Here is a 72,089-nt window from a genome sequence, read left to right as displayed (position 1 = left end):
TCTCATTATCTGGGACTCTGTAATAGAGGGAGTCTCACTATCTCATTATCTGGGACTCTGTAATAGAGGGAGTCTCACTATCTCATTATCTGGGACTCTGTAATAGAGGGAGTCTCACTATCTCATTATCTGGGTCTCTGTAATAGAGGGAGTCTCACTATCTCATTATCTGGGTCTCTGTAATAGAGGGAGTCTCACTATCTCATTATCTGGGACTCTGTAATAGAGGGAGTTTCACTATCTCATTATCTGGGACTCTGTAATAGAGGGAGTCTCACTATCTCATTATCTGGGACTCTGTAATAGAGGGAGTCTCACTATCTCATTATCTGGGTCTCTGTAATAGAGGGAGTCTCACTATCTCATTATCACGGTCTCTGTAATAGAGGGAGTCTCACTATCTCATTATCTGGGCCTCTGTAATAGAGGGAGTTTCACTATCTCATTATCTGGGACTCTGTAATAGACGGAGTCTCACTATCTCATTATCTGGGACTCTGTAATAGAGGGAGTTTCACTATCTCATTATCTGGGACTCTGTAATAGAGGGAGTCTCACTATCTCATTATCTGGGACTCTGTAATACAGGCAGTCTCACTATCTCATTATCATGGTCTCTGTAATAGAGGGAGTCTCACTATCTCATTATCTGGGTCTCTGTAATAGAGGGAGTCTCACTATCTCAATATCTGGGACTCTGTAATAGAGGGAGTCTCACTATCTCATTATCATGGTCTCTGTAATAGAGGGAGTCTCACTATCTCATTATCTGGGACTCTGTAATAGAGGGAGTCTCACTATCTCATTATCTGGGACTCTGTAATAGAGGGAGTCTCACTATCTCATTATCATGGTCTCTGTAATAGAGGGAGTCTCACTATCTCATTATCTGGGACTCTGTAATAGAGGGTGTCTCACTATCTCATTATCATGGTCTCTGTAATAGAGGGAGTCTCACTATCTCATTATCTGGGACTCTGTAATAGAGGGACTCTCACTATCTCATTATCTGGGACTCTGTAACAGAGGGAGTTTCACTATCTCATTATCTGGGACTCTGTAATAGAGGGAGTCTCACTATCTCATTATCTCGGTCTCTGTAATAGAGGGAGTTTCACTATCTCATTATCATGGTCTCTGTAATAGAGGGAGTCTGACTATCTCATTATCTGGGACTCTGTAATAGAGGGAGTCTCACTATCTCATTATCTGGGACTCTGTAATAGAGGGAGTCTCACTATCTCATTATCTGGGACTCTGTAATAGAGGGAGTCTCACTATCTCATTATCACGGACTCTGTAATAGAGGGAGTCTCACTATCTCATTATCTGGGACTCTGTAATAGAGGGAGTCTCACTATCTCATTATCTGGGACTCTGTAATAGAGGGAGTCTCACTATCTCATTATCTGGGACTCTGTAATAGAGGGAGTCTCACTATCTCATTATCTGGGACTCTGTAATAGAGGGAGTCTCACTATCACATTAGCTGGGTCTCTGTAATAGAGGGAGTCTCACTATCTCATTATCTGGGTCTCTGTAATAGAGGGAATCTCACTATCTCATTATCTGGGACTCTGTAATAGAGGGAGTTTCACTATCTCATTATCTGGGACTCTGTAATAGACGGAGTCTCACTATCTCATTATCTGGGACTCTGTAATAGAGGGAGTCTCACTATCTCATTATCTGGGTGTCTGTAATAGAGGGAGTCTCACTATCTAATTATCTGGGTCTCTGTAATAGAGGGAGTCTCACTATCTCATTATCTGGGACTCTGTAATAGAGGGAGTCTCACTATCTCATTATCTGGGACTCTGTAATAGAGGGAGTCTCACTATCTCATTATCACGGTCTCTGTAATAGAGGGAGTCTCACTATCTCATTATCATGGTCTCTGTAATAGAGGGAGTCTCACTATCTCATTATCATGGTCTCTGTAATAGAGGGAGTCTCACTATCTCATTGTCTGTGTCTCTGTAATAGAGGGAGTCTCACTATCTCATTATCTGGGACTCTGTAATAGAGGGAGTCTCACTATCTCATTATCTGGGACTCTGTAATAGAGGGAGTCTCACTATCTCATTATCTGGGACTCTGTAATAGAGGGAGTCTCACTATCTCATTATCTGGGTCTCTGTAATAGAGGGAGTCTCACTATCTCATTATCTGGGTCTCTGTAATAGAGGGAGTCTCACTATCTCATTATCTGGGACTCTGTAATAGAGGGAGTTTCACTATCTCATTATCTGGGACTCTGTAATAGAGGGAGTCTCACTATCTCATTATCTGGGACTCTGTAATAGAGGGAGTCTCACTATCTCATTATCTGGGTCTCTGTAATAGAGGGAGTCTCACTATCTCATTATCACGGTCTCTGTAATAGAGGGAGTCTCACTATCTCATTATCTGGGCCTCTGTAATAGAGGGAGTTTCACTATCTCATTATCTGGGACTCTGTAATAGACGGAGTCTCACTATCTCATTATCTGGGACTCTGTAATAGAGGGAGTTTCACTATCTCATTATCTGGGACTCTGTAATAGAGGGAGTCTCACTATCTCATTATCTGGGACTCTGTAATACAGGCAGTCTCACTATCTCATTATCATGGTCTCTGTAATAGAGGGAGTCTCACTATCTCATTATCTGGGTCTCTGTAATAGAGGGAGTCTCACTATCTCAATATCTGGGACTCTGTAATAGAGGGAGTCTCACTATCTCATTATCATGGTCTCTGTAATAGAGGGAGTCTCACTATCTCATTATCTGGGACTCTGTAATAGAGGGAGTCTCACTATCTCATTATCTGGGACTCTGTAATAGAGGGAGTCTCACTATCTCATTATCATGGTCTCTGTAATAGAGGGAGTCTCACTATCTCATTATCTGGGACTCTGTAATAGAGGGTGTCTCACTATCTCATTATCATGGTCTCTGTAATAGAGGGAGTCTCACTATCTCATTATCTGGGACTCTGTAATAGAGGGACTCTCACTATCTCATTATCTGGGACTCTGTAACAGAGGGAGTTTCACTATCTCATTATCTGGGACTCTGTAATAGAGGGAGTCTCACTATCTCATTATCTCGGTCTCTGTAATAGAGGGAGTTTCACTATCTCATTATCATGGTCTCTGTAATAGAGGGAGTCTGACTATCTCATTATCTGGGACTCTGTAATAGAGGGAGTCTCACTATCTCATTATCTGGGACTCTGTAATAGAGGGAGTCTCACTATCTCATTATCTGGGACTCTGTAATAGAGGGAGTCTCACTATCTCATTATCACGGACTCTGTAATAGAGGGAGTCTCACTATCTCATTATCTGGGACTCTGTAATAGAGGGAGTCTCACTATCTCATTATCTGGGACTCTGTAATAGAGGGAGTCTCACTATCTCATTATCTGGGACTCTGTAATAGAGGGAGTCTCACTATCTCATTATCTGGGACTCTGTAATAGAGGGAGTCTCACTATCACATTAGCTGGGTCTCTGTAATAGAGGGAGTCTCACTATCTCATTATCTGGGTCTCTGTAATAGAGGGAATCTCACTATCTCATTATCTGGGACTCTGTAATAGAGGGAGTTTCACTATCTCATTATCTGGGACTCTGTAATAGACGGAGTCTCACTATCTCATTATCTGGGACTCTGTAATAGAGGGAGTCTCACTATCTCATTATCTGGGTGTCTGTAATAGAGGGAGTCTCACTATCTAATTATCTGGGTCTCTGTAATAGAGGGAGTCTCACTATCTCATTATCTGGGACTCTGTAATAGAGGGAGTTTCACTATCTCATTATCTGGGACTCTGTAATAGACGGAGTCTCACTATCTCATTATCTGGGACTCTGTAATAGAGGGAGTCTCACTATCTCATTATCTGGGACTCTGTAATAGAGGGAGTCTCACTATCTCATTATCTGGGACTCTGTAATAGAGGGAGTCTCACTATCTCATTATCTGGGACTCTGTAATAGAGGGAGTCTCACTATCTCATTATCATGGTCTCTGTAATAGAGGGAGTCTCACTATCTCATTATCTGGGTCTCTGTAATAGAGGGAGTCTCACTATCTCATTATCTGGGTGTCTGTAATAGAGGGAGTCTCACTATCTCATTATCTGGGTCTCTGTAATAGAGGGAGTCTCACTATCTCATTATCTGGGACTCTGTAATAGAGGGAGTTTCACTATCTCATTATCTGGGACTCTGTAATAGACGGAGTCTCACTATCTCATTATCTGGGACTCTGTAATAGAGGGAGTCTCACTATCTCATTATCTGGGACTCTGTAATAGAGGGAGTCTCACTATCTCATTATCTGGGACTCTGTAATAGAGGGAGTCTCACTATCTCATTATCTGGGACTCTGTAATAGAGGGAGTCTCACTATCTCATTATCATGGTCTCTGTAATAGAGGGAGTCTCACTATCTCATTATCTGGGACTCTGTAATAGACGGAGTCTCACCACGTCATTATCACGTACCAGTGATAGACGGAGTTTCACTATCTCATTACCTGGGAGTCTGTAATAGAGGGAATCTCACTATCTCATTATCTCGGACTCTGTAATAGAGGGAGCCTCACTATCTCACTATCTGGGATCCTGTAATAGAGGGAGGCTCACTATCTCATTATCAGGGGCCCTGTATTAGAGCAAGGCTCACTATCTGGGATCCTGTAATAGAGGGAGTTTCACTATCTCATTATCATGGATCCTGTAATAGAGGGAGTCTCACTATCTCATTATCATGGATCCTGTATTAGAGGGATCTCACTTTCTGGGATCCTGTAATAGAGGGAGGCTCACTATTTGGGATCCTGTAATAGCGGGAGGCTCACTATTTGGGTTACTGCATTAGAGGGAGGCTCACTATCTGGGCTCCTGTAATAGAGCGAGTCTCGCTATCTCATTATCAGGGGCCCTGTATTAGAAGGAGGCTCACTCTCTGGGATCCTGTAATAGAGGGAGGCTCACTATCTCATTATCATGGATCCTGTATTAGAGGGAGGCTCACTATTTGGGATCCTGTATTAAGAGGGAGGCTCACTATCTGGGATCCTGTAATAGGGGGAGGCTCACTATTTGGGATCCTGTATTAGAGGGAGGCTTACTATCTGGGTTTCTGTAATAGAGGGAGGCTCACTATCTGGGATCCTGTAATCGGAGGAGGCTCACTATTTGGGTTACTGCATTAGAGGGAGGCTCACTATCTGGGCTCCTGTAATAGAGGGAGTCTCGCTATCTCATTATCAGGGGCCCTGTATTAGAAGGAGGCTCACTCTCTGGGATCCTGTAATAGAGGGAGTCACACTATCTCATTATCATGGATCCTGTAGTAGAGGGAGGCTCACTATCTGGGTTTCTGTAATAGAGGGAGGCTCACTATCTGGGATCCTGTAATAGGAGGAGGCTCACTATTTGGGTTACTGCATTAGAGGGAGGCTCACTATCTGGGCTCCTGTAATAGAGGGAGTCTCGCTATCTCATTATCAGGGGCCCTGTATTAGAAGGAGGCTCACTCTCTGGGATCCTGTAATAGAGGGAGTCTCACTACCTGGGATCCTGTAATGGGGGGAGGCTCACTATCTCATTATCAGGGACCCTGTAATAGAGGGAGGCTCACTATCTGGGCTCCTGTAATAGAGGAAAGCTCACTATCTGGGATCCTGTAATAGAAGGAGTCTCACTATGTCATTACCGTGGATCCTGTAATCGAGGGAGGCCCACTATCTCATTATCAGGGGCCCTGTATTAGAAGGAGGCTCACTATCTGGGATCCTGTAATAGAGGGAGTCACACTATCTCATTATCAGGGACTCTGTAATAGAGGCAGTCTCACTATCTTTTTATTAGGGAAGCTGTAATAGAGGGAGTCTCACTATCTCATTATTAGGGAGTCTGTAATAGAGGAGCCTCACTATCTCACTATCTGGGATCCTGTAATAGGGGGTGGCTCACTATCTCATCATCAGGGACCCTGTAATAGAGGGAGGCTCACTATATGGGCTCCTGTAATAGAGGGAGGCTCACTATCTGGGATCCTGTAATAGAGGGAGGCTCACTATCTGGGATCCTGTAATAGGGGGAGGCTCACTATCTGGGATCCTGTAATAGGGGGAGGCTCACTATCTGGGATCTTGTATTAGAGGGACGCTCACTATCTGGGCTTCTGTAATAGAGGGAGGCTCACTATCTGGGATCCTGCAATAGAGGGAGGCTCACTATCTGGGATCCTGTAATAGGGGGAGGCTCACTATCTGGGATCTTGTATTAGAGGGACGCTCACTATCTGGGCTTCTGTAATAGAGGGAGGCTCACTATCTGGGATCCTGTAATAGAGGGAGGCTCACTATCTGGGATGCTGTAATAGGGGGAGGCTCACTATCTGGGATCCTGTAATAGGAGGAGGCTCACTATCTGGGATCCTGTAATAGGAGGAGGCTCACTCTTTGGGATACTGTATTAGAAGGAGGCTCACTATCTGGGATCCTGTAATAACGGGAGGCTCACTCTCTGGGATCCTGTAATAGGAGGAGGCTCACTATTTGGGATACTGTATTAGAAGGAGGCTCACTCTGGGATCCTGTAATAGAGGGAGGCTCACTACCTGGGATCCTGTAATAGAGGGAGGCTCACTACCTGGGATCCTGTAATAAGGGGAGGCTCACTATCTGGGATCCTGTAATAAGGGGAGGCTCACTATCTGGGATCCTGTAATAAGGGGAGGCTCACCATCTGGGATCCTGTAATAGAGGGAGGCTCACTATCTGGGATCCTGTAATAAGGGGAGGCTCACTATCTGGGATCCTGTAATAAGGGGAGGCTCACTATCTGGGATCCTGTAATAGAGGGAGGCTCACCAGCTGGGATCCTGTAATAGAGGGAGGCTCACTATCTGGGATCCTGTAATAGAGGGAGGCTCACTACCTGGGATCCTGTAATAAGGGGAGGCTCACCATCTGGGATCCTGTAATAAGGGGAGGCTCACTATCTGGGATCCTGTAATAGGGGGAGGCTCACTATTTGGGATCCTGTAATAGGGGGAGTCTCATTATCAGGAACAAAAACAGAAAATGCTGGAGGAAACTGGGTAAGTCTAGCAGCGTCTGTGGAGAGAAAGTCAGAGCTCGTGATTGGAAGAAGATCCATGCGGACGCGAAACGTTAACTCTGTCTTTCTCTCCATAGACGCTGTCAGACCCGCTGAGTTTCTTCCAGCATTTTTTGTTCTTGTCTCAGATTTCCAGCATCGGCAGTATTTCGCCCTCATCGCGTTATGAGGAATCCTGCAATAGAGTGAGTCATCCGATCGGTGATCTTGCCAAGAAAGCTGAGACGGTGCAGCCCTGCGATGAGTTATTGCACATGCTGTTAAGAGCAGTAGCAGCTGTGCTGAACTGTTGAGATGAGTAGATTAGCTGGAACAGGCTGCCAGGACTAGGAGACTGCGGTTCAGACATTGACAAAACACACATCCAACCACAGAAGCAGAAATAACTGATGGACTTCCCCTCTCCTAGCTCTCAGCATGAAACGCCAGTGTACCATCACCTCCTATTAGATATTTGCCTCCCTTTCTTTCTCTCTATCCTCGATAGAGCCAGGCAAATCAGACAGAGCAAATTGAGTTCAGAAAGCTCCCTCCATGACCTCAGGGTGTCCCAAAGCCCAGCAAAGGCAATGAAGCGTGGTCACTGTTGTAACATGGGGGACACGACAGCCAATTTGCCCACAGCAAGCTCCCACAAACAGCAATGTGACGATGACCGGTTGGACCTGTTTTTAGTGAGGTTGGTTGGGAGATGAATATTGGCCCCAGGGCATCGGGGAGAACCCCACCCCTCTCTGATGTTCTTCCAATAATGGTCACGGGATCCTTGACACCCACCTGAGAAGGCAGGCAGGGGCCTGGTCTCCGGTGTGCGATATCAGCCGCTCACGCACTTCAGCAACAACACTGGCATTTGTACAACGCCTTTATAGAACATTCCAAGGTGCTTCACAGGAGTGTAGATCAGACAGAATTTCAACTGGAGTCACATAAGGAGATATTTGGGGCAGGTGAACAAAAGCTCAGTCCAAGTGGTCGGCTTATTCCCCAGGCAGCTGAGGGCACGGCCGCCAACGATGGAGCGATGGGGGCTGGTGTGCAAGAGGTTGGAATTGGAGGATTGTGTAGGGACAGGAGTGGTTACAGAGATAGGGAGGGTTATCGGGGCTGGAGGAGGTTACAGAGATAGGGAGGGGTGTAGGAGCTGGAGGAGGTTGCAGAGATAGGGAGGGGTGTAGGAGCTGGAGGAGGTTACAGAGATAGGGAGGGGTGTAGGAGCTGGAGGAGGTTACAGAGATAGGGAGGATTGTAGGGGCTGGAGGAGGTTACAGAGATAGGGAGGGGTGTAGGGGCTGGAGGAGGTTACAGAGATAGGGAGGGGTGTAGGAGCTGGAGGAGGTTACAGAGATAGGGAGTGGTGTTGGGGCTGGAGGAGGTTACAGAGATAGGGAGGGGTGTAGGGGCTGGAGGAGGTTACAGAGATAGGGAGGGGTGTAGGAGCTGGAGGAGGTTACAGAGATAGGGAGAGGTGTAGGGGCTGGAGGAGGTTACAGAGATAGGGAGGGGTGTAGGGGCTGGAGGAGGTTACAGAGATAGGGAAGTGAGTAGGGGCTGGAGGAGGTTACAGAGATAGGGAGGGGTGTAGGGGCTGGAGGAGGTTACAGAGATAGGGAGGGGTGTAGGGGCTGGAGGAGGTTACAGAGATAGGGAGGGGTGTAGGGGCTGGAGGAGGTTACAGAGATAGGGAGGGGTGTAGGGGCTGGAGGAGGTTACAGAGATAGGGAGGGGTGTAGGGGCTGGAGGAGGTTACAGAGATAGGGAAGTGAGTAGGGGCTGGAGGAGGTTACAGAGATAGGGAGGGGTGTAGGAGCTGGAGGAGGTTACAGGGATAGGGAGGGGTGTAGGGGCTGGAGGAGGTTACAGAGATAGGGAGGGGTGTAGGGGCTGGAGGAGGTTACAGAGATAGGGAAGTGAGTAGGGGCTGGAGGAGGTTACAGAGATAGGGAGGGGTGTAGGAGCTGGTGGAGGTTACAGAGATAGGGAGGGGTGTAGGGGCTGGAGGAGGTTACAGAGATAGGGAGGGGTGTAGGGGCTGGAGGAGGTTACAGAGATAGGGAGGGGTGTAGGAGCTGGTGGAGGTTACAGAGATAGGGAGGGGTGTAGGGGCTGGAGGAGGTTACAGAGATAGGGAGGGGTGTAGGGGCTGGAGGAGGTTACAGAGATAGGGAGGGGTGTAGGGGCTGGAGGAGGATACAGAGATAGGGAGGGGTGTAGGGGCTGGAGGAGGTTACAGAGATAGGGAGGGGTGTAGGAGCTGGAGGAGGTTACAGGGATAGGGGAGAGGTTTGAACACGAAGGTGTGAACTCTAGAACGGAGGTGTCTGTCAGTACAGATTACTGAATAGCAGGGCACCCCTCTCAATGTCACTACACTGTTACATTTGCCCATGTAGGATGGGATGTCCCTGTTGGCTGTCACGAAGCTCATTCTGGGCGTCAGTAACCTAGCAGGTTTCTGACACAATGATGTGCGGAGCCCTCGGGTGAGGTGAGACAACAAGGCGTTCCACTGTAAGTTGCTGCCCTGCCAATATACAGGTGTGTACCAGGTGCGATGAGGCAAATGTGCGAGGGCAAAGCAGTGAATGTCAGGCAGCTTGACGGGCAGCATTATGCCCCCCTGTCTTATCTGGCCGGGTGGCCTCTGTCTGTTCCTGGGTCCTGCTGATACCGTACGCGGTGATGCCCCCTCACCTCCTGCCAGGCACGGTGTGTGCCATTCCCCTGGAAGGATGGCCTGGATGCCAGCCCGCTCCAGCACTTACACTGACGCTTGGCTCTGTCCTCCTTCCACGTTTCACGTGAAGGGATGGTGGATAGGCAAACGTTGACCTGTCCAGCCAGGCCCATACTAGCTCAGGTGCCTTGTTATCATCCAACAAGGCACCTGCTCCCACCCCCCCAACCTCAACCACACCATCGCCATGGGAGAGGCGTGAAAGCAGATTCCAAACACAATAGGAGCAGGCGGGCGTGCATTTCCAGAGTGCCTTTCACAACCCACCCCCACCACCCCGAGCGTCCCAAAGGACTTCACAGCCAATGATGCACCTTTGTTTATTGAAGGGTATGTTGTAACGTAGGAAACACGGCAGCCATTTGAGCACAGCAAGATCCCGCAAACAGCAACGTGACAAATAACTGAAATCATCCTGGGTTTTTTTGATTTGAAGGCTAAACATTAGCCTGGCATTGACAGTCGGGAAAGATGATGAAGCACTTACAAGGGTCTTTTTAATTACAATGCTGCTTTTGTGGCCGATCGCTCTGCATTAGAAACAATTACACATACTTTTCTCTTACATGAACAGAAGTACTTGAGGTATTAACCTGCAGAATCACAAATGAAAACATAAAAGACACAGAGAGAGAGAGAGGGAGAGAGAGAGAAAGAGAGAGAATCTCTCCCTATAACAGATCCCATCACACAGCCACTACTCCTCTTCCCCTGTTTGGGTGAAGATCACAGAATGTCCACATTTTCAACACTCAAAGACAGCAACGGGCTGATTTCTCGTCTATGATCCCTCCGTGGTCCTTGCTCCACAGGCTCCTCGAGCTATGTCCTCCGTCCACCTCCTCTGCCCTTCTGACTGTGGGTTGACTGGACCTGACCCCCTCCCTCCACTTGGCAATCCGGCCTGCACACTCTGCGGATCCTAGTCCTAATTCACCCCTCATTCCCCCCCCGCCCAACGATTATCCCATCCACCACCTTCAACGTTCACTCCCTCCACCACCGACACACAGTAGCAGCAGTGTGTGTACCATCTACAAGATGCACTGCAGGAACTCACCAAGGCTCCTTTGACAGCACCTTCCAAACCCACGACCTCTACCATCTGGAAGGACAAGGGCAGCAGACACATGGGGAACACCACCACCTGCAAGTTCCCCTCCAAGTCACTCACCATCCTGACTTGGAAGTATATCGGCCGTTCCTTCACTGTCGCTGGGTCCAAATCCTGGAACTCCCTCCCTAACAGCACAGTGGGTGTACCTACACCACAGGGACTGCAGCGGCTCAAGGAGGCGGCTCACCCACCACCTTCTCAAGGGGGCAATTAGGGGTGGGCAATAAATGTTATCCTCGCCAGCGATGCCCGCATCCCGTGAATGAATTTTTAAAAATCACACCCTCGCCCTTGTTCTGAACTTACCCCCTGGACTGGGTCTGCTGCCTCCTCCCATGACCTCCACCCCAATCCTGCCCGGAATCTGACCTGTCCTTCAATCTCTCGGACCACACCCATCCTTCTCAGATGGCTGGTTCTCTCCAAAAGAAAAATTGCGATTTCACCTTGGGTCCACTTTGACGTCTCTCGCGGTTAATCCATGGAGGGTTCTGCCTGGGCTCATTGCCGCCTGCGGCAGTGCCTTGCCTGGGAGGTGGTGGGGTGGCAGGGTGAGCGGAGGCCATATGTTCCCCCACTTACTTTGGAGTGGCTACTCTGCTCCTTTCCCCACACGCACCCCACCCCCCAACCCCCAATCGCAATTACACTCCCCCCACCCCACCACCCCTCCCACCACCCCACCCCTGCCCCCCCTCCCCCCCACCCCCATTGCAGGATGACAGCAACAGCCCCAATCGATGTGGCTGCGACCGAGCTCAACAGCGTTCATGGCCAACAGCTCCCACTGTCCGCACCCCTAACGTGCTTCCCTCGCCATCTCCTTTCTCGCCACCAAAGGACAAAAGGGACAACCTGGCACCAGTCTAAACCTCCATGGCCTCCGAGGGCTCAGTTAAGGAAAATCTGGTGAACTTCTGTAACGAATGCAGCCATTGTGCAAGCACCTCCTGTGGAAATTCCCTCATGGGCTTGGCTACAGAGGGACATCTTACCCACACATGCCAACCAAGGGGAGTCTGAGCTGTTCGGAGGGGATAGGCGCTGGGTTGTTGTAGTCAGTCGCATTCCAGGCTGCAGGAACCGAATCAAATATATATATATATATATATATAAAAAACACAAGACAGGGGAGTGTAAAACTCCCAACGTGCAGGTCCCTGAGTGAGAGGATTGTTACAAAGATGAAAAGGACATGTTTTCCCACATTGTGGTGACAGAACGCGGCAAGTGACATCTACAAAGACAGGAAAGAAACCCGCGCAAGGGTTAACCCCACCCCTGGATTACTCTGGGGGGGAACCCAGCCCCGGGTTATACTCCCCACACCACCCACCCCCTCCCTCCCACCCCACCCTCACTCGTTCCTCATTGCATCAGCCGTGTGGCATGGCCCCTCCTAGATGTCCACTTGCGTCTGAGAGTTGGGTTTGCCCCCTGTTTTTAAGGGGCTCCGAGCTGGTGGCTTGTACCCCCCCCCTGACTCCTCCTGCCCTCCTCTGGCCGGGAAGGCGCCGCACTCTTCGTCCTGAAGGTTGGGGTAGCTTCCGTTGCCGACGGGGCCTTTGCTTAAGGGGGCCGTCTCCGGGCAGCTCCCGCTTACCGGGCCGCTCTCCGCCTTGGCTGAGGTGCCCACTCGGGCTTTCCACCGGTTCCTCAGCCTCTGGGAGTGAGAGTACAGAGCGAAAACAGCCACCACCACAGCAAACAGCACCAAGAGGACGCTCACCACCACCAGCTCGCTCCAGTATGTCTTCACAGCAGGGTTCCTGTGAGACTGCTGACCTGGGTTCCCTTCCCATGAGGCGGGGTCAGTAACCTGAAGCGAATAACTCACCAGCAATACCCTGAACCGATTCTCCATGGCCCAGCACTCCCACAGGCCCTGGTGCTCAGCGCTGGCCACAAAGCTGAGGCCGCTGGGCTGGTGGATCAAACCCGACGTCGGCGGCTCTTCCCCCTTGTGCGTCCAGCTCCTTTGTGCCAGGTTGGAGTTGGCTTGGCAGTGCAGCTGGACCAGGGAGTTCGCAAGGACCTTCTTCACGAGGGGGGCTGGGGAATCTATGGAGTAAATATAAACAGGTGTGAAGGGAAAAGGTAAAATAAACCGCAAACCGTCCGCAGGCCAAGCCTGTCATTACCGGCCAGAACGCATTTTCCTTATGATCCGTCTCCGACTCCCAGCGGGCACTGGGCACCCGGCAGAATGTCTCTGCAGGACCTGTCTCCAAACCCATGCACAGAGTTGCCAAAGTTACATCCAAATAAGAGCCCCTTGAGCCTGTTTTGCCATTCAATGAGGTCATGGCTCATCTGTGACCTAACTCCGCATACCCGTCTTTTCTCCCTTAATACCTTTGGTTAACAGAAATCTATCAAACTCCATCAATCATCAGTTTCTGTTTGTGAGAGAGTTCTGAACCTCTCCCACAAAGTGTTTCCTAATTTCACCCCTGACTTGCCTGGCTCTAAAGTTTAGACTCTGCCCCCTAGTTCTGGACTCCCCCAGCCAGCAAAAATAATTCCTCTCAATCTACCCTAGCAGTTCCTCTTAATATCTTGAAAACTTTCATCAACTCACCTCTTAATGTTATAAATGCCAGGGAATACTAGCCTACTTTCTGTAATCTCTCCTGGTAATTTAACCGTTGGAGTCAAGGTACCATTCAGCGTGCTGACTAGCTGTGAAAACAGCACAGCCCAATCTAGTCCTGACCCGAGGTTGACAGGCAAACTTTCAAGGGGCAGTGAGTAGGCAGCAATGAGGAAAGGGACCTCAGGCTGATATTACACACAGACACAGACGCACTCACACACATACACAAGGACTCACAGACACACACACACGCACACACACACAGACACACACACACAAGGACTCACAGACACACACACAGACACACATACAGACACACACACACACACACACACACAAAAACTCACACAGATACACACAGAGAGATATACACACATGCACACACAAAGATGCACATGTACCCACGGACACACACACACAGAAACACACAGATACACACGCGCAGATGCACAAGCATAGATGCACAGACACACACACACACACTCACAGCTACAAACACAGAGATACACACACATGCGCAGACACACACATGCACAGACACAAACACACATACATGCACACACACACACGTGTACACACACAGACACACACACATGCATAGACACACAGAGACACATACACCATAGACACACAGAGACACATACACAGGGACACACACACATTCATACATACAGACACATACACAAAGGCACACACACTTAGATGCACAAACATACAAACACAAAGGCACACACACACACACACACACACAGATACACAGGCACATTGTCATGAAGAGATATAGTTATTGGAAATTATTAAATTGGAATTTGGTCTGTGTCTGTGTGTGGCTTAATTGGATTAAAGCCAGCTAGTCTAGGTGCTTTGATGTATAGTTGTTTGAGATGTTAATTATATAAAAGGAAGTTAAAAGGTAAAGTGTATATTTGTATTTGTTGAATAAACCATTCAAAGGAAGGGAGTAAAATCTTGCACCTAGCTGGGAGCCGCCAAACAATGTGTTTATTTTTTCTGCTTACTAATAATATCAGTGCTTTGAAAGGGGTTTTATTGTTAGAAGAGCTGAAGTTCAAAAGACCCAGTGATACAATGGAAAATGTACATTCAAAGGGAAAACTAGGTATATAAAGAAAGGAGTTTGTTTTGTGTAAAGTAGAGGCATTTAAGACCTAACCAGCCTGTACACCTCCAACCAACTTGCAAAGGAACCTCATTTGGAATTTTTAAGGTCAAATGTGCTTTGCCTGGTGTCTATTTAAAGTCTATGGGTTACTGTTGCCTTGGTGAAGATTTACCTGGGAGTGATTAATTTGGGGATTTGTTAAAAGTTACTATAGTAGTAATTTGTAGCCATGTGTGTGTGTGTTTAATTTGTTGTTACATTAACAAATGTTTAATTTAGTTTTATATAAAGACCATGAAACTCAGTGGTCTTATTCCTACTGAATTCAAAGTCTGCATCTCGAAATTACAAATTGCAAAAATGGGTTATGACAGTTGTTTCAAGTTTCCCTCTGGGATTTGAACAACTCAGCCTTTCCCATTGGCTGTGTCATAATACACACACAGAGATGCACACACACATAGGCACAGACACACACACACACATAGAGATACACGCACACACATAGACACACGAACACAGAGCCACACAACCACAGAGACACACACACAGAAACACACAAACACACAAACAGAGACACATATAGACAGACACAAACACTGACACACACAAGCATAGGCACACACACACAGGCAGAGACACACACACACAGACACACACACAGACACACACAGGCAGAGACACACACACACACAGGCAGAGAGACACACACAGACACACACAGGCAGAGACACACACACAGGCAGAGACACACACACACAGACACACACACACAGACACACACAGGCAGAGACACACACACACAGGCAGAGACACACACACAGACACACACAGGCAGAGACACACACACACACAGGCAGAGACACACACACAGATTCACACACACACAGACACACACAGGCAGAGACACACACACACAGGCAGAGACACACACACACACACACAGGCAGAGACACACACAGATTCACACACACAGACACACACACACAGACACACACAGGCAGAGACACACACACACGCACAGGCAGAGACACACACACAGACACTGTTTCAGGTTTCCTTGTCTGAGGCCTGTCTCTTTAACATGAATTAGTGGTTGAACAAACCTTTCTGGGTTTCCTTTGGTGCATGCATTCTCGGCTGTGGCCGGGGTGAGCAAGCGAAGGCTGCATCTGCGTTCTCGATGTCCTGTACCCAGTGGTGCCTTCAAAAAAAAAAACAATCATTTCAGACGGAGTGTGTCTGAAATATTGGCTTACAAAAAGTGTTAATGCAGAGGGATAGAGGCGGAGTGAGGTAAGAGACAGAGAGAGAAAGAGGCACACTGGCATATTCACTCAAGCACAGAGCGAAAGATTGACAGGGAGAGAGGTGGAGATGATGGACAGAGTGAGGAGACAAGACAGACGGAGAGAGAAAGAGAAAAACCGGCCAAGAGTAACCCTGAGAGAGAAAAGGAGAGAAAGACAATGGAGCGGTGAGCCAGAGTAACTGCTGAAAGAGTTAGGCCATTATAGGAAGGATGCGATTGCACTGGAGAGGGTGCAGAGGAGATTTACCAGGATGCTGCCTGGGCTGGGGAGGGTCTGAGCTATGAGGAAAGATTGGATAGGCTGGGGTTGTTTTCCTTGGAGCAGCGAAGGTTCAGAGGGGACCTGATAGAGGTGTATAAGATTATGAGGGGCACAGATAGGGTGGATAGGAAGGCACTTTTTCCATTGGTAGAAGGGTCAATAACCAGTTAAGAGGTAGAAAGATAAGATGGGAGTTGAGAAACCTTTTCACCCAGAGGGTGGAGGGAGTCTGGAACTCACTGCCTGAAAGGGTGGCTGAGTCAGAAACTCTCGTAATATTTAAGGAGTATTTAGATATTCACTTGCATGGCCATAGCCTCCGGGGCTATGGGCCAAGCCGTGGAAAATGGGATTAGTGTTGTCAGTTCTATATTGACCAGCGTGGACATGATGGGCCGAAAGGCCCCCTTCTGTTCTGCAAACGTCTATGAGTCTATGAGCCTGTGGCACAGAGCAACAAATACTATAATTCCCGGCCAGGCATCCGTGACACATTTCACCCAGAGGACAGTCCGATCACGGACTAGGTGACACGGAGACACAGGATGCAAACCCAGCCTCAGGCCGACAGCCAGCACAACTCGGCACCTCCAGCATCACCCTGGTGTGACCAGCGAGAGACTGGGCCTGGGATAGAGTGAGTCAGAACACGTGGCCGGGTGTCAGGTGTCAGGTGTCAGGGCTGCTATTCACCCCCCGGTGGTACACTCACATCTCTGGTTGGTTTCTTGTCTCCTTGCAGACCCTGTCATCTCTGTCCCAGGCGCAGTAGGGGTCTCTGGATAACACACAGTCCCCACAGCTTGGGTAAGCAGTACAGTTCGAGACAGGCACCTGCAGTACCCCTATCGATGTTCCGATGTACAGAACCCCCTATGATAAAACAAAAAGCACAGAGGGTTTGCCACAGTGTTTGAAGTGAGTACCAGCAACAGGGACTCATGAGCAAAAACCAAATAGTCCTAGAGTAGGTACCCCCTGTTATCCAGTTTCCACAACTGCACTAATTAGAATGCCATGCTAATCGGCACCACTAGTTCTACCAGAATACAGCTTCCACAACCCTGTCCCCATCAAACACTCCCAGGACAGGTACAGCACGGGGTTAGATACAAAGTAAAGCTCCCTCTACACTGTCCCCATCAAACACTCCCAGGGCAGGTACAGCACGGGGTTAGATACAGAGTAAAGCGCCCTCTACACTGTCCCCATCAAACACTCCCAGGACAGGTACAGCATGGGGTTAGATACAGAGTAAAGCGCCCTCTACACCGTCCCCATCAAACACTCCCAGGACAGGTACAGCACGGGGTTAGATACAGAGTAAAGCTCCCTCTACACTGTCCCCATCAAACACTCCCAGGACAGGTACAGCACGGGGTTAGATACAGAGTAAAGCTCCCTCTACACTGTCCCCATCAAACACTCTCAGGACAGGTGCAACATTTGGGGGTGAGGTTCATTCTGGGGTTTAAGGAGTAAAGTGTAGATGGTTAAATGCCCAGATACCAGAGAGTGCCAGGGTAGCACAGTGGAACTGTGAGAGCAATTGGTACCAGATGATGCCAGTTACTATCTGACTGCTCGATGGCTGGAGCCAAAGCCAAGGCAATATCACGTTCATACACATGTGTTCACCTGCCAGCGGGGGACACAGGACAGCACCCCCCTTCCCTAGCCCAGAGTGGGGTTAACTGCACCCCCCTCCGTTCCCTAGCCCAGAGTGGGGTTAACTGCACCCCCCCCCTTCCCTAGCCCAGAGTGGGGTTAACTGCACCCCCCCCCCTTCCCTAGCCCAGAGTGGGGTTAACTGCACCCCCCCCCGTTCCCTAGCCCAGAGTGGGGTTAACTGCACCCCCCTCCGTTCCCTAGCCCAGAGTGGGGTTAACTGCACCCCCCCCCTTCCCTAGCCCAGAGTGGGGTTAACTGCACCCCCCCCCGTTCCCTAGCCCAGAGTGGGGTTAACTGCACCCCCCCCCTTCCCTAGCCCAGAGTGGGGTTAACTGCACCCCCCCCGTTCCCTAGCCCAGAGTGGGGTTAACTGCACCCCCCTCCGTTCCCTAGCCCAGAGTGGGGTTAACTGCACCCCCCCCGTTCCCTAGCCCAGAGTGGGGTTAACTGCACCCCCCCCCGTTCCCTAGCCCAGAGTGGGGTTAACTGCACCCCCCCCCTTCCCTAGCCCAGAGTGGGGTTAACTGCACCCCCCCCCGTTCCCTAGCCCAGAGTGGGGTTAACTGCACCCCCCCCCCTTCCCTAGCCCAGAGTGGGGTTAACTGCACCCCCCCCCCTTCCCTAGCCCAGAGTGGGGTTAACTGCACCCCCCCCCGTTCCCTAGCCCAGAGTGGGGTTAACTGCACCCCCCCCCTTCCCTAGCCCAGAGTGGGGTTAACTGCACCCCCCCCGTTCCCTAGCCCAGAGTGGGGTTAACTGCACCCCCCTCCGTTCCCTAGCCCAGAGTGGGGTTAACTGCACCCCCCCCGTTCCCTAGCCCAGAGTGGGGTTAACTGCACCCCCCCCCGTTCCCTAGCCCAGAGTGGGGTTAACTGCACCCCCCCCCTTCCCTAGCCCAGAGTGGGGTTAACTGCACCCCCCCCCGTTCCCTAGCCCAGAGTGGGGTTAACTGCACCCCCCCCCCTTCCCTAGCCCAGAGTGGGGTTAACTGCACCCCCCCCCTTCCCTAGCCCAGAGTGGGGTTAACTGCACCCCCCTCCCCTTCCCTAGCCCAGAGTGGGGTTAACTGCACCCCCCTCCCCTTCCCTGTCCCAGAGTCGGGGTGAACAGCCCCCGCCAACCCCCTTCCCTAGCCCAGGGTGGGGATGAACAGCCCCCCCCCATTCCCTGTCCCAGGGTGGGGGTGAACAGCCCCCATTCCCTGTCCCAGGGTGGGGGTGAACAGCCCCCCCCCATTCCCTGTCCCAGGGTGGGGGTGAACAGCCCCCCCCCATTCCCTGTCCCAGGGTGGGGATGAACAGCCCCCCCCCATTCCCTGTCCCAGGGTGGGGGTGAACAGCCCCCATTCCCTGTCCCAGGGTGGGGGTGAACAGCCCCCCCCCATTCCCTGTCCCAGGGTGGGGGTGAACAGCCCCCATTCCCTGTCCCAGGGTGGGGGTGAACAGCCCCCCCCCATTCCCTGTCCCAGGGTGGGGGTGAACAGCCCCCATTCCCTGTCCCAGGGTGGGGGTGAACAGCCCCCATTCCCTGTCCCAGGGTGGGGGTGAACAGCCCCCATTCCCTGTCCCAGGGTGGGGGTGAACAGCACCCCCCCATTCCCTGTCCCAGGGTGGGGGTGAACAGCACCCCCCCATTCCCTGTCCCAGGGTGGGGGTGAACAGCCCCCATTCCCTGTCCCAGGGTGGGGGTGAACAGCCCCCATTCCCTGTCCCAGGGTGGGGGTGAACAGCACCCCCCCATTCCCTGTCCCAGGGTGGGGGTGAACAGCACCCCCCCATTCCCTGTCCCAGGGTGGGGGTGAACAGCCCCCATTCCCTGTCCCAGGGTGGGGGTGAACAGCCCCCATTCCCTGTCCCAGGGTGGGGGTGAACAGCCCCCATTCCCTGTCCCAGAATGGCAGAGGTGAAAATTCACGCCCAGACTTATCAATGTGCCAGTGGCTCCACCTGTCCCACTGTCCATGGCCCACAAGTTAAGAGGTGCACACAGAGGAAACAAGGCTGCTGACCTTTTCAGGAGAGAGTACGAGGCTGTGCACAGACTGTGGAGTTGAGAAGAGTTGGAGCTCCTCAATGATGTAAGAGTTACCATTCACATACAGCGCTTTGTGCAGGAAACCACGGGCTGGGGGAGGAAAAGGAGCAAAGTGAAATAGGCAGAGCAATTAAGAGAATTCCTTTCCTTTTCTTCCCATACCCATATCCCCATTCATGTCTCAACTAATCCATAGGAACTCACACCTGCCAGAGACTTAGCAGAATGCATGTCACAATTAAACTGGGCACCCTGTGTAGAAGGAGCTTTACTCTATATCTAACCCCATTCTGTACCTGTCCTGGGAGTGTTTGATGGGGACAGTGTAGAGGGAGCTTTACTCTGTATCTAACCCCATTCTGTACCTGTCCTGGGAGTGTTTGATGGGGACAGTGTAGAGGGAGCTTTACTCTGTATCTAACCCCATTCTGTACCTGTCCTGGGAGTGTTTGATGGGGACAGTGTAGAGGGAGCTTTACTCTGTATCTAACCCCATTCTGTACCTGTCCTGGGAGTGTTTGATGGGGACAGTGTAGAGGGAGCTTTACTCTGTATCTAACCCCGTGCTGTACCTGTCCTGGGAGTGTTTGATGGGGACAGTGTAGAGGGAGCTTTACTCTGTAACTAACTCCGTGCTGTACCTGTCGTGGGAGTGTTTGATGGGGACAGTAGAGAGGGAGCTTTACTCTGTATCTAACCTCGTGCTGTACCTGTCCTGGGAATGTTTGATGGGGACAGTGTAGAGGGAGCTTTACTCTATATCTAACCCCATTCTGTACCTGTCCTGGGAGTGTTTGATGGGGACAGTGTAGAGGGAGCTTTACTCTGTATCTAACCCCGTGCTGTACCTGTCCTGGGAGTGTTTGATGGGGACAGTGTAGAGGGAGCTTTACTCTGTATCTAACCCCGTGCTGTACCTGTCCTGGGAGTGTTTGATGGGGACAGTGTAGAGGGAGCTTTACTCTGTATCTAACCCCGTTCTGTACCTGTCCTGGGAGTGTTTGATGGGGACAGTGTAGAGGGAGCTTTACTCTGTATCTAACCCCATGCTGTACCTGTCCTGGGAGTGTTTGATGGGGACAGTGTAGAGGGAGCTTTACTCTGTAACTAACCCCGTGCTGTACCTGTCCTGGGTGTGTTTGGTGGGGACAGTGTAGAGGGAGCTTTACTCTGTATCTAACCCCGTGCTGTACCTGTCCTGGGTGTGTTTGATGGGGACAGTGTAGAGGGAGATTTACTCTGTATCTAACCCCGTGCTGTACCTGTCCTGGGAATGTTTGATGGGGACACTGTAGAGGGAGCTTTACTCTGTATCTAACCCCGTGCTGTACCTGTCCTGGGAGTGTTTGATGGGGACAGTGTAGACGGAGCTTTACTCTGTATCTAACCCCGTGCTGTACCTGTCCTGGGAGTGTTTGATGGGGACAGTGTAGAGGGAGCTTTACTTTGTATCTAACCCCGTGCTGTACCTGTCCTGGGAGTGTTTGATGGGGACAGTGTAGAGGGAGCTTTACTCTGTATCTAACCCCATTCTGTACCTGTCCTGGGAGTGTTTGATGGGGACAGTGTAGAGGGAGCTTTACTCTGTATCTAACCCCGTGCTGTACCTGTCCTGGGAGTGTTTGATGGAGACAGTGTAGAGGGAGCTTTACTCTGTATCTAACCCCATGCTGTACCTGTCCTGGGAGAGTTTGATTGCTGGTATACATTCATTGGTATAACACCCTACTTCGCTGCTCACAAGAGAAGTAAAGGTAACAGTTCCACTGATGTTATTTGCAGTCTCAGGCGACAATGTGTGAAACGCAGGTCCCTTTAAGGGTAAAGCCAAGCTTCTGGATGAACCGAGAGCAGGTTATGCTCGTTGAAGTCTGGACTGAAGAGCTGGTTTTCCCCCCCTCCGCCATGAGGGACTTTCTGCTTTTTAACAGGGAGACGATCCTTATGTCAGTGGTAGGGAAATTATTGGAGAAGATTCTTCGTGACAGGATTTACTACCATTTGGAAGCAAATGGGCGTATTAGTGAGAGGCAGCATGGTTTTGTGAAGGGGAGGTCGTGTCTCACTAACTTGATCGTGTTTTTCGAGGAAGTGACAAAGATGATCGACGATGGAAGGGCAGTGGATGTTATATACATGGATTTCAGTAAGGCCTTTGACAAGGTCCCTCATGGCAGACTGGTACAGAAGGTAAAGTAGCACGGGATCAGAGGTGAGCTGGCAAGATGGATACAGAATTAGCTTGATCATAGAAGACAGAGGGTAGCAGTGGAAGGGTGCTTTTCTGAATGGAGAGCTGTGACTAGTGGTGTTCCGCAGGGATCAGTACTGGGACCTTTGCTGTTTGTAGTATACATAAATGATTTGGAGGAAAATGTAACTGGGCTAATTAGTAAGTTTGCAGACGACACTAAGGTTGGAGGAGTTGCAGATAGTAAAGAGGATTGTCAAAGGATACAATGGGATATAGATCAGTTGGAGACTTGGGCGGAGAAATGGCAGATGGAGTTTAATCCAGACAAATGCGAGGTAATGCATTTTGGAAGGTCCAATACAGGCAGGAATTACACAGTAAATGGCAGAACCCTTAAGTGCATCGACGGGCAGAGGGATCTGGGTGTATAGGTCCACAGGTCACTGAAAGTGGCAACGCAGTTGGATAAGATAGTCAGGAAAGCATATGGCATGCTTGCCTTCATTGGCAGGGGTATTGAGTATAAAAGCTGGGAAGTCATGCTGCAGCTGTATAGAACCTTGGTTAGGCCACACTTGGAATATTGCGTGCAATTCTGGTCGCCACATTACCAGAAGGATATGGAGGCATTGGAGAGGGTGCAGAGGAGGTTTACCAGGATGCTGCCTGGTCTGGAGGTTATTAGCTATGAGGAGAGGTTGGAGAAACTCGGATTGTTCTCACTAGAGCGACAGAGATTGAGGGGCGACTTGATAGAAGTTTACAAAATTCTGAGTGGCATGGACAGAGTAGATAGTCAGAAGCTTTTTCCCAGGGTGGAAGAGTCAATCACTAGGGGACATAGATTTAAGGTGAGAGGAGAAAACTATAGAGATGTGCGGGGCAAGTTTTTTACGCAGAGGGTAGTGAGTGTCTGGAATTCGCTGCCAGAGGAGGTGGTGGAAGCAGGTACGATAGTGGTGTTTAAGAGGCAGCTTGACAAATACATGAATAGGATGGGAATAGAGGGATACGGACCCCGGAAGTGCAAAATGTTTTAGTTGACGGGCAATATGATCGGCGCAGGCTTGGAGGGCCGAAGGGCCTGTTCCTGTGCTGTACTTTTCTTTGTTCTTTGTTCAGAAGGAAAGAGTGGAAACTGGTATTTGTAATGAACTATAGTTTAATAATAAAACAGTTATGATTCACAGAATGTGCTACCTGATTTGGTAAATGGTTACCCACCTATTAGACATCAGGTATATGTGCCTACCTGTGATCAGGAACATCAGGTATATGTGCCTACCTGTGATCAGGAACATCAGGTATATGTGCCTACCTGTGATCAGGAACATCAGGTATATGTGCCTACCTGTGATCAGGAACATCAGGTATATGTGCCTACCTGTGATCAGGAACATCAGGTATATGTGCCTACCTGTGATCAGGAACATCAGGTATATGTGCCTACCTGTGATTGGGAACATCAGGTATATGTGCCTACCTGTGATCGGGAACATCAAGTATATGTGCCTACCTGTGATCGGGAACATCAGGTATATGTGCCTACCTGTGATCGGGAACATCAGGTATATGTGCCTACCTGTGATCAGGAACATCAGGTATATGTGCCTACCTGTGATTGGGAACATCAGGTATATGTGCCTACCTGTGATCAGGAACATCAGGTATATGTGCCTACCTATGATCAGGAACATCAGGTATATGTGCCTACCTGTGATCGGGAACATCAGGTATATGTGCCTACCTGTGATCGGGAACATCAGGTATATGTGCCTACCTGTGATCGGGAACATCAGGTATATGTGCCTACCTGTGATCGGGAACATCAGGTATATGTGCCTACCTGTGATCAGGAACATCAGGTATATGTGCCTACCTGTGATCAGGAACATCAGGTATATGTGCCTACCTGTGATCAGGAACATCAGGTATATGTGCCTACCTGTGATCGGGAACATCAAGTATATGTGCCTACCTGTGATCGGGAACATCAGGTATATGTGCCTACCTGTGATCAGGAACATGACTCTGTGTTTCATCAAGTTGACTGACAGTACAGAGTCCACTGCTATCTTCAGGTACTTCTCCTTCAGTTTTACCAGCTGTGGTTGGTGTCCCGTGGGATGTACCACGCCATCCATCATGAAACGGTCTTTGACAAGGTTGAGGGTTGAATCCATATAAGGCTTTGTGTTACACTGCAGAAACCATGGTTAGACAGGCATGAGGTGGGGAAGGATGAAGGGCTGTCACATGCTAAAAGAGAGGTGAGAGGAAATATAACAGAACTTCTTCCCCTCTGTATCTAACCCCGTGCTGTACCTGCCCTGGGAGTGTTTGATGGGGACAGTGTAGAGGGAGCTTTACTCTGTATCTAACTCCGTGCTGTACCTGCCCTGGGAGTGTTTGATGGGGACAGTGTAGAGGGAGCTTTACTCTGTATCTAACTCCGTGCTGTACCTGCCCTGGGAGTGTTTGATGGGGACAGTGTAGAGGGAGCTTTACTCTGTGTCTAACCCCGTGCTGTACCTGTCCTGGGAGTGTTTGATGGGGACAGTGTAGAGGGAGCTTTACTCTGTATCTAACCCCGTGCTGTACCTGTCCTGGGAGTGTTTGATGGGGACAGTGTAGAGGGAGCTTTACTCTGTATCTAACCCCGTGCTGTACCTGTCCTGGGAGTGTTTGATGGGGACGGTGTAGAGGGAGCTTTACTCTGTATCTAACCCCGTGCTGTACCTGTCCTGAGAGTGTTTGATGGGGACGGTGTAGAGGGAGCTTTACTCTGTATCTAACCCCGTGCTGTACCTGTCCTGGGAGTGTTTGATGAGGACAGTGTAGAGGGAGCTTTACTCTGTATCTGACCCCATGCTGTACCTGTCCTGGGAGTGTTTGATGAGGACAGTGTAGAGGGAGCTTTACTCTGTATCTGACCCCGTGCTGTACCTGTCCTGGGAGTGTTTGATGGGGACGGTGTAGAGGGAGCTTTACTCTGTATCTAACCCCGTGCTGTACCTGTCCTGGGAGTGTTTGATGGGGACGGTGTAGAGGGAGCTTTACTCTGTATCTAACCCCGTGCTGTACCTGTCCTGGGAGTGTTTGATGGGGACGGTGTAGAGGGAGCTTTACTCTGTATCTAACCCCGTGCTGTACCTGTCCTGAGAGTGTTTGATGGGGACGGTGTAGAGGGAGCTTTACTCTGTATCTAACCCCGTGCTGTACCTGTCCTGGGAGTGTTTGATGAGGACAGTGTAGAGGGAGCTTTACTCTGTATCTGACCCCATGCTGTACCTGTCCTGGGAGTGTTTGATGAGGACAGTGTAGAGGGAGCTTTACTCTGTATCTGACCCCGTGCTGTACCTGTCCTGGGAGTGTTTGATGGGGACAGTGTAGAGGGAGCTTTACTCTGTATCTAACCCCGTGCTGTACCTGTCCGGGAGTGTTTGATGGGGACAGTGTAGAGGGAGCTTTACTCTGTATCTAACCCCGTGCTGTACCTGTCCTGGGAGTGTTTGATGGGGACAGTGTAGAGGGAGCTTTACTCTGTATCTAACCCCGTGCTGTACCTGTCCTGGGAGTGTTTGATGGGGACAGTGTAGAGGGAGCTTTACTCTGTATCTAACCCCGTGCTGTACCTGTCCTGGGAGTGTTTGATGGGGACGGTGTAGAGGGAGCTTTACTCTGTATCTAACCCCGTGCTGTACCTGTCCTGGGAGTGTTTGATGGGGACAGTGTAGAGGGAGCTTTACTCTGTATCTAACCCCGTGCTGTACCTGTCCTGGGAGTGTTTGATGGGGACAGTGTAGAGGGAGCTTTACTCTGTATCTAACCCCGTGCTGTACCTGTCCTGGGAGTGTTTGATGGGGACGGTGTAGAGGGAGCTTTACTCTGTATCTAACCCCGTGCTGTACCTGTCCTGGGAGTGTTTGATGGGGACAGTGTAGAGGGAATTTACTCTGTATCTAACCCCGTGCTGTACCTGTCCTGGGAGTGTTTGATGGGGACAGTGTAGAGGGAGCTTTACTTTGTATCTAACCCCGTGCTGTACCTGTCCTGGGAGTGTTTGATGGGGACAGTGTAGAGGGAGCTTTACTCTGTATCTAACCCCGTGCTGTACCTGTCCTGGGAGTGTTTGATGGGGACAGTGTAGAGGGAGCTTTACTCTGTATCTAACCCCGTGCTGTACCTGTCCTCGGAGTGTTTGATGGGGACAGTGTAGAGGGAGCTTTATTCTGTATCTAACTCTGTGCTGTACCTGTCCTGGGAATGTTTGATGGGACGGTGTAGAGGGTGCTTTATTCTGTATCTAACCCCGTGCTGTACCTGTCCTGGGAGTGTTTGATGGGGACAGTGTAGAGGGAGCTTTACTCTGTATCTAACCCCGTGCTGTACCTGTCCTGGGAGTGTTTGATGGGGACAGTGTAGAGGGAGCTTTACTCTGTATCTAACCCCGTGCTGTACCTGTCCTGGGAGTGTTTGATGGGGACAGTGTAGAGGGAGCTTTACTCTGTATCTAACTCCGTGCTGTACCTGTCCTGGGAATGTTTGATGGGACGGTGTAGAGGGAGCTTTATTCTGTATCTAACCCCCTGCTGTACCTGTCCTGGGAGTTTTCCTGCCACTTCTCTTCTAAGGTTATTTTCCTATACTTCACCCAAGTGGTCATCCTTTATCCATGAGCTTGATACAGAGTGATGACTGGCCCATTAACTATCAGAGTATCATAGGACATTTTTACACCTGACGACAGTGTCCAGTGTCAGTCACTTTGCAGTGATCAGGACAAGGAGCCTTGGCTGATTCTTTCCTCCCTTGCCAATCACCTTTGAAGTCAAGCATGCTGCCATCTACCCCTCTCGCTCTCCAATAACACATCTAAGGGGTAGACTATTGACTGGGCCCATTGCTGAGCCCAGCTGGCACTGCGAAGGGAGCACGCTTTTGGACTAAGGGGACCTTGGACCATTTCTGGGGAGGGCTGGTGCCAGGGCAGTCGTGCTGAGTGACAGGACTGCAGAGCTGGTGGAGGACCAAGATTGTGCACTCCTGCAACCCACATTCGGTCCCCGGTTAAGAGCTTCACCTATTCTGGGCCAGCGATACCTAAAACGTGGCAGCGGCTCTTTATAACTCAGCACTGCTAAACTGGTAATGATCGGTGCCTTTTTTACATCTGAAACATGGGTACAATGCATACCAATTTCTACCACTATGTACAAAGGGGTTGAGTCTGTCACACTCCAGGCATAAAGTAGAAAGAAATATGAATATAGAGATGATGGAATGGTCTGGTCCTGGAACCAGGAATTTATAAGCTTCCGCCCACCTACAGAGTCCCCAGCCCAGGAGCAAATAGCTTCTAATTGATCTCAGAACCCCCTTATGAAGCCTCAGAATATTGTGATTCTCATTGCAATTTGAGGTCAATGCCTTATTACCTTTTTTGAAAAGGTGAGTCCATTTATTGAAAAGAAACACAACTCACAGAGCCAGGCCTCATGTCCAAACCATCAGCTGAAAATGACGACCACGTCTGTGTTTCTCTGTTCAGCAACTTGTACAGCCCGTTGAACACCACTTGAATGTTGTGTAAAGTAAAGGCACAGACTGCAGAGCTGTCAGAGGCACCGCGGAACCTGCAAAGTAAGGGTAGGCATGGTTAATGCCGAAAGCTCGAAATTAGAAGGGACGTTTGGGGAAGTTTTTCAACTAGAGGGTAATTGCGTTGTGCAATCAGTTGTCAGGGAAGGCTATTTAACACATTGCATAAATGGAGACCATTTGCTGTGTTTCTTGTGATTGTTTTGATATTTCCTTCTGCTTTTTATTTCTACATTTATCCCCACCTCCAGATACTGGTCAAATTCTCCTTGCTCCACTGTCTTCTGAAATGTTTTAGTCGTGATCATTATGATAAACGCTCCACGAAGCGAACGTTGGGTGTCAGGTTTCAGTGGTGCTGCATGATGAATGGTGGGTGTTGTTGATTGTTGGAAGCTGGGTGTTGTGATCTGTCATGTAGTGGAAGCTGTTAGATAATATTGTGCGCTGGATATGGTCGGGCGGTGGATAATGCCGGCCGGTGGATAATGCCGGGCGGTGGATATTGTCGAGTGGTGGATATCGACTGCGATGGATATTGTCGGGCGGTGGATATTGTCGAGTGGTGGATATTGACAGCGATGGATATTGTCGGGTGGTGGATATTGATGGCGATGGATATTATCAGGTAATGGATATTGTCGGGCGGTGGATATTGATGGCGATGGATATTGTCGGGCAATGGATTTTGTTGGGCGGTGGATATTGACAGCGATGGATATTGTCGGGTCATGGATATTGTCGGGTGGTGGATATTGACGGCGATGGATATTGTCGGGCAGTGGATATGGTCAGGCGGTGGATAATGCCGGATGGTGGATATTGTCGGGTGGTGGATATTGACGGCAATGTATATGGTTGGGCGGTGGATATGGTCAGGCAGTGGATATGGTCGGGCGGTGGATAATGCCGGGTGGTGATTATTGTCGGGCGGTGGATATTGTCGGGTGATGGATATTGTCGGGCGGTGGATATTGACGGCGATGGATATTGTCGGGTGATGGATATGGTCGGGCGGTGGATATTATTGGCTGTTGATTTTGGGTGTTGGACTATTTTGGTTGTTGCGTTGGTGTTGAATGTTATCGGTGTTGATGGTTATTAGCTATTGACGTTATTGTAGTTTTTGGTGCGAGACTGAGCGATATATTGACAGGGTCAACATCCATAGGAAATGGGCGTGCTTTGTTGAGTTGAGTGGCCTGGCCTTTCTAAAGTAACACAAGGGATCAGCACAAATGCCACATTTACAATGATTCCACTGAGTTTGCCAGATGTAACTAAAAATAAAACATAATTACAAAGGAAATTAAGTCTGCAGTGAATGAACTAATTAAAATGTTGCTTCTCCAGTTGGAGATCAGCAGGCTTTCGCGAATAATTTCAGAAACCCAAGATCCAGGAACCAACATAGAACTCCTTGGAGCAGAGGAGGCTGAGGGGAGATTTGTTTGAGATGTACAAAATTGTGAGGGGCCTGGATAGAGTGGATGGGAAGGGTCTACTTACCTTAGCAGAGAGGTCAGTAACTGGGGGGCATAGATTTAAAGTAATCGGTAGAAAGATTAGAGGGGGGGATGAGGAAAGGTTTTTTTTTTCATTCAGAGGGTTGTGGGGCTGTGGAACTCACTGCCTGAAAGGGTAGTAGAGGAAGAAATCCCCAACTCATTTAAAAGGTGTCTGGGTGTGTACCTCAAGTGCCGGAACCAGCAGAGCCACGGACTGAATGCTGGAAAGCGGGATTAGGCCGGGTGGCTTGTTTTTTCAGCCAGCGCAGACACGATGGGCCGAATGGCCTCTTTCAGTGCCGCAAACTTTCTATGATTCTACGTAATGGTCGGCACACGATGCCTAACACATAACACACGACACCCACTAACATCTGCCAGACATACCTCAGCCAATGACGCCCAACATTGAACACATCCAACCATACAACCGAGCCCACTCAACACCAGCCAGGCTCCAACGTGAAGATTGATTTGATCTGTTTCTTACCACTGTGAGCTAAAGACGCCGTAGAACACTGACCCCTCCTCATCCTTGGAGACAAACATGTCCTGAAGTACGTTGAATGGGAATTGGTCCTCGGGGAGGTAACACAGCAGCTGAGCCTTGAGGAAGGTGGTCCATCGTTTCTGTAACACCCGCTCGCCACCATTATCACTCTGGGCAAGAAGCCAATCTCGGTTAGTTTGCGCTGGGTTAAAAATGCCGTAAAACCTTATACATTGCCATGTTCCACTTTGGCTTCCCTAGTCTTTCATCCCCGCTCTCTATCTCGTGCACCATGTTCCCTTTCTCTCTTCCGGCTCCTTTATAGCATGACGTGAAAGTTACAGGTCTGTTTTCTGTAAGACTGGGATATGGTGCGCAGTGCTAGCCATCCTCAATCTCTCAGCCATGCTCAAGTACGCTTGGCTAGAGCTGTATTCAACCATAAGGAGGAAACAATTGAGCTGACGTTGTGCTTAGCTCAGGCACAGGCCACCCATTGAACCCTACGCTTTCTTAAATTCATTCACGGGATGTGGGCGTCGCTGGCTGGGCCCAGCATTTATTGCCCATCCCTAGTTGCCCCTTGAGAAGGTGGTGGTGGGTGAGCTGCCTTCTTGAGCCGCTGCAGTCCCCGTGGTGTAGGTCCACCCACCGTGCTGTTAGGGAGGGAGTTCCAGGATTTTGACCCGGCGACAGCGAAGGAACGGCCGATATATTTCCAAGTCAGGATAGTGGGTGCTGCCCTAAGGGGTGGCCCTGTACGGTAGCGTGATAAGTATTGGCAGGGCAACCAGGGGTGAGCTGCCTCTGAACGAAACTTATGCACAGACAAGGCATTTTTTACAACAGGTACGCCTTTGACTGAGCTGACACCACGATCGGCCTAATGGACACAAACATTTCTGTGAAAGGTTTTTCCCTTTAAGTCTATCCCTGGGGAGACGTGGGCTTGGCCAGGTTCAGAGGCGATGCTGTTCCTGCGAGTCCCCTCACCTTGCACACGCGCGCCACCAGAGACAGACTCATCTTCTGCAGAAGGTCCGACTTCTGCCTGCTTTCTGTGAAAAAGAAGTAGATTTTGTCTCCCTCGCTCTCCTGGATGAACGTGGAGCCCACAAACGTCGGATCTGAAGGGAGAGATTGTTGGGAGGTCACTGTCAGGGGATGGCAATCTTCATCTCTTTTTATACAATCTGTCTCGTGAACACTCTCGGCCGGAAGGCTCTGCAAGGATGCTGATTCCCAGGGACTGCAGCACATCCCCAAGAGTTAGAGTCCCGGGAGTCACGAGTAGCTCCTTCTGGGCAAAGCTTAGATACAATGACCCGGAAACATGTCAGTGCTGCTTCCTCCCTCCCGCTGTTAAACTCCGCTGGAAACCAATCTACCAGAGATACATCAGAGTTACGCCAGAATTACACTAGAGTTATGTCAGAGTTACACCAGCATTACACTGGAGTTATGCCAGAGTTACACCAGCATTACACTGGAGTTATGCCAGAGTTACACCAGCATTACACTGGAGTTATGCCAGAGTTAAACCGGAGTTACGCCAGAGTTACGCTGCCATTACACCAGAGTTATGCAAGAGATACACAGGCATTACAGCGAAGTTATGGCAGAGTTACACCATAGGAAAATAAGATTAGAGAAATGAATGTGTGGCTCAAAGACTGCTGTGGGGGTGTAGGTTCCAGTTCATGGGGCACTGGCACCAGTACTGGGGACGGTGGGGGCTGCACTGTTGTGGTGGTCTACACCTGAACCATGCTGGGGCTGGTGTTCCAGTGAGCTGCATAACTAGGGAAATAGAGAGGGCTTTAAACTGAATAGTGGGGGTAAGGGATCAAATTTGGAAAGATGTGGTAAACCAAAGAATAGAGACAAGGCAAGAGAGAAAGGTATTGATATGGCAAATGATAGACTGTAACAGAAAGGGACAGAGAGTACAAATCTTAAGAGTAAATCAGAAAATAAGGCTAGACATTACAAAAATAATAAAAGGACAAAACTAAAGGCTCTGCATCTAAACGCATATAGCATTCGAAACAAAAGAGATGAGCTGGCAGTGCAAATAGAAATAAGTAAGGACAATCTGATAGCCATGACAGAGGCCTGACTACAGGATGACATATAGATTGGGACCTGAATGTTGAAGGGTGTGTGACATTTAGGAAGGACAGGGGGTTAGGAAAAGGTGGAGGGGTGGTTCTGTTAATGATGGCGTTATTGCATCAGCGAGGGATGACTTAAGCTCAGGAAACCAGAATGTAGAAGCTGTTTGGGTCGAGATGAGAAATGATAAAGGCAAAAAGTCCTTTGTAGGGCTGGTGTACAGGCCCCCTAACAGTCACCACATGGTAAGACAGAGTATAAAGGAAGAAATAATGGGAGCCTGTAAGAAAGGTGCGGCGATAATCATGCAGGATTTTAATCTACATATAGATGGGAAAAATCAGATGGGAAAAGGCAGCGTAGATCAGAAGGTCATTGTATGTTTTTGGGATAGTTTCTTACAACAGCATGCTCCTGAGCCAACCTGGAAGCAGGCTGTACTAGACCTGGTATTATGCAGTGTGAAAGGATTAATCGATAACTTGATAGTGAAGGGGCCCCTAGGTGGCAATGATTATAATATGATTGAATTTTACATGCAGTTTGAGGGAGAGAAAAGAATGGATCCAAGATTAGTGTTTTAAACTTAAATAAGGGCAATTATTAGGGCATGAGAGCAGATTTAGCTAAAGTGAGCTGGCAAATGAGGCTAAGGGGTATGTCAACAGAGATACAATGGCAGACTTTTAAAGGGATATTTCAGAATACACAGAATAGATACATTCCAATGAGAAAGGAAAATTCCAAGGGGAGGACCCACTATCCATGGTTGGCTAAAAAAGTTAAAGACAGTATCAAACTTAAAGCAAAAGCATATATTGCTTAAAAAAAAGAGAAGTGTTGAAGTTTCCATCTTGCACTCATCAGGACACGTCACAAGAATGCCAATATAAGGGCAAAACAACGATTTATACTGTATGAGAAGAGAGTGCGGATTGGTTAGCAAGTGGACTCTGTTAGAGGCATTGACGTGGAGAATGCACCAGTGATGGTGACTGACAATGAACTGCCAAGCATGTTTCCAAAGTTCCCAAAGTTTGAAATTTAAGCCAGGCAGCTTGATCCTGATTGGTCAAGGCATTACCCTGAGGAGTGAGTCAGTGAATGGCTGTCACTTTTTTTTGTTTAGCTGAAACAAGCGCAATGCGTGTAGAGGGATCTGGGTGTCTTAGTGCGTGAATCGCAAAAGGCTAGTATGCAGGTACAGCAAGTAATTAGGAAAGCTGCCTGCAAAGAACAGGGCCCTGAATATTAACATGTGTAAATGCACCACACTGTGAGTCCGAATACAATCTTAAATTGGTTGTCAGCGTAATTCTTAGCACACTGAGGATTATTTAGCAAATGTTGTCCAATTGCGGAATCACATCTAATGTGGGACACTGTGCTTTGAGTTTTGCAAGCACGGGCTGGTTGGGTACGGACTGTACCTTGCCTGTTGCAAACAGCGGCTGAGACATGCTGCTTGATACGATCTGCCAGTCTTTGAGATGTATGGCCTACATACCACATCACTCATTTGTGTGATAGACAGAACGTCTCGTTGGCTTGACCGCAGCATCCTGTTAGTGGTGAATACTACTGCATAGTAGCAGCGTGAAACAGCTAGACCATAAGACCATAAGACATAGGAGCAGAAATTAGGCCATTCGGCCCATCGAGTCTGCTCCGCCATTCAATCATGGCTGATACGTTTCTCAGCCCCATTCTCCCGCCTTCTCCCCGTAACCTTTGATCCCCTTACCAATCAAGAACCTATCTATCTCCGTCTTAAATACACTCAATGACCTGGCCTCCACAGCCTTCTGTGGCAATGAATTCCATAGATTCACCACTCTCTGGCTAAAGAAGTTTCTCCTCATCTCTGTTCTAAAAGGTCTTCCCTTTACTCTGAGGCTGTGCCCTCGGGTCCTAGTCTCCCCTACTAATGGAAACATCTTCCCCACGTCCATTCTATCCAGGCCTTTCAGTGTTCTGTAAGTTTCAATCAGATCCCCCCTCATCCTTCTAAACTCCATCGAGTATAGACCCAGAGTCCTCAAACGTTCCTCATATGTTAAGCCTTTCATTCCTGGGATCGTTCTCGTGAACCTCCTCTGGACCCTCTCCATGGCCAGAACATCCTTCCTGAGGTACGGGGCCCAAAATTGCTCACAATATTCTATATGTGGTCTGACCAGAGCCTTATAAAGCCTCAGCAGCTAGCTTCACCTGTTGTTCAAATTTTTGAGATAGATCACCCTGGGAGGGCATGGCGAGGTAGTCTGGGCATTTTTCAGGGCCAAAAGTGACAGCCTAAAGCCCGTTCATGAGTTTGCATGATATAGAGCGCGAAATGATCTGATCAAGGTAGCCATTATCCCATGGGATGCCTTTGATGCCGCTCTTCTCATGCAGTATAAATTGTTGTTTTCCTCTTGCATTGGAATTCTTGCAAAGTGTCCTGATGAGTGCAAGATGAAAAGCTTCGACATGTCTCTTTTTCAGCAATACTCAAGTTCTGTACTACCAAAGAGCATATAACTGCATAAAGATGGGTGGCAGGTCAGAGGATTGGATAGAATATAAAGAACAGCAAAGAAGGACAAAAGGAATAGTATGGAGGAAAAAGATTAGAGTATGAGAGGAAGCTAGCTAGAAATATAAAGACGGATAAGAGTTTCTATCGATATTTTAAAAAGAAAAGTGTTTTAAAAAAGTGAGCGTTGGTCCTATAGAAAGCGAGTCTGGGGAATTAATAATGGAAAGTAAGGAGATGGCAAATGAATTGAACACATATTTTGCATCGGTCTTCACTATAGAGGATACAAGTAACATCCCAGAAATAGCTGTAAATCAGGAACTGAAAATGGGGGAGGAACTCAGGGAAATTACAATCACCAGGGAAGTGGTACTGAGCAAATTGTTGGAGCTGCAGGTTGACAAGTCCCTGGGTCCTGATGGACTTCACCCTAGGGTCTTAAAAGAAGTGGCAAGTGAGATAGTTGATGCGTTGGTTTAAATTTTCCAAAACTCCCTAGATTCGGAGAAGGTTCCATTAGATTGGAATATAGCAAATGTAACTCCTTTATTCAAAAAGGGAGGGATACAGCAAGTGGGAAACTACAGGCCAGTTAGCTTAACATCTGTTATAGGGAAAACGTTAGAAGCTATTATTAGTAGCAGGGCACTTAGAAAAACTTAAGGCAATCAGGCAGAGTCAACATGGTTTTGTGAAAGGGAAATCATCTTTAACCAATTTATTGGAGTTCTTTGAAGCAGTCACATTTTTTTTACTCATTCAGGGGATGTGGGCTTCGCTGGCTGGGCCAGCATTTGTTGCCCATCCCTAGTCACTCTTGAGAAGGTGGCGGTGGTCTGCCTTCTTGAGCCGCTGCAGTCCATGTGGTGTAGGTACACCCACTGTGCTGTTAGAGAAGGAGTTCCAGGATTTTGACCCAGCAACAGTGAAGGAACGGCCGATATATTTCCAAGTCAGGATGGTGGGTGACTTGGAGGGGAACTTCCAGGTGGTGGTGTTCCCATCTATCTGCTGCCCTTGTCCTTCTAGATGGTAGTGGTTGTGGGTTTGGAAGGTGCTGTCGAAGGAGCCTTGGTGAGTTGCTGCAGTGCATCTTGTAGATGGTACACACACTGCTGCTACTATGCATCGGTGGTGGAGGGAGTGAATATTTGTGGATGTGGTGCTGATCAAGAGGGGCTGCTTTGTCCTGGATGGTGTTGAGCTTCTTGAGTGTTATGGGAGCTGCACTCCAGGCAAGTGGGGAGTATTCCATCACACTCCTGACTTGTGCCTTGCAGATGGTGGACTGGCTTTGGGGAGTCAGGAGTTGGGTTACTCATTGCAGGATTCCTAGCCTCTGACCTGCTCTTGTAGCCACAGTATTTATATGGCTGGTCCAGTTCAGTTTCTGGTCAATGGTAACCCCCAGGATGTTGATAGTGGGGGATTCAGTGATGGTAATGCCATTGAATATCAAGAGGAGATGGCTAGATTCTCTCTTGTTGGAGATGGTCATTGCCTGACACTTGTGTGGCGTGAATGTTACTTGCCACTTGTCAGCCCAAGCCTGGATATTGTTCAGTTCTTGCTGCATTTGGACATGGACTGCTTCACTATCTGAGGAGTCACGGATGCTGCTGAACATTGTGCAATCATCAGCAAACATCACCACTTCTTACCTTATGATGGAAGGAAGGTCATTGATGAAGCAGCTGAAGATGGTTGGGCCAAGGACACTACCCTGAGGAACTCCTGCAGTGATGTCCTGGAGCTGAGGTGACTGACCTCCAACAACCACAACCATCTTCCTTTGCGCTAGGTATGACTCCAACCAGCAGAGAGTTTTCCCCCTGATTCCCATTGACACTAGGTTTGCTAGGGCTCCTTGATGCCACACTCGGTCAAAGGCTGCCTTGATGTAAAGGGCAATCATTCTCATCTCACCTCGGGAGTTCAGCTGTTTTGTCCATGTTTGAACCAAGGCTGTAATGAAGTTAGGAGCTGAGTGGCCCTGGCATAACCCAAACTGGGCGTCAGTGAGCAGGTTATTGCTAAGCAAGTGTTGCTTGATAGCACTGTTGATGACTCCTTCCATTACTTTACTGATGATCGAGAGTAGACTGATGGGGCAGTAATTGGCTGGGTTGGATTTATCCTGCTCTTTGTGTCCAGGACATACCTGGGCAATTTTCCACATAGCCGGGTAGATGCCAGTGTACTGGAACAGTTTGGCTAGGGGCACGGCAAGTTCTGAAGCACAAGTCTTCAGTACTATTGCCGGAATATTGTCGGGGCCTATAGCCTTTGCAGTATCCAGTGCCTTCAGCCATTTCTTGACATCACATGGAGTGAATCGAATTGGCTGAAGACTGGCATCTGTGATGCTGGGGACCTCCAGAGGAGGACGAGATGGATCATCCACTCGGCACTTCTGGCTGAAGATCATAGCAAATCCTTCAGCCTTATCTTTTGCACTGATGTGCAGGGCTCCTCCATCATTGAGGATGGGGATATTTGTGGAGTCTCCTCCTCCAGTGAGTTGTTTAATTGTCCACCACCATTCACGACTGGATGTGGCAGGGCTGCCGAGCTTAGATCTGATCTGTTGGTTGTGGGATCGCTTAGCTCTGTCTATCCCTTGCTGCTTATGCTGTTTGGCACACAGGTAGTCCTGTGTTATAGCTTCATCAGGTTGACACCTCATTTTTAGGTATGCCTGGTACTGCTCCTGGCATGTCCTCCTGCACTCTTCATTGAACCAGGGTTGATCCCCTGGCCTGATGGTAATGATAGAGTGGGGGATATGCTGGGCCATGAGGTTATAGGTTTGAGTACAATTCTGCTGCTGCTGATGGCCCACAGCGCCTCATGAATGCCCAGTCTTGAGTTACTAGATCTGTTCGAAATCTATCCCATTTAGCACGGTGGTAGTGCCACACAACACAATGTGAAGGCGGGACTTCGTCTCCACAACGACTGTGCGATGGTCACTCCTACCAATAATGCCATGGACAGATGCATCTGCGGCAGGCAGGTTGGCGAGGATGAGGTTAAGTATGTTTTTCCCTCTTGTTGGTTCCCTCACCACCTGCCGCAGACTCGTCTTGTAGCTATATCCTTTAGGACTCGGCCAGCTCGGTCAGTAGTGGTGCTATCAAGCCACTCTTGGTGATGGACATTGAAGGTCCCCCACCCAGAGTACATTCTGTACCCTTGCCACCCTCAGTGCTTCCTCCAAGTGGTGTTCAACATGGAGGAGCACTGATTCATCAGCTGAGGGAGGGCGGTATGGGGTAATCAGCAGGAGGTTTCTTTGCCCATGTTTGACCTGATGTCATGAGACTTCATGGGGTCTGGAGTTGATGTTAAGGACTCCCAGGGCAACTCTCTCCTGACTGTATACCACTGTGCCTCCACCTCTGCTGGGTCTGTCCTGCCGGTGGGACAGGACATACCCAGGGATGGTGATGGTGGTGTCTGGGACATTATCTGTAAGGTATGATTCCGTGAGGATGACTATGTCAGGCTGTTGCTTGACTAGTCTGTGAGACAGCTCTCCCAATTTTGGCACTAGCCCCCAGGCGTTAGTAAGGAGGACTTTGCAAGGTTGGCAGGTTTGCCATTGTCATTTCGGGTGCCTAGGTTGATGCCGGGTGGCCCGTCCGGTTTCATTACTTTTTTGAGGCTTTGTAGCGGTTTGAAATAACTGAGTGGCTTACTTGGCCATTTCAGAGGGCATTTAAGAGTCAACCATGTTGTTGTGGGTCTGGAGTCACATGTAAGCCAGATTTCCTTCCCTATTTTATTTTTATTGAAATCAAATTCCACCATCTGCCGCAGTGGGGTTTGAACCCGGGTCCCCAGAACATTACCCTGGGTCTCTGGATTACTAGTCCACCGACAATACTACGACACCCCACCCCCCCGCCCCAGTGCGCTGTGGATGAAGGGGAACCGGTGGATGTGCTGTCCTCAGATTTCCAGAAGGCATTTGATAAGGTGCCACATCAAAGGTTATTGCAGAAAATAAAAGCTCATGTAACATATTGGCATGGATAGAAGATTGGCTAGCTAACAGGAAACAGAGAGTAGGCATAAATGGTTCATTTTCTGGTTGGCAAGATGTAACAAGTGGTATGCCAGAGAGCTCAGTGCTGGGGCCTGAACTTTTTACAATATATATTAATGAGTTGGATGAAGAGGTCAGAGTTATGGTCGCTAAACTTGCTGATGACACGAAGGTAGGTAGGATAGTAAGATGTGAAGAGGACGTAAGGAGGGTACAAGGTGACACAGATAAGTTGTGAGTGGGCAAAGATCTGGCAAATGGAGTATAATGTGGGAAAATGTGAGATTGTCCATTTTGGCAGCAAGAATAAAAGAGAGGCATATTGTCTAAATGGTGAGAGATTGCAGAGCTCTGAGATTCAGAGGGATCTGGGTGTCTTAGTGCATGAATTGCAAAAGGCTAGTGTGCAGGTAATTAGGAAAGCTAATACAATGTTATCATTTATTGGGAGGGGAATTCAATACAAAAGTAGGGAGGTTATGCTTCAGTTATACAGGGCACTAGTGAGACCATGTCTGGGGTACCGTGTACAGTACTGGTCTCCTTAGTTAAGGAAAGATGTAATTGTAAATGATTGGCAACCAATCAGAGAAGGTTTACTAGGCTAAAACCAGGAATGGGCGGGTTGTCTTATGAGGAAAGGTTTGGACAGGTTAGGTTTGTATCCACTGGAGTTTAGAAAGGTAAGAGGTGACTTGATTGAGACTTTTAAGTTCGTGAGGGGTCTTGACAGGGTGGATGCGGAGAGGATGTTTCCGCTTGTGGGAGAATCTTGAACTGGAGGTCGTTGTTTAAAAATAAGGGATTGCTTGTTTAAGAAGGAGATGAGGAGAAGTTTTTTTTATCTCAGAGGGTCGTGAGTCTTTGGAACTCACCTCCTCAAAAGGTGGTGGAAGCAGATTTTTGAATATTTTCAAGGCGGAGGTAGATAGAGTCTTGATTAACAACCATAGAGCCAGAGAAGTTACAGTGCAGAAAGAGGCCATTCAGCCCATCATGTCTGTGCCAGCCAAAAAGAGAGAAAAAAAGAAACTAGCCCTCTCATTTTAATCCCACTTCTCAACACCTTGTCCGTAGCCTTGCAGGTTATTTCAGGTGCAGGTCCAGGGACCATTTTAATGAGTTGAGCATTTCAGCCTCAACCACCAACTTAGGCAGTGAATCCCAGGTGCCCACCACTCTCTGGGTGAAAAAGTTTTCCCTCATATCCCCTCTAATTCTTCTACTAATCACCTTAAATCTATGCCCCCCTGGTAATTGACACCTCAGCTAGGGGAAACAACTCTTTCCTGTCTACCCTATCTAGGCCCCTCGTAATCTTGTTCACCTCAATTACACCTCACCCCTCAGCCTCTCCCTCGTTCTAAGGAAAACAACCCCAGCCTATCCAATCTCTCCCTCATAGCTGCAATTTTCCAGCCCTGGCAACATTCTTGTAAATCTCCTCTGTACCCTCTCTCCAGAACAATGATGTCCTTCCTGTAACGTGGTGCCCAGAAAATGTACACAAAATTCCAGCTGTGGCCTAACCAGCGTTTTATACAGTTCCAGCATGACATCCCTCGCTTTTGTATTCAAGGGGGTGAAAGGTTATCGGAGGTAGGCAGGAATGTGGAGCGGAGGTTACAATCAGGTCAGGCATGACCATATTGAATGGTGGAGCAGGTTTGAGGGGCCGAGTGGCCTACTCCTGCCCCTAATTCATATGTTCGTTTGTGTGTTCACACGTTCGTATTACACCAGAGTCATGTCGGAGTTGCATCGGCATGACACAGTAGCTATGCCAGACTTACACTGGAGTTACGCCGGAGTTTCGGTGGCAGGGTAGGGACAGCGCTGAGGAAATTCTCCACCAATAAGCCATGACTAAGAGACTCCAGACTCCTGGGCATGATATTCAAATCTCACAAACACACTTACTACAAGCTTTCTGGTTAAAGAGGTTAAAAGGAGGACTTGTATTTCTATAGCACCTTTCATGACCTCAGGACATCTGAAGGCGTTTCATAGCTAATGAAGAGCTATTTTGAGGCATGGTCGCTGTTGTGATGTAGGAAACTCAGCAGCCAATATTGCGTATATCAAACTCCCACAAACAGCAATGCAATAATAGCCAAATAATCTACTTTTTCTTAGTGATGTTGATTCAGGTGTAAATATTGACCAGGCACCAGGGTGAACACACCCTGCTCTTCTTCAAAATAGTCCTGTGGGCTCTTTTATGGATCTCTGGACCACTGGGAGGCCAGATGGGTGCCTTGGTTTAGTAACTCCGACAGTGCAGCGCTCCCTCAGTACTGACCCTCCGACAGTGCGGCACTCCCTCAGCACTGACCCTCCGACATTGCAGCGCCCCCTCAGCACTGACCCTCCGACAGTGCGGCACTCCCTCAGTACTGACCCTCCGACAGTGCGGCACTGCCCCAGTACTGACCATCTGACAGTGCGGCACTCCCTCAGTACTGACCCTCCGACAGTGCGGCACTCCCTCAGTACTGACCCTCCGACAGTGCGGCGCTCCCTCAGTACTGACCCTCCAACAGTGCGGCGCTCCCTCAGTACTGACCCTCCGACAGTGCGGCGCTCGCTCAGTACTGACCCTCCGACAGTGCAGCACTCCCTCAGTACTGACCCTCCGACAGTGCAGCGCTCCCTCAGTACTGACCCTCCGACAGTGCGGCACTGCCCCAGTACTGACCCTCCGACAGTGCGGCACTCCCTCAGTACTGACCCTCTGACAGTGCGGCGCTCCCTCAATACTGACCCTCCGACAGTGCGGCACTCCCTCAGTACTGACCCTCCGACAGTGCGGCACTCCCTCAGTACTGACCCTTGGACAGTGCGGCACTCCCTCAGTACTGGAACTAGGCCTGCCAGCCTGAATTTTGTGCTCAGGTTGCTGTCGTAGGGCTCGAAGCCACGAGCTTCTGACTGAGATGTGTGGGCGTGAGAGAGATTGAGCCATGGCTGACTCTCAACAGAGAGGCAGCAGGCCTATCCGAGCACAGACACTGAGAAGCCGCTGTGTGCGCTAAGAGCATGTTTTAATTTTAACTGCAGTCTTACTTTTTGAGTAAGTTTGGGCTTGACTGTCTATCTATTCTAGCCGGCTGGGTGTGGAATCAAATCACTCCAGCTGTAAGAATGTATGAGCAAGATTTTCAGAGATTAAGGGTTAATCCGACTGCCCTAAAGTTTGCCATCTTGACCATTGCACTTTCCTGTTTAACAGGGAAGTCTAAGTCATTTAGGTGCAATGAGCTGTTGAACTTGGTCTGGCTTCGTCTTTAGTCACTTCAGTGCACCTCATTAGAGGACATGCACTGTGCATTTCCGGGAACTCTCAAACACTCGGGCGACAGATGGAAACATCTGCAAATGCGACATCCTTTTCAGAAGCAGCAGGGGCGGATAGGAAGCTGCAGGGGTGTGTGTGTGTGAGGAGCTTCACTCCGACGCAAACGGCCCTGATGCGTGACAAGAGTCAGAACCGGGTTGGTTGTGCTGTGATGCCCCGAAACCCCACATCATAAGTATCTCGTGCTGAGGCTCACAAATTAGGTGGCAGAGGTCAGCTGGTGCCCGTGACACCTGCTACTTCAGGATAGGAGGGAACGAAGCCAGGGATTTGGGACAGGGTAAGGTGAGTGCTCTCATATTCTCTCAATCCAGCCTGTGGCATTCCCAATAGAATCCTTTCATGTGATGTGAATGTCGCTGGCTAGGTCAGCATTTATTACCAGCATCCGCAGTAGTTTTTTGTTTTTATCAGCATTTATTACCCTAGTTGCCCCTTGAGAAGGTGGTGGGTGAGCTGCCTTCTTGAGCCGCTGCAGTCCCTGTGGTGTAGGTACACCCACCGTGCTATTAGGGAGGGAGTTCCAGGATTTTTGACCCAGCGACAGTGAAGGAACGGCCGATATATTTCCAAGTCAGGATGGTGAGTGACTTGGAGGGGAACTTCCAGGTAGTGGTGTTCCCCATGTGTCTGCTGCCCTTGTCCTTCTAGATGGTAGTGGTCACAAGTTTGGAAGGTGCTGTCGAAGGAGCCTAGGTGAGTTGCTGCAGTGCATTTTGTACGTGGTATCCACTGCTGCTACTGTGCGTCAGTGGTGGAGGAAATGAATGTTTGTGGATAGGGTACCAATCAACTGCTTTATCCTGGACGGTGTTGAGCTTCTTGAGTGTTGTGGGAGCTGCACCCATCCAGGCAAGTGGGGAGTATTCCATCACACTCCTGACTTGTGCCTTGTAGATGGTGGACAGGCTTTGGGGAGTCAGGAGGTGAGTTACTCGCTGCAGAATTACCAGCCTCTGACCTGCTCTTGAATTCACAGTATTTATCTGGCTGGTCCAGTTCAGTTTCTGGTCAATGATAACCCCAAGGATGTTGTTAGTGTGGGATTCAGTGGTGGTAATGCCACTGAATGTCAAGGGGCGATAGTTAGATTCTCTCTGGTTGGAGATGATCGTGGCCTGACACCAACAAAATCTACAGCGTATGACAGACTTTTTTCCCATGCCGTCTCTATGAAAGAGTTTCCCCTCAGGTCCCATTTCCTTACTGTCTCCTCACACACATTTTAAGATGTCTTTCCGCCTCTCTGTGAAAATCTACCTTGGGTTCTGCTTCTCCCACTGCATTCCCTTGGGCATTCCTGTGTCCTGGCAAGCCTCTGGTTATAAAGGTTCTCTTACCACGCTCCCAGGCTCATCAGTACTGGCATCATTCTTGTGTCAATAAAGGCCAATGTCCTACCTTGCAACCAGTTGAAGGAAGGCTCAGTTTTTAACGCCACTTGCTGCCCAAGGTTGCGGGCGATGATGGACTCGGTCCCCTGGAAGTTATTCGTTGTCCCCGTGTACAGCTCGCCATCTGGACAATAAAACAGAGACAGTGCTGAGAGAGCTACAGAGATGTGCGTAGTTATTTACACAGCACCTTACCACCCATCTCATAAACATCTCAAATCACCCCTGCAGGGGTAGAAAGAATTACTCTGAAGGGTTCTGACTGCAGCCACATTTTTACACAGTGGGATCCCACAAAGAGTAGCATGTCCCAGACAATTCTATTTTTCATTCAGGTAGTTTTGCTTAAGGGAGGAAAGGCTCTGTTCAGAAACACCACTGCTCTGCTCCCCAGAGAATGGGCGACGAATCCACCAGAATCCATCGGGACAGAAAGACAGAGCCTCGCTTTAACATCTTGTCCAAAGAAGAGCTCTGCTGACAGTGCAGCATCAAGTCCTGGTGTGGTCAGTAATAATGTCTGAGTTCGGAGGCAGCAGCACATTCAGACATCACACTGTCCCCATCAAACACTCCCAGGGCAGGTACAGCACGGGGTTAGGTACAGAGTAAAGCTCCCTCTACACTGTCCCCATCAAACACTCCCAGGACAGGTACAGCACGGGGTTAGATACAGAGTAAAGCTCCCTCTACACTGTCCCCATCAAACACTCCCAGGACAGGTACAGCACGGGGTTAGATACAGAGTAAAGCTCCCTCTACACTGTCCCATCAAACACTCCCAGGACAGGTACAGTACGGGGTTAGATACAGAGTAAAGCTCCCTCTACACTGTCCCCATCAAACACTCCCAGGACAGTTACAGCACAGGGTTAGATACAGAGGAAAGCTCCCTCTACACTGTCCTCATCAAACACTCCCAGGACAACTAAAGCTTGGGGTTAGATACAGAGTAAAGCTCCCTCTACACTGTCCTCACCAAACACTCCCAGGACAACTAAAGCTTGGGGTTAGATACAGAGCAACATAAACATACGAACACACAAACCAGGAGTGGGCCACTCGGCCCCTCGAGCCTGCTCCACCATTCAGTAAAATCGTGGCTGATCTGATTGTAACCTCAACCCCACATACCCACCTAACCCCGATAACCTTTCACCCCCTTGTTAATCAAGAATCTATCTACCTCTGACTTAAAAATATTCAAAGACTCTGTTTCCACCGCCTTTTCAGGAAGAGAGTTCCAAAGACTCACGACCCTCAGAGAGAAAAAAATTCTCCTCATCTCTGTCTTTAATGGGCAAGCCTTTATTTTAAACAGTGACCCCTAGTTCTAGATTCTCCCACAAGAGGAAACATCCTCTCCACATCCACCCTGTCAAGACCCCTCAGGATCTTATGCTTCAATCAAGTCGCCTCTCACTCTTCTAAACTCCAGCGATACAAGCCCAGCCTGTCCAACCTTTCCTCATACGACAACCCACCCATTCCAGGTGTTAGACAGGTAAACCTTCTGTGAACTGCTTCCAACGCATTTACATCCTTCCTTAAATAAGGTGACCAATACTGTACACAGGACTCCAGATGTGGTCTCACCAATGCCCTGTACAACTGAAGCATAACCTCCCTACTTTTGTATTCAATTCCCCTCCCAATAAGTGATAACATTCTATTAGCTTTCCTAATTACTTGCTGTACCTGCATACTAGCCTTTTGCGATTCATGCACTAAGACACCCAGATCCCTCAGCTCACAGAGCTCTGCAATCTCTCACCATTTAGATAATATGCTTCTCTTTATTCTTCCTTTCAAAATGGACAGATTTGCATTTTCCCACATTACACTCCATTTGCCAGATCTTTGCCCACGCAATTAACTATCTATTTCGCTATGTAGCCTCCTTATGTCCTCTTCACAACTTACTTTCCTATTTATCTTTGTGCCATTAGCAAATTTAGCTTCCATACCTTTGCTCCCTGCGTCCAAGTTTTTTTTTAATTCATTCGTGTGACATGTCTAGGCCAGCATTTATTGCCCATCCCTAATTGCCCTTGAGAAGGTGGTGATGAGCTGCTTCCTTGAGCTGCTGTAGTCCGTGTGGTGTAGGTACACCCACTGCACTGTTAGGGAGGGAGTTCCAGTCATTTATATGACTCATACGGACTCAAAAAGTTAACTCTGTTTCTCTCTCCACAGATGCTGTCAGACCTGCTGAGTTTTCCCAGCATTTTCTGTTTCCATTTCAGATTTCCAGCATTCGCAGTATTTTGCCTTTATCTAAACATTAGTGGGAGTTGTCTATCAGCCTCCAAGTAATAGCGGTAAGGTAGGGGATGGCATTAAACGCGAAATTAGAGATGCATGTAACAAGGGTGCTACAGTAATCATGGGTGACTTTAATCTACATGAAGACCGGGCAAACCAAATCAGCAATAATACTGGGCGGATTAATCCCTGGAGTGTGTGCGAGATGGTTTTTTAGATCAGTACATTGAGGAACCAACTCAGGAACAGGCTATCCTAGATTTGGTATTGTGCAATGGGAAGGGGTGAATTAATAACCTTGTGTGGGGTCCATTGGGGAACAGTGATCATAACATGATAGAGTTCTTCATTAGGATGGAAAGTGAAGTAGTCCAATCCAAAACTAGGGTCCTAAATCTAAACAAAGGGAACTACAAAGATATGAAGTGTGAGTTGGCTATGATAGATTGGCGAATTTCATTAAAACGCATGGATAGGCAATGGCTACTATTTAAGGAACGAATGTAATCATTGCAACAGTTATACATTCCTTTCTGGTACAAAAACACAACAGGAAAAGTGGCCCAACTATGGCTAACCAAAGAAATTAAGGATGGTATTAGACCCAAAGAGGATTAATATAAAGTTCCTAGAAAAAGTAGCAAGCCCGAGGATTGAGAGCAAAGAATTAGAATTCAGCAAAGGAGGACCAAGAGGTTGATTAAGAGGGGGAAAAATATGAGTGTGAGAGTAAACTTGCAAGGGACATAAAAGTGGATTGTAAAAGCTTCCATAAGTATGTAAATAGAATAAGATTAGTGAAGACAAATGTAGGTCCCTTACAGTCTGAAACAGGGGAATTTATAATATAGAACAAGGAAATGGCAGAGCAATTAAACAACCACTTTAGTTCTGTTCTTCATGGAGGAAGACACAAATAACTTCCCAGAAATGCTAGGGAATCGAGGGTTTAGTGAGAAGGAGAAATTGAAGGAAATTATTGTACTGAAAAAACAGTGCTGGAGAAATTAATGGGATTGAAAGCTGTTAAATCCCCAGGGCCTGATAATCTACACCCCAGGTTACTAAAGGAGATGGCTATGGAAATAGTGGATGCTTTGGTTGTCATCTTCCAAAATTCTATAGATTCTGGAATAGTCCCAACAGATTGGAGGGTGGCAAATGTAACCCCACTAGTTAAAAAAGGAGGGGGTGAGAAAACAGGGAATTACAGACCGGTTAGCCTAACATCAGTAGTAGCGAAAATGCTAGAGTCGATTGATGTGAAAATAGGACACTTAGAAAATATCAATGGGATTAGACAAAGTCAACATGGATTTATGAAATGGAAATCATGTTTGACAAACCTACTGGAGTTTTTTGAGGACGTAACTATCAGATTAGATAAGGGAGGACCAGTGGATGTGGTGTATTTGGATTTTCAGAAAGCTTTTGATCAAGTCCCACATAAGAGGTTAGTGTGAAAAATTAAAGCACATGGGATTGGGGGTAATAAAATGCCATGGATTGAGAATTGGTTAGCAGACAGGAAACAGAGAGTAGGAATAAATGGGTTTTTTTTGGAATGGCAAGTGGTGACTAGTCGGGTACCGCAGGGATCAATACTTGGGCCCCAGCTATTCACAATATATGTATCAATGATTTGGATGAGGGAACCAAATGTAATATTTCCAAGTTTGCTGACGACACAAAACTAGGTGGGAATGTGAGCAGTGAGGAGGATGTTAAGAGGCTTCGTGGCTATTTAGACAAGTTGAGTGGGTGGACAAATACATTACAGATGCAGTATGACGTGGATGAGTGTGAAGTTATCCACTTCGGTAAAACAGAATGGCAGAGTATTATTTAAATGATAAGTTGGTAAATGTTAATGTACAAATGGACCTGGGTGTCCTTGTACACCAATCACTGAAAGCAAGCATGCAGGTACAGCCAGCAGTTAAGAAGGCAAATGCTATGCTGGCCTTCACTGCGAGAAGACTTGAGTACAGGAGCAAGGATGTGTTACTGCAGCTGTACAGGGCCTTGGTGAGACCACACCTGGAGTATTGTGTGCAGTTTTGGTCTCCTTACTAAGAAAGGAAATACTTGCCATAGAGGGAGTGCAGGGAAGGTTCACCAGACTGACTCCTGGGATGGCAGGATTGTCGTATGAGGAGAGATTGGTTCGACTAGGCCTGTATTCACTGGGGTTTAGAAGAATGAGAGGGGATCCCATTGAAACGTATAAAATTCTGACAGGACTGGACAGACTGGATGCAGGGATGATGTTTCCGCTGGCTGGGGAGGAGGTCTAGAACAAGGAGTCGCAGTCTCAGGATACAGGGTAGGTGTAGTAATTATAGTTTTGAGAAACGTAGGACTGTTGCTTTAAGAACTAAGCCTGTGTTGTAAGATCACATGATCTGTGTAAACCAATGAGTTAGTAGGGCAGGGAACCACTAGGAGGGAGTTCTTCTTTAGTCTTGAGTTAGATGCACACATGTAGCTGCTGCTGCTGAATTGTAAATAAAGTTCAATGTCTCCACTAGGAGAAGTTGCCTGGAAAATCGACTCTATAACGGTATAGGCCATTTAGGACTGAAATGAGGAGAAGCTTCTTCACTCAGAGGCTGCTGAACCTGTGGAATTCTCTACCACAAACAGCTGTCACTGAATATATTTAAGAAGGAAATAGATAGGCTTATGGACCCTAAAGTTTCAAGGAGACAGCGGGAGTATGACATTGAGATAGAGGATCAGCCATGATCATATTGAATGCCGGAGCAGGCTCGAAGGGGCGAATGACCTACTCTTTTCTAACTATTTTCTAAATGGGGAGAGGATTCAGAAATCTGGAGTGCAAAGGGACTTGGGAGTCCTAGTCCAGGATTCTCTTAAGGTTAACTTGCAGGTTGAGTCGGTAGTTAGGAAGGCAAATGCAACGTTGGCCTTTATTTCGAGAGGACTAGAATATAAAGGCAGGGATGTGCTGCTGAGGCTTTATAAGGCTCTGGTCAGACCACGTTTAGAATATCGTGAGCAATTTTGGGCCCCGTATCTCAGGAAGGAAGTTCTGGCCCTGGAAAGGGTCCAGAGGAGATTCACGAGAATGATCCCAGGAATGAAAGGCTTAACATATGAGGAACGTTTGAGGACTCTGGGTCTATACTTGATGGAGTTTAGAAGGATGAGGGGGGATCTGATTGAAACTTACAGAATACTGAAAGGCCTGGATAGAGTGGACGTGGGGAAGATGTTTCCATTAGTAGGAGAGACTAGGACCCGAGGGCACAGCCTCAGAGTAAAGGGAAGACCTTTTAGAACAGAGATGAGGAGAAACTTCTTTAGCCAGAGAGTGGTGAATCTATGGAATTCATTGCCACAGAAGACTGTGGAGGCCAGGTCATTGAGTGTATTTAAGACCGAGATAGATAGGTTCTTGATTGGTAAGGGGGATCAAAGGTTACGGGGAGAAGGCCGGAGAATGGGGTTGAGAAACTTATCAGCCATGATTGAATGGCGGAGCAGACTCGATGGGCCAATTGGCCTAATTTCTGCTCCTACGTCTTATCGTCTTATGGTCTACTCCTGTTCCTATTTTCTATATTTCTGTGTTTTCCCTCCTTATTAATCTTTTAGCCATTTTTTGCTGTTTTTATATTCTATCAAATCTTTTGGCCTGTCATCCATCTTTGCACAATTATAATCTTTTTCTTTAAGTTTGATACTATCTTTAACTTTTTTAGTTAGCCGCAGATGGTGGGTCCTTCCCTTGGAAGTTTTCTTTCTATACCTAGTCTGTGTATTCTGAAATATCCCTTTAAATGTCTGCCACTGCATCTCTATTGACTTATCCCTTAACCTAATTTGCCAGTTCACTTTAGCTAACTCTAATTTCACACCCTCATAATTGCCCTCAGTTAAGTTCAAAATGCTAGTCTTAGACCCACTCTTCTCTCCCTCAAACTGAATGTAAAATTCAATCATATTATGATCACTGCTACCTAGGGGCACCTTCACTATGAGGTCATTAATTAATCCTATCTCGTTGCACAATACCAGGTCTAGTATAGCATGTTTTTTGGTTGGCTCCAGAATGTGCTGTTCTAAGAAACTATCCTGAAAACATTCTATGAACTCCTCATCTAGGCTATCTTTGCCCATCTGTTTTTTCCAGTCTATATGCAGATTAAAATCCCCCATGATTATCGCCGTACCTTTCTGACAAGCTCTCATTATTTCTTCCTTTATACTCCGTCGTACCACGCGCTTACTGTTAGGGGTCCTGTACACAATTCCCACAAGTGATTTCTTGCCTTTATCATTTCTCATCTCAACCCAAGTCATTTCCTGAACTTGTTTCCTGAACTTGGGTCATCCCTTTCTATTGTGCTAATACCCCCATCGTTCATTAGCAGAGATACCCCTCCACCTTTTCCTAGCTTCCCGTCCTTCCTAAATGTCATGTACCATTCAATATTCAGGTCCCAATCTATGTCACCTTGCAGCCATCCCTATTGGTATGTCCTCAGTGACAAACTGAGAAGTGTACACCTTACTTCCCCAACAGTGCGACACTCTTATTCCCCAAATCAGTCACAATGTGTTTGTGAATTTGAGGAACTGCTTTGAGGCTGAAATAGCATAGTGAGCAGGCAGCAGAGAGAGGCTTGTATCACATCGGTGTGGGCTGAACATACAACCCAGGTCCCAGTGAGGAAAGGCTCCAACCTATGATACCGACCAGGCCCCATAAGATTCAAACCCCAGATGCAAAATCTGTCCTGGTGTTACATTGCACAGAGCTCACCTTGTCTGGAACGGGTCATTCGCAGCCGTGTGGTACTTACCAACCATGGTGGCTGTGTATTTCCGCCTGGGGTCAAAGGGACAACGGCCTTTGCCTTCTTCCATTAGCGGGACACCATTCGAATCATTCAGCAGTGAGAAGGTTCTGACATCCTGTAAGACATGGAGCCATGTGTCAGACTTTGGCTCAATTTATGTAGACCGTCTCCAATCATCCCCGCTGAACAATGGGCACAAGTCAAGGGGCACTGTCACTGTCAGGCACTGACAAACACTCAACAAAACTTTCTCAGTCCTTACTCAGTGAGTGAGTGGGAGTCTGAGTGAGAAAGTGTGTGTGTGAGTGTGTGTGTGTGAGAGGGTGTGTGTGTGAGAGGGTGTGTGTGAGAGAGAGTGTGTGTGTGTGAGAGGGTGTGTGTGTGAGAGGGTGTGTGTGAGAGAGAGTGTGTGTGTGTGAGAGGGTGTGTGTGTGAGAGGGTGTGTGTGAGAGAGAGTGTGTGTGTGTGAGAGGGTGTGTGTGAGAGAGGGAGTGTGTGTGAGAGGGAGTGTGTGTGAGAGGTAGTGTGTGAGTGAGTGAGAGCGTATGTGAGAGTGTGAGAGAGAATGTGTGTGTGTGTGTGTGAGTGTGTGCATGTTTTCTGGGATCCACCTTCTCCCCATCCCTACAGAGAAAGAAGGGGAGAGATACAATGCAACACACACCGACACACACCGACACACACCAACACACACCAACACACCGACACACACACACACACACACACAGTGAAGCACAGTGAGAGAGAGAGTTAGCGGAGAGATAAAGAGGGTGATTCACAGATGCAATGAAACAGAGAGAAAGAGAGAGGGGGAGAGGGAGAGATAAAGAGAGAGACACACAGAGGGAAGAGGGAAAGCCAGATAGAGGGAGGCAGACCAACACAAATGTGGACAGATCGAGGGAGAGAGCCATATAGAGACAAAGTAAAACAGGATATGGTCATAGTGAAATTCTGTTCGGTTACGTGAGTGGCGTTAGTAGAACCTTCCTGACTGAACACTGTGCTCAGTCCTGTTTCTGTTCTGAACGAATGTGGCTCTTACAATGTAGGCACAGGTCGGGCTGAATGCGTAGGTCCCACAGGTGTAAATGTGGCTCTCATTCACTGGCAGCAGGACACGGATGAAGTTAAGACAATCTTGCTGTGGGGAAAAGAAACAGGAAGTATGTGTTACTGGACCCGGGAACGCTCAGTCAGTCTGTACATCCACAGAGTGGCAGGAAGGTCAGCAAACATAGAAATGCTCTGTAATCCCGCTTTACGCTGCTCCTGCCCCTGGGGTACTATCCGGTACCTCAACTACCTGCTCCTGTTTCTCAGCAGCGGCCACACAATCTGAATCGAGGACCCTGGACAATGATCAGGAGAAGGGAGGGCCAGGCCAATTTGCTGCCCTCTCCAGTCCAGCAGTATTCTGAACCATGTCCTGGCCCCGATGAGGGATGAGGGATCAGATCCTGGATCTTTCACCACCCTGAAGGCCTGGGGAAGAGGCAATGCCGGAGGTGGTTTAATGAGAGCTGGGAGACCACAGCTCACAGGCTGCGGTGTCGTGGGTTAGCACGAACCCGTTTTTCCCACATCAGGGCTGCCGGACACTCCCGGATTGTCTTGGAATCTCAGGAATTAAAGGTGCATTTTTAAGGATGCTGCAGGCAAGCATCTGCAGGAGATTGACACAACCAAAGATGCCACCCCATTCCTGCCATCCTTGCGCCATCTCCCCCCAGCCCTACCAATGACTCTTGAGCCAAGGCGCAGACCCCTTCAATCACATATTGAGGTCCAACGCTGCTCCTCTTCACCACCACCCACCCCCACCCCCCCACACCCTTCCCCCGCCACCCCGTGCAGTTCCATATGGTGGACCAGCCCCAGAACAACCCAGAAGGAGAGTCTTGGCTTCTTTCTGTGGAACCATGAGGAGCAGGAGGGCTCTGCCCAACACCCTAGGTGGGGGGCGAAAAGATCGAGTGAAATCCGATTGGAAACCCAGCAAGAGCCCGAGGGTTTTGGACTGGGAGATGACAGCACTGCTGGGGGATTGACACTGTGTTCGATCTCTTGTGTTGCAGAGACGTCCAGGGGTTGGGGGTAAAGGGGTCATCGCAGAATCACAGCATTGTTACAGCACAGGGGGTGGCCATTCGGCCCATCGTGCCTGCACCAGATTGCTCCAAATGAGCTATTCCCTTCGTGCCATTCTCCTGTCCTCTCCCCGTAACCCTGCACATTCTTCCTTTTCAGATAACAGTCTAGTTCCCTTTTGAAAGCCTCCATTGAATCTGCCTCCACCACACCCCCAGGCAGCGCATTCCAGACCTCAACCACTCGCGGTGCGAGAAAAGCTTTTCCCCGTATCACTGTTGCTTCTTTTACCAATTACTTTAAATCTGCGGCCTCTTGTCCTTGATCCTTCCACCATTGGGAACAGTTTCTCCCTCTCTACTCTGTCCAGGCCCCTCACGATTTTGAACACCTCTCTCAAATCTCCTCGCGGCCTTCTTTTCTCTAAGGAAAACAGTCGGAACTTCTCCAATCTATCTTCGTAACTGAAGTGCTAAGCGTGCGTGCCTCACCTCCTTGCTCTTCCCCTTAAAAGAGCACTCCCGCACTTTGTCCTCCATTGCCTGCCAGTGTAGCTGAAAAAGAAAAAGCAAAATAAAAAAAAACCGCGTGAAACGGTTGGGAAAGGTGGTGCCCGGCTTTTGACGGGTTTCTTTCCTCTGCAACCCCTCATCGGCTTTTACCCGGGGGTCCTGCTGCACCCGTAGGGCAGCAGCCAAATACTTTCGTCACAATCTCACCGCAAAAGTGGTGCCGAGCTCTGGGTGGTTCTGTTGGGGATCAACGGGCTACCAAGAGCTCATGGAGGTGACTGCACAAGAGTGGTTGTTGTCCCCTTTAATAACAGATTCATGGAAGTCAGGGACAGCAACAACATGGGACAATTAACGTCATTCATTACGGTCTCTATGCTTTCATCTGAAGACATTCCTTTCCAGAACAGAGCACTTAGCCGGACACCAAGAAACTTGTTTGCAAACAGGCCCTGGAAGTCGGGGGGAGGTGAGGGGGAGAAATCTGAGTGAAATTTCGTCCTTTTCCCTGTAAACACCCATCAGATTGCATTGCATTGCATGCAGTGGACCTATATTCCTCACCACCACCCCACCCCACCACCCCCTTCCCATCTCCAAGAGAATGGTCACTACCTTTTTGGTGTAGGCGGCTCCATTGCTGATGACCCCTTTTAAAATAATCTGCGGAGTGGGGTTGCCCAAGTCTGGCTGGACATATTCCGGGAGATATCATCACATGACCTGCAACTGCCCCTCCCCCAGATTCCAGCCATTGATCGCCTAACATGTCAATCATCATGGAGCACCACCTCCCCAAGACTTTTCAATGGGGGGCATTTTCCGGTCTCAACATGGGTGGGCATCATTGTGGGCGGGACGGGAAGGTTTGGGGAGCTGTTGACTTTCAATGGCTCTCCAAATTTTTCCGCCTCGCCCATGACAACACCTGCCGTAGTCGGGGCCAGAAATTCCCACCCAATGGGCGGAATTGTTCCAGATTTTCACTAAGCGCGGTAGCAGGCGAGAGAAAGGGCATTTTTCCTGCCGGCTGCAATGGTAGTTTTTCATGCTGGATTGTCCGCTTCCCACCTCACTAATTATGCAGCCACAGGAAACGCGCCGTCTCACTGATGGGCGGCCTCTGAATCACCCACCATGCTGTTACCTCACCATTTCCTTACTCCGGGTGCCATATCTAAACTGCAACTCCACACGCAGTTCTCAATGTTTGCAGCCCAGGACTGCTCCAGTGAAGACATGGCCCTAAATGCCAAGAAAAGTTCAGTGACCTGTCACTGGAATGCCTTTTGGAGCCCCGCCATGATGTCCTCCAACCTCGCTCTGGCCTCAGGAGGTCCAGCAATTTCACCGCTCCGGCTTGGGAGGCGGTGGCAGAGGTGGTCAGTGCCAACGCTGCACAGAAGAGGTCGGCCATCCAGTGGGGAAAGAGGGTGAACGTGCCCCCCAGGGTAAGGCAACCATCTCATCGCTCTGAACTCAGACTCTCACCAGCCCATCCCACACTCACTGGCATCTCCCTCACTGCCAACTCGAGGGGCATCACCACTCACTCTCTCACACACACCCTCACATCTCCATCTGGCCTCATCTCCTCTGGAGGCTGCCTCCTCAGCCCTCACCCTCTTGAGGCCACTTACACAGATCCACACGTGCCCCCCCCCCACACACACACACACACACACACACCCTGGGATACCCTCCTTCCCCAGTACAGCCCTCGCCCTGCAGCCTCTTCTCTTGCCTGAGGCCCCTTCTCCAAGCGAGCCCGACCCCTGCAGCTATTGAAAAGCGCCCCCCCCCCCCCCCGCCAGCCTTACGGCTGGTCTGGCAGGTAGAGACCTGCCCGTGAGCCCCTCCCTAAAAGTGCTGCGGTGCTGCCCACGAGGCCTGGCGCTGATGCCCGTGAGCACTGCCCGAAGCAAGGTGGGCAAACAAACCTCGAAGTCCCGAGAGAAGTGCAGCTCGCCAGGCGCACGTCGCTTATGTATAGTCGTGAAACACGTCGGCGTGTTTGCCCGCTGATGTGGGCGGACGATCCAGCGGGGGAGGGGGTGAGTCCGGTGGGGGAGGGGGTGAGTCCGGCGGGGGAGGGGGTGAGTCCGGCGGGGGGGAGGGGGTGATTCTGGTGAGCTGGCCTTATAATAACATGCAGATGTATTACAATGAGGTTCCGACCATCCAGCGGCGGGAAACGCGGCCTGCCATTGACAAGCGGCACGGGACAATCGCAAACTGGTCATGAAAGCGATTTTTGGCCTTCCTGCCCCATTGTCCGTTCACGCCCGCCATGACGCCCGACGCCAACAGCGACGGAAAATTCCGGCCAACGTGTCCCGGTTTTGACTTTTGAAAATCTGGTCACCCTAACTCCCGGGAATCGGGGCCCATCGCCTGTCCAAATCACCTCTTCTCCAGGATGGTTACGTTTCCTAAATTTCGTCTCAGCTTTGGAACCCTTGGTTTATATTCATTTAAAAAGCAATCGCTATATTAGGGGGCAGTCCTAACACACAAAAAAAGAACCCCCACCCCAAATTGGGACTCTGACAGGATCGGGTGCAACGCTGGTTTTATGTTCCCCGGCTGAATTTACCCTCTGCTAAAAGCAATGGTAATGTGCCTGTTTCCCCACAGGCGGTATTATAGGGTTGCCCTGGGGTTCCCGGGAATTAAAGATTAATTTTCTGGACACTGGTGCCAGTGACCCAGGAGAAAAATTGGTGCCTAAAAAAAAAAGTATACTCTTTTTTTTCATTGACCACTTTCGTTTGTTCATTCTGAAAATATTGGAGATGGGGAGAAAGGCTGGTCAGCCAAACCAAGTGCTGGGATGCAAGTGCTGAAAATCTCAGGAGTACGGCCAGCTAGAGTTGGCAACCCTAGCAGGTTAGGGTTAAAGTTGCTCAAGTGGGTGGAGGGGGTGGATGGGAACCTGAGCAGGGAGACAGAGGAGGAGGGAAACAAGGATAGAAACGAAAGACTGAAAAGTAAGAAGCAAAAGCGGAAGGCAGAAAAAACAAGGGCGGGAAACAAATGGGGTCATGGTGCAAAATAAAGCTAAGATGACTAACGTGGTTAAAAAGACAAGTCTAAAGACAATGCATGGAGCATTCGCAATAAGGTAGATGAATTAACAGCGCAAATAGATATAAACGGTTATGATATTGTTGCAATTACGGAGGCGTGGCTGCAGGGTGACTAAGGATGGGAACTGAACATCCAGGGGTATTCAGTAGTTAGGAAGGACAGACAGATAGGGAAAGGAGGTGGGGTAGCGCCGTTAGTAAAGGAGGGAATCAATGCAATAGTGAGGAAGGATATTGGCTCGAAAAATCATGATGTGGGAATCATGTTTGGGTGGAGATAAGAAACACCAAGGGGCAAAAAACATTGGTGGGCGTTGTCTGTAGGCCTTCAAACACTAACAGAGATGTAAGGGAAGGTATTAAACAGGAAATTAAAGATGCATGCAATAAGGGTACAGCTGTAATCATGGGTGACTTTAATCTACATATAGATTGGACAAACCAAACTAGTAATAATACTGTGGGGGAGGATTTCCTGGAGTGTGTACGTGATGGTTTTTTAGACCAATACTTTGAGGAACCAACTCGAGAGCAGGTTATCCTAGACTGGGTATTGTGCAATGAGAAAGGATTAACTAAAAATCTTGTTGTGCAGGGTCCCTTGGGGAAGAGCAACCATAAAATGATAGAATTGTTCATTAAGATGGAGAGTGAAGAAGTTGAATCTGAAACTAGGATCCTGAATCTAAATAAAGGGAACTACGAGGGTACGAGGCACGAATTGGCAGTGATGGATTGGGGAACATTACTCAAAGGGTTGAGGGTGGATAGGCAATGGCTAATATTTAAGGAACCTATGCATGAATTATAACAATTATTCATTCCTGTCTGGCGCAAAAATAAAACAGGGAAGGTGGCTCAACCATGGATTACAAAAGAAATTAGGGATAGTATTAGATCCAAAGAGGAGGCATATAAAATTGCCAGAAAAAGCAGCTTGCCTGAGGATTGGGAGTAGTTTAGAATTCAATAAACGTGGACAAAATAATTGATCAAGAAGGGGAAAATGGAGTAAATGTGAGTAAACTTTCTGGGAACATAAAAACTGACCGTAAAAGCTTCTATAAATATGTGAAGAGAAAAAGATTAGCAAGGACAAATGTTACAGTCAGACATGGGGGAAATTATAATGGAGAACAAAGAAATTGCAGAAGAATTGAATACATATTTTGGTTCTGCCTTCACAAAAAAGGACACAAATAATTTCCCAGAAATGTTAGGGAACCAAGGGTCTAGTGAGAGGGAGGATTTGAAGAAAATCAGTATTAGAGGTAGAGAAATGAATGGGGTTAAAGACTGAAAAGTCCCCATCACTTGATAATCTACATCCCAGAGTACTAAAGGAAGTTGCTCTGGAAATATTGGATGCATTGGTGGTCATCTTCCAAAATTCTATAGACTCTGGAGCAATTCCTACAGTTTGGAGGGTGGCAAATGTAATCCCAGTATTTAAAAAAGATGGGAGAGAAAACACAGAGAGAATTACAGGCCAGTTAGCCTAACATCAGTAGTGGGAAAAATGCTAGAGTCTATTATAAAAGATGTGGTAACAGAACACTTGGAAAGCTTTAGAGAGATTAGACAAAGGTTGCATGGGTTTATGAAAGGGAAATCATGGCTTACCAAATCTACTGGAGGTTTTTGAGGGTGTAACTAGTGGAATAGATAAGGGAGAACCAGTAGATGTGGTGTATTTGGATTTCAAGAAGGCTTTTGATAAGGTCCCACACAAGAGGCTAGTGGGCAAAATTAAAGCACATGGGATTGGGGGTAATATACTAGCATGGATTGAGAATTGGTTGACTGACCGGAAACAGAGTGTGGGAATAAATGGGTCTTTTTCCGGCTGGCAGGTGGTGACTAGTGGTGTACCGCAGGGATCAGTGCTTGGGCCCCAGCGATTCACTACATATATAAATGACTTGGATGAGGAAAACATGTGCAATATTTCCAAGTTTGCTGACGACGCAAAAGTGGATAAATGTGAAGTTATCCACTTCGGTGGGAAGAACAGAAAAGCAGAGTGTTATTTAAGATAAAAGCAAAAAAACTGCGGATGCTGGAAATCCAAAACAAAAATAAAAATACCTGGATAAACTCAGCAGGTCTTGCAGCATCTGCGGGGAGGAACACAGTTAACGTTTCAAGTCCGTATGACTCTTCAACAGAACTAAGTAAAAATAGAAAAGAGGTGAAATATAAGCTGGTTTAAGGAGGGGGGGTGGGACAGGTAGAGCTGGATGGAGGGTCAGTGATAGGTGGAGATAGCCAAAAGATGTCATAGACAAAAGCTCAAAGAGGTGTTGAAGGTGGTGATATTATCTAAGGAATGTGCTAATTAAGGGTAGAAAGCAGGACGAGCAAGGTACAGACAGCCCTAGTTGGGGTGGGGTGGGGGGAAAGGATCGAAATAGGCTAAAAGGTACAGATAAAACAATGGATGGAAATACATTTAAAAATAATGGAAATAGGTGGGAAAAGAAAAATCTATATAAATTATTGGGAAAAAAAAGAAAAAAAAGGGGGGGGGATCGGAAAGGGGGTGGGGATGGAGGAGAGAGTTCAAGATCTAAAATTGTTGAACTCAATATTCAGTCTGGAAGGCTGTAAAGTGCCTAGTCGGAAGATGAGGTGCTGTTCCTCCAGTTTGCGTTGAGCTTCACTGGAACAATGCAGCAAGCCAAGGACGGACATTTGGGCATGAGAGCAGGGTGGAGTGTTGAAATGGCAAGCGACAGGGAGGTCTGGGTCATGCTTGCGGACAGACCGAAGGTGTTCCGCAAAGCGGTCACCCAGTCTGCGTTTGGTCTCTCCAATGTAGAGGAAACCGCATTGGGAGCAGCGAATGCAGTAGACTAAATTGAGGGAAGTGCAAGTGAAATGCTGCTTCACTTGAAAGGAGTGTTTGGGCCCTTGGACAGTGAGGAGAGGGGAAGTAAAGGGGCAGATGTTGCACCTTCTGCGGTTGCATGGGAAGGTGCCGTGGGAGGGGGTTGAGGTGTAGGGGGTGATGGAGGAGTGGACCAGGGTGTCCCAGAGGGAACGATCCCTGCGGAATGCCGCCAGGGTGGGGTGAAGGGAAGATGTGTTTGGTGGTGGCATCATGCTGGAGTTGGCGGAAATGGCGGAGGATGATCCTTTGAATCCGGAGGCTGGTGGGGTGATAGGTGAGGACAAGGGGGAACCTATCATGTTTCTGGGAGGAGGGAGGAGAAGGCGTGAGGGCGGATGCGCGGGAGATGGGCCGGACACGGTTGAGGGCCCTGTCAACGACCGTGGGTGGAAAACCTCGGTTAAGGAAGAAGGAGGACATGTCAGAGGAACTGTTTTGGAAAGTGGCATCATCAGGACAGATGCGACGGAGGCGAAGGAACTGAGAGAATGGGATGGAGTCCTTACAGGAAGCGGGGTGTGAGGAGCTGTAGTCGAGGTAGCTGTGGGAGTCGGTAGGCTTGTATTGAATATTGGTGGACAGTCTATCACCAGAAATTAAGACAGAGAGGTCAAGGAAGGGAAGGGAAGTGTCAGAGATGGGCCATGTGAAAATGATGGAGGGGTGGAGATTGGAAGCAAAAACCTCCAGCCTTTACAGCCTTCCGGACTGAATATTGAGTTCAACAATTTTAGATCATGAACTCTCTCCTCCATCCCCACCCCCTTTCCGATCCCCCCTTTTTTTCCAATAATTTATATAGATTTTTCTTTTCCCACCTATTTCCATTATTTTTAAATGTATTTCCATCCATTGTTTTATCTCTACCTTTTAACCTATTTCGATCCCTTCCCTTCACCCCACCCCCACTAGGGCTATCTGTACCTTGCTCGTCCTGCTTTCTACCCTTAATTAGCACATTCCTTAGATAATATCACCACCTTCAACACCTATTTGTTCTTTTGTCTATGACATCTTTTGGCAATCTCCACCTATTACTGGCCCTCTATCCAGCTCTACCCCCTGCCCCTTAAACCAGCTTATATTTCAACTCTTTTCTATTTTTACTTAGTTCTGTTGAAGAGTCATACAGACTCAAAAGGTTAACTGTGTCCCTCTCCGCAGATGCTGCCAGACCTGCTGAGTTTTTCCAGAGTATTATTTAGATGGTGATATACTGGGAAATGTGGATGTACAAAGGGATCTGTGCGCCCTTGTACACCAGTCAATGAAAGTAAACAGGCAGGTGCAGCAGGCAGTTAGGAAGGCAAATGGTATGTTGGCCTTCATTGCAAGAGGAGTTGAATTCAGGAGTATGGATGTCTTACTGCAGTTATACAAGGTCTCGGTGAGACCACACCTGGAGTATTGTGTGTAGTTTTGGTCTCCCTGCCTAAGAAAGGATATACTTTTCATAGAGGGAGTGCAGAGGAGGTTCACTAGGCTGATACCGGGGATGGCAGGAGTGTCGTATGAGGAGAGATTGGTTCGACTGGGCCTGTATTCACTAGAGTTTAGAAGAATGAGAGGGGATCTGATTGAAACATATAAAATTCTAACAGGGCTAGACGGACTAGATGCAGGGAGGATGTTTCCCCTGGTTGGGGAGTCTAGAACCAGGGGTCACAGTCTCAGGATACGAGGTAGGCCATTTAAGACTGAGATGAGCAAAGGTTTCGTCACTCTGGGGGTGGTCAAACTGTGGAATTCTCTACCACAGAGGGCTGTTGAGGCCGGGTCACTGAGTATATTCAAGAAAGAAATTGATCATTTTTTTGGATATCAGGGGCATCAAGGGGTATGGGGAGAAAGCGGGAACATGGTGTTGAGATAGAGAATTAGCCATGATCATACTGAATGGCGGAGCAGACTGGAAGGGCCGAATGGCCTCCTCCGGCTCCTAGTTTCTACGTTTCTATGCAGTGGTTGTTAGTTATTGTGCTGTTGCTCTGGTCTGGGAGCACTTCAACCCCATGATCTCCTTGTGCGGCTCAAGAGTGCTAGCTGCTCACTGAGCCACGGCCTGACACGAGGAACTAGAACGAGGTGTGGCACTTGCCTCCTTGATCAACTCCATGTTCCCAGCAGTCGCCGTGTCGACAGAGAAGAGGATATCATGGGCACCCACGTAAAGCCTCCCCTCGTCCTCGCTGAGCAGCAGGGTGCTGTAATTCCAATAGCCTTCCTTTGAAAATCTTGTGAATGTCCGGCTGGGGTCACCTGAAGTGGAGAGAGAAAACACAGAGTCGGGGTCTGGTCGGGGGGGAACAGCGGCTGGCGGAGAAGCGTAAGGAAATAGGCCTCACGGGGCGGGGGGGTGGGGGGGAGGGTGGGGGAGCGGGCATCATTCCAAAGTGGCTTTGGCGGGAATGGGAATCAACCTTTGACCTTGGCGTCTTTCAAAATGGCCTCCTTCTCTCCCGTTGCCATGCTGCGCAGGCAAGCCATGACATAGAGAGGGAGGTGATGTGGATGAGAGTGGGTTGCCACACGAAACAGGAAAGGGAGTGGGATTTGGGGTGGGGAAGGAGATTCGGAGGTGGGGGGCACAGGGAGTCCTGACCCAAAGCTTAAAATGGGATCATTAATGACACCCATGCGGTGCAGGGAACACGAATAACCGACGGAGCTTTGATCCACAGTTAAGAACAGACTTCTGCTCTCGAGAATTAGTGAAAGGTTCCAGACTGCCCTGGTCAGAAAGCGCTCCAGCGCGTTCAAACCCGGATGGGTAACTGGGAAGAAGCATCCCTCACCGAACACAGGGCAGTTGGCTGTAGACTAGCATAGGGGGAGTGGCTCACACTTACTCCTGCGTTGCTACAGGTTGGAATCCTGTGCTGGGGCGGGGGTTGCAGACGGTCGAGGAGATATTGTTCAAAAACAACTTCAAACCTTTGGTTTTTTTTCCAACCTTCTCTTGCAACAGTGTCACCACAGACTTCCGTCACAGGCACAATCAATCACTTGACAATAGCTACGTGTCGGCAACGCAAACTCAATATCCAATTTCTGAAAGCCATGAAAACCGTTCGGAGAAATATTTTTTGAACTGTGCTATTATTGCGAGGTGTCCCAATTCTGAGGAACGGGATTTTATCGATTTCTAAACTCACTGTCCCCATCAAACACTCCCAGGACAGGTACAGCACGGGGTTAGATACAGAGTAAACTCCCTCTACACTGTCCCCATCAAACACTCCCAGGACAGGTACAGCACGGGGTTAGATACAGAGTAAAGCTCCCTCTACACTGTCCCCATCAAACACTCCCAGGACAGGTACAGAATGGGGTTAGATATAGAGTAAAGCTCCTTCTACACAGGGTGCCCATCAAACACTCCCAGGACAGGTACAGCACGGGGTTAGATACAGAGTAAAGCTCCCTCTACACTGTCCCATCAAACACTCCCAGGACAGGTACAGCAAGGGGTTAGATACAGAGTAAAGCTCCCTCTACACTGTCCCCATCAAACACTCCCAGGACGGATACAGCACGGGGTTAGATACTGAGTAAAGCTCCCTCTACACTGTCCCCATCAAACACTCCCAGGACGGACACAGCACGGGGTTAGATACAGAGTAAACTCCCTCTACACTGTCCCATCAAACACTCCCAAGACAGGTACAGCATGGGGTTAGATACAGAGTAAAGCTCCCTCTACACTGTCCCCATCAAACACTCCCAGGACAGGTACAGCACGGGGTTAGACACAGAGTAAAGCTCCGTCTACACTGTCCCCATCAAACACTCCCAGGACGGATAAAGCACGGGGTTACATACACAGAGTAAAGCTCCCTCTACACTGTCCCCATCAAACACTCCCAGGACAGGTACAGCACGGGGTTAGATACAGAGTAAAGCTCCCCCTACACTGACCCCATCAAACACTCCCAGGACAGGTACAGCACGGGGTTAGATACAGAGTAAAGCTCCCTCTACACTGTCCCCATCAAACACTCCCAGGACAGGTACAGCACGGGGTTACATACAGAGTAAACTCCCTCTACACTGTCCCCATCAAACACTCCCAGGACGGATAAAGCACGGGGTTAGATACAGAGTAAAGCTCCCTCTACACTGTCCCCATCAAATACTCCCAGGACAGGTACAGCACGGGGTTAGATACAGAGTAAAGCACCCTCTACACCGTCCCCATCAAACACCCCCAGCACAGGTACAGCACGGGGTTAGATACAGAGTAAAGCTCCCCCTACACTGACCCCATCAAACACTCCCAGGACAGGTACAGCACGGGGTTAGATACAGAGTAAAGCTCCCTCTACACTGTCCCCATCAAACACTCCCAGGACAAGTACAGCACGCGGTTAGATACAGAGTAAAGCCCCCTCTACACCATCCCCATCAAACACTCCCAGGACAGGTACAGCACGGGGTTAGATACAGAGTAAAGCTCCCTCTACACTGTCCCCATCAAACACTCCCAGGACAGGTACAGCATGGGGTTAGATACAGGGTAAAGCTCCCTCTACACTGTCCCCATCAAACACTCCCAGGACAGGTACAGCACAGGGTTACATACAGAGTAAAGCTCCCTCTACACTGTTTGATGGTGGGGTCTGAGGTGCCCTTAATCCCCTGAGCTGGTTGATTTACCAGCTTGGTTGAATGGGTTTAGTACTGAAACCGCAGAACCGGGTTTCTTGTCCTAGTTCTAAGTTTTTAACCCGTCTCAGCCCTCCTCTCCTGAAACTGCTGACACTTAGCGGGGCAGAGGGGGGGGTGGGGGTCTGCTGTGGGTGTGGTGCAAATCTACAGCCGAAGGCTTGCCCAGGTGCCCATTTCTCTTGTGTGAGCCTTGGCAGCATGTCTAGGCAGACTGTCCAACCACAGCGGGCATCAGAGTCCAGGCTGATCCTGTTCTCACCCAATGGTCACGCAGCTAGGGTCCCGCCAGTGTGCCACTGGGCAATGACCCGGAGCTGGAAAACCATCCACATTCTCACACGGGGACCGCTGAACAGGGATGGCAGCGCGGTGAGGGGCGGGTTCGCTTGGCAAAGGACAAACATGGCACTTCTCCTGGCGCGGCCCGAGAGCAACAGGTGCCAGGGGGGTGCGGAAGGGGGCTGAAAATGCAGCATGTGGGTGCAGGCGGGTACCGTTGCCAGCAACCCCGGGGGAGGGGAGCCGGGGCGAACCCATACTCACTGTGGAGGAAGGATATCCGTGGGGTCGCATCCTGGGTGGGGTCCAGCGGGCATGCCTTCTCCAGAACAGCCAGCAACAAAGTCAGTCCAGCCAGCCAGGAGTCCATGGCGATCCGGGGAAGCTGAAGGTCGCTCCTTCTGGCTGTTACTTTATCATTGATGGTTCAGCAATGTCTCTATCACAGCGACCGCAAGACCAGATGAAGCAACATCCTGTGTTCAGCTCTCTTACTCATTTGGAAAGAGCCCTGCAAAGAGGTTTTTTTTTAAACAATGCGTCTTATAAACCGAGACAAATCATTTCAACCGACAAGTCTCTCAGTTCCCCTCACTTTAGGATGTAGCCCTGCCGTCAGTTTAAAGGTGTTGATATTGATGAGGCCCAACGGGTAACTCAGTCCCACAGTCATTTTTCACATATAACACCACACATTGGAAACAAGTAAGATATACAGTGCCCAGTGTCGGGGGTTAGATAATGGGGGAAACTACCTCGACACTGTCTCCATCAAACACTCCCAGGACAGGTACAGCACGGGGTTAGATACAGAGTAAAGCTCCCTCTACACTGTCCCCATCAAACACTCCCAGGGACAGGTACAGCACGGGGTTAGATACAGAGTAAAGCTCCCTCTACACTGTCCCCATCAAACACTCCCAGGACAGGTACAGCACGGGGTTAGATACAGAGTAAAGCTTCCTCTACACTGTCCCCATCAAACACTCCCAGGACAGGTACAGCACGGGGTTAGATACAGAGTAAAGCTTCCTCTACACTGTCCCCATCAAACACTCCCAGGACAGGTACAGCACGGGGTTAGATACAGAGTAAAGCTCCCTCTACACTGTCCCCATCAAACACTCCCAGGACAGGTACAGCACGGGGTTAGATACAGAGTAAAGCTTCCTCTACACTGTCCCCATCAAACACTCCCAGGACAGGTACAGCACGGGGTTAGATACAGAGTAAAGCTTCCTCTACACTGTCCCCATCAAACACTCCCAGGACAGGTACAGCACGGGGTTAGATACAGAGTAAAGCTTCCTCTACACTGTCCCCATCAAACACTCCCAGGACAGGTACAGCACGGGGTTAGATACAGAGTAAAGCTCCCTCTACACCGTCCCCATCAAACACTCCCAGGACAGGTACAGCACGGGGTTAGATACAGAGTAAAGCTCCCTCTACACTGTCCCCATCAAACACTCCCAGGACAGGTACAGCACGGGGTTAGATACAGAGTAAAGCTCCCTCTACACTGTCCCCATCAAACACTCCCAGGACAGGTACAGCACGGGGTTAGATACAGAGTAAACTCCCTCTACACTGTCCCCATCAAACACTCCCAGGACAGGTACAGCACGGGGTTAGATACAGAGTAAACTCCCTCTACACTGTCCCCATCAAACACTCCCAGGACAGGTACAGCACGGGGTTAGATACAGAGTAAAGCTCCCTCTACACTGTCCCCATCAAACACTCCCAGGACAGGTACAGCACGGGGTTAGATACAGAGTAAAGCTCCCTCTACACTGTCTCCATCAAACACTCCCAGGACAGGCACAGCAGGAGGTTAGATAGAGAGAAAAGCTCCCTCTACATTGTCTCCATCAAACACTCCCACGACAGGTGCAGCATAAGGTGAAATACAGAGTAAAGCTCCATCTACACTGTCCGTATCAAACACTCCCAGGACCGGGACAGCACGGGGTTAGATACAGAGTAAAGCTCCCTCTACACTGTCTCCATCAAACACTCCCAGGACAGGTACATCATGGAGTTAGATACAGAGTAAAGCTCCCTCTCCACTGTCCCCATCAAACACTCCCAGGACAGGTACAACACGGGGTTAGATACAGATTAAAGCTTCATCTACACTGTCTCCATCAAACACTCCCAGGACAGGTACAACACGGGGGTTAGATACAGAGTAAAGCTCCCTCTACACTGTCCCCATCAAACACTCCCAGGTAGGTACAGCACGGGGTTAGATACAGAGTAGGCTCCCTCTACACTGTCCACATCAAACACCAGGACAGGTACAGCACTGGGTTAGATACAGAGTAAAGCTCCCTCTACAAAAACAGAATTACCTGGAAAAACTCAGCAGGTCTGGCAGCATCGGTGGAGAAGAAATCAGTCAACGTTTCGAGTCTTCATGACCCTTCGGCAGAACTGAAGCATAGTTAGGAGAAAGATGAAATATAAGCTGGTTTAAGGTGGGGGGGGCGGGGGGAGAGAGAGAAGTTGAGGGTGGGGTGATTGTGGAGATAAGCAAGCAGTGATAGGAGCAGATAATCAAAAGATGTTACAGACAAAAGGATCAAAGAGGTGTTGAAGGTGGTGATATTGTCTTAGTCTACTGCATTCGTTGCTCCCAATGCGGTCTCCTCTACATTGGAGAGACCAAACGCAAACTGGGCGACCGCTTTGCAGAACACCTGCGGTCTGTCCGCAAGAATGACCCAAACCTCCCTGTCGCTTGCCATTTTAACACTCCACCCTGCTCTCATGCCCACATGTCTGTCCTTGGCTTGCTGCATTGTTCCAGTGAAGCCCAACGCAAACTGGAGGAACAGCACCTCATCTTCTAACTAGGCACTTTACAGCCTTCCGGGCTGAATATTGAATTCAACAACTTTAGATCTTAAACTCCCCCTCCCCCCATCCCCACCCCGTTTCTCCCCCCTCCCTTTTTTTTTCCAATAATTTATATAGATTCTTCTTTTCCCACCTATTTCCATTATTTTTAAATCTAAAACTAAAACTTTGTTAATCTTTCCACCCCACCCCCACTAGAGCTGTACCTTGAGTGTCCTGTCTTCCATTCTTAATTAGCACCTTTCTTAGACAATATCACCACCTACAACACCTCTTTGATCCTTTTGTCTGTGACATCTTTTGATTATCTGCTCCTATTACTGCTTGCTTATCCCTACAACCACCCCACCCTCAACTTCTCTCTCCCCTCCCCCCACCTTAAACCAGCTTATATTTCATCTTTCTCCTAACTATGCTTCAGTTCTGCCGAAGGGTCATGAAGACTCAAAACGTTGACTGATTTCTTCTCCACCGATGCTGCCAGACCTGCTGAGTTTTTCCAGGTGATTCTGTTTTTGTCTCCCTCTATACTGTCCCCATCAAACACTCCCAGGAACACTCACTTTGCAACAGTGGAGTGAGGGGTCTGATGATGATCAGGAGCTTTGACCCCCCCACTCCCGGTCCTAACCCTTGGGGAATTGACAGTGCCCGAGGTCCAGGGCGAGGCTGACCAGGAGCAGGCAGCTTTGGTTTCATGGCCTCGTCGCGGCCCCAGTGGGGTGAGCACTTTGACGGCTTCTCAGCTGCTGAACCTCGCACCTGGCCTGTTCCTGTCCACCCAGTGGCTTAGTGCCTCACGTTGGCCATTTGTTTATTTTTAACACAGTCTGCCTTGCTGCACACACACACAGCTCGCCCCGTGCAGTAAGATCCCACTTTGCATTGCGTGTTTATGGTCTGACAGGAGCAGCCGGTACACTTATATTTCACGTTTCGTTTTTACACATCGACCGTGAAAATCACACTTCCTTTTTAATGTGCGTCGGTCAGGATGTGAAAGCTGCCTGCAGGCTGTCTGCTTTCTGTGGTGGGGCCCCCCGATCGCCCTCTCGTTTGGATGACTCTCCAGGGGGCCACACTCAGCGAATGCCAGGGGTCTCCAGGTAGGGATGGCCAACCCTCCAGGATTGGCCTGGAGTCTCCAGGATGTGAAGATCTCCAGGACCCTGCTGTGTGCAACCCTGGAGCGATATCATCGGTACTGGAAAAATTACTCCTGTTTTTTTTCTTTTTGTCATTTTCTTTGAACGTTTCTCTTTACCAGATATAAAAATATTAAAAACGGGACCAAAACGGCTGTTCGGCCGACAGTCGAGCATCATCCAATTGGGTGCTGAGTCTTTTTTGCTTTCCAATTGGCTTAGGAAGGCCGTGCGTCACCAGGTTGGATGTGTTGGCCAACGAATGGCTGGAGCATGAGGGGGCAAGTCGTGTGGTGAAACCTCCAGGGACACATTCATTCACAGTTGGCAACCCTAGTGCCAGGTCAAGTCTGCCCCTGGTCCCCGTGTGATTGGGACAGGTTTCCGCTGGTCCCCCCCCCCCACTCTGCATCCCTCCCCCCTCAGTGCCTCGCGCCAGGGGGTTTGTAGAGGCCCCCGTGTGGCTCCAGCCAGGGCACAGTAACGCCACAGAGCTAAAAAAAAAAGAAATCCCAGCCCCCACACCCACATTTTCACTGTGACTCACACCTAGTGCACGTACTTGCAACCCTGTCCCCCCACCATAGCGCTGAGGGAGAGGAGGAAGGCAACAGCTGCCTGCTTGTTATTGGCTAAGTTTCGTGTCTGAGCGAGAGAGAGAGGGGTGGGGGGGGTTGAAGGGGAGAGAGACAAGAAGGAAAGAGAGTAAAGGTCTCCGGTCGTTCAACCCATTGGCTGGAGTGATGCCAATAAGAAATGGCTGGGACTTTCCTGGAATCCCAGTGGCCAAAGAAAGCCTTCCAGGCGATTACCAAACAATATTTAACCTCGCCACCATTGGGTGGCATTTTCCAGTCCTGCCCACTGCAGGAACCTTGGCAGGTAGGGCAGAACATTTGATGGACCAGCAACAGGCGTGTTGACCTTAGGCAGGAACTTCAAGGTGGGTGGGAGCGGAAAGTCCTGCCCATTGAGTGAGTTGAGCCAGTTTGCTCCACGTTACCTCCCCTCCACTCACCACCCACCCCCCCTCAACAAACCAGGAAGGAAAGTCCCTGTGGCACTGGCTTGGAGACGTAGCCTCCCTATCCCACCATGGAGGAGAGTGGGGAACCCGGGCAGCGAGCAGACTACAGCTCCCGGGAGGTTGAGGAGAGCGGCGATGTGACTTGGCGAGTGAAATGCCAGAAATTGAAGTACCAAGATGGGAGTCGTGGCTGGATATGGCTGTGACAGAACGGGTAAGCCTTTCAGCTGAGACTGAGGTTTCCCTGTTGCTGATGTTTCCAGTGTCTCTCCCCACTTCTCCCTGCATGGACAGCAGTAAGAGGAGGTGAGGCAGAATTTGTATTTATGTATCTCTGTCCACAGCCAACACGCAGACCAAGGACCCCCTCACGCCACTCCACTGGGTTCCATGACGCCAGTTCCACTGGCATCTCCCGGTATATGGCCAGCCCCAATACCAAGCCATGCAGAATAGGGGTGGCTACTCTGTGCTGAGTCAGCTGATTCCATGGGGGCCTATGTGGAGGCTACGGAGGACTGGGTTTTGCGATGGTGCACATTCCCACAGGGGAATACCTGCTTCCACTCACTGGCAACACCAGGACAATGAAAATGAACCCCCATGAGTTGGTGTGGAGGTGTGGGGGTTTAGAAGGACAGCATTGTTGATAAAAGTGATTTCAAGTGTTGACGGTTTAGTGGCTACTTGACTGTAAGGTGCAGGGGGGTCAGTGAGAGCACTGAGCTGAAATGGCCATTTCGGAAACAGGAACTGAGTGCTCGCCCACTAAGCACGTGTGGTTCATCTGGTGTCACACGTACTGAGGGGCTCAGGGGTACAGTGCAGCTGAGCTCAGCAACACTGTGAAGCCAAACTTGTACAACGCTGAAGAGTCAGTGGTTAGGATCTGGAACGCAATGCCTGATAGTGTGGTGGAGGCAGGTCCAATAGCAGCTTTCAAAAGGGAATCGGATAATTATCTGAAGAGAGAAACTGTGCAAGGCTACGGAGCAAAGGCGGGAGGGAGAGCAGGAACAGCTGAGTCGTTCTTGAGGAGAGCAGGCATGGACATGATGGCTGAATGGACTCCTTCTGTGCTGTAGCTATGCTAAATTTTGTCTGCCCAAATCACATGCCCCTTTTCACAATGAGGACAACAATGAGCTCAGGGCTACCACAGGGCTGCAGTTGCACGTCTCAAGAGTCAGGTGGTCTGTGGTCAACATTGCTTATTTGACACAGGGTTTTTATTTTTGGGTGACTCAAACTGATTGGCAAACTTCTAATGAATGATATGATACAATTGGGCACTTGAGGTTACTGTGTGCCTCTTCAAGAGTGACAGAGAGGTGTCAGCTGTGGCTCAGTTCATAGCACCCTCGCCTTTGAATCAGAGGGTTGTGGGTTCATGTCCCACTCCCGGAAACCAAGAACTGTGATTGTACTCGAAAGAGTTACAATCTGTGACTGTTGATAACTCGAAAGAGTTTCAAGAGTGACAGTGAGCACAAACAAACTATTCACTCATGAAGGGCATCACAGCTGAACCCAATGTACACATTCACACACAAATACACTCACACCCACATTTTTCTCACACAAACACACACACACATTTCACACCCGCAAGCATACAGAATCACCAACAAACACACACAAACACATTCATTCTCACTCACTCACACCCACATTCACACATACACACGCACACACACAAACGCCTACAAACACGCACACACAATCACCGACAAACGCACACAGACAAACACTCCACACACACACAAATGCTCACACAAACACACTCACACTCACTCACCCAAACTCACCCACACAATTTCTCACTGTCAAGAAGATATAATAATTCTCATAATGTTATTGGAATTTATTCTAAAATAAAGCAATAGTGGGATATGTCTATATGTGTGTGTGTGTGTGTGTGAGAGTGTGTGTGTGTGTGTGTGTGTGTGTGTGTGTGTGTGTGTGTGCGATTTAATTGAACTAGAGGTGGCAAGTGCTTTGATCTAAGAAGAGAGGTTAGGTTTGAAATTTTAATTAGGTAAACATGGGGAAGTTTAGGAACATAGGTGTAAAGGGAACACTTGTGTTTTCAAATAAACCAGACTAGATTGTTTATAAAAGAGGGAGTGAAATGTGTCAGACACTCAGTCACAAACATGCTCACTCACAGTCACACACTCACACAGCTGCACACATAAAAACTCAATCACAGTCTCACATGCACACTTTCACATGCACTCACACACAAACTGACACACACACACACACACACACACACACACACGCTTGTACACTCACATAATGGTCAAGAGGTCGGAATTGGACGTTCGCCGAGACCTTGGAGGGATGCAGGGGATGGGGGGGTTTACAGAGATAGGGAGGTGCAAAGGGCCTGTAGGAGGTTACAGAGATAGGGAGGGGTGTAGGGGCTGGAGGAGGTTACAGAGATAGGGAGAGGTGTAGGGGCTGGAGGAGGCTACAGAGATAGGGAGGGGTGTAGGGGCTGGAGGAGGTTACAGAGATAGGGAGGGGTGTAGGGGCTGGAGGAGGTTACAGAGATAGGGAGAGGTGTAGGGGCTGGAGGAGGCTACAGAGATAGGGAGGGGTGTAGAGGCTGGAGGAGGGTACAGAGATAGGGAGAGGTGTAAGGGCTGGAGGAGGTTACGGAGATAGGGAGGAGTGTAGGGGCTGGAGGAGGGTACAGAGATAGGGAGGAGTGTAGGGGCTGGAGGAGGTTACACGGATGGGGAGGGGTGTAGGGGCTGGAGGAGGTTCCAGAGATAGGGAGGGGGTGTAGGGGCTGGAGGAGGTTACAGAGATAGGGAGGGGTGTAGGGGCTGGAGGAGGCTACAGAGATTGGGAGGATTTTAGTGGCTGGAGGAGGTTACAGAGATAGGGAGGGGTGTAGGGGCTGGAGGGGGTTACAGAGATAGGGAGGAGTGTTGGGCTGGAGAAGGTTACAGATATAGGGAGGGGTGTAGGGGCTGGAGGAGTTTGCGGAGATAAGGAGGGGTGTAGGGACTGGAAGGGGTTACAGAGATAGAGAGAGGTGTATGGATGGAAGAGGTTACAGAGATAGGGAAGGGCTTAGGGGCTTGAGGAGGTTACAGAGATAGGGAGGGGTGGGGAGGGGTGTTGTGTTGGAGGAGGTTCCAGAGATAGGGAGGGGGTGTAGGGGCTGGAGGAGGCTACAGAGATTGGGAGGGTTTTAGTGGCTG

The 72,089-nt window shown here is 49.0% G+C and overlaps 1 protein-coding gene across 1 annotated transcript; it reads right to left on the bottom strand.

Moving 5' to 3' along the window:
* Positions 1-12,377: 12,377 nt before the first annotated feature.
* LOC144672210 (semaphorin-4B-like) lies at positions 12,378-64,342 on the bottom strand. Its single transcript, XM_078534027.1, has 14 exons — positions 64,099-64,342; positions 60,986-61,146; positions 52,885-52,947; positions 51,348-51,446; positions 50,306-50,417; positions 43,216-43,332; positions 30,763-30,896; positions 29,770-29,939; positions 27,656-27,806; positions 24,182-24,371; positions 19,951-20,066; positions 16,984-17,144; positions 15,804-15,901; positions 12,378-13,039 (listed from the first exon to the last, which is right to left on the bottom strand). The coding sequence occupies exons 1-14, from the start codon at positions 64,202-64,204 to the stop codon at positions 12,378-12,380; spliced, it is 2,340 nt and encodes a 779-aa protein (XP_078390153.1). The 5' UTR covers positions 64,205-64,342.
* Between the last annotated feature and the right edge of the window lie 7,747 nt (positions 64,343-72,089).

The sequence above is a fragment of the Cetorhinus maximus genome, chromosome 36, assembly GCF_964194155.1.
Source record: "Cetorhinus maximus chromosome 36, sCetMax3.hap1.1, whole genome shotgun sequence".
NCBI lineage: Eukaryota > Metazoa > Chordata > Chondrichthyes > Lamniformes > Cetorhinidae > Cetorhinus > Cetorhinus maximus.
This window is presented reverse-complemented; position numbering and strand designations above follow the sequence as displayed.

Coding starts and splice junctions, on each gene's coding strand:
- LOC144672210 (XM_078534027.1), bottom strand. CDS start 64,204: ATGGACTCCTGGCTGGCTGGACTGACTTTGTTGCTGGCTGTTCTGGAG. Junction 24,372..27,655: donor TGGACATGAGGCCTGGCTCT/GTGAGTTGTGTT, acceptor TGGTTTCTGCAG/TGTAACACAAAGCCTTATAT. Junction 13,040..15,803: donor ACCAAAGGAAACCCAGAAAG/GTTTGTTCAACC, acceptor TTTACTCCATAG/ATTCCCCAGCCCCCCTCGTG.